The 69,969-nt window shown below is 50.1% G+C and overlaps 2 protein-coding genes and 1 long non-coding RNA gene across 6 annotated transcripts; 1 reads left to right on the top strand and 2 right to left on the bottom strand.

Moving 5' to 3' along the window:
* The first annotated feature begins 11,510 nt into the window (after positions 1-11,510).
* Positions 11,511-44,202, top strand: GLP1R (glucagon like peptide 1 receptor). Its single transcript, XM_047734633.1, has 13 exons — positions 11,511-11,603; positions 19,166-19,262; positions 20,136-20,243; positions 28,005-28,123; positions 28,492-28,598; positions 31,933-32,086; positions 32,629-32,788; positions 37,067-37,127; positions 37,624-37,693; positions 37,813-37,901; positions 38,233-38,371; positions 39,229-39,270; positions 43,141-44,202. Exons 1-13 carry the CDS (start codon positions 11,526-11,528, stop codon positions 43,306-43,308), a joined length of 1,392 nt encoding a protein of 463 aa, XP_047590589.1. The 5' UTR covers positions 11,511-11,525; the 3' UTR covers positions 43,309-44,202.
* LOC125102955 (uncharacterized) lies at positions 30,981-34,288 on the bottom strand. Its single transcript, XR_007128243.1, has 3 exons — positions 33,948-34,288; positions 32,716-32,772; positions 30,981-32,079 (listed from the first exon to the last, which is right to left on the bottom strand). It is a non-coding gene; the product is annotated as an uncharacterized LOC125102955 (long non-coding RNA).
* An 8,245-nt stretch (positions 44,203-52,447) lies between the features above and the next one.
* Positions 52,448-67,814, bottom strand: SAYSD1 (SAYSVFN motif domain containing 1). Of its 4 annotated transcripts, none has more exons than XR_007128241.1 (3): positions 67,478-67,811; positions 61,639-62,090; positions 52,448-52,951 (listed from the first exon to the last, which is right to left on the bottom strand). XR_007128241.1 is itself a non-coding variant. In XM_047734635.1 (2 exons), the coding sequence occupies exons 1-2, from the start codon at positions 67,682-67,684 to the stop codon at positions 61,746-61,748; spliced, it is 519 nt and encodes a 172-aa protein (XP_047590591.1). In that variant the 5' UTR covers positions 67,685-67,814; the 3' UTR covers positions 61,157-61,745. The 4 variants fall into 4 exon arrangements, 2 of the variants coding, with proteins under 2 accessions (XP_047590591.1, XP_047590590.1); XR_007128242.1 differs by lacking the exon at positions 52,448-52,951 and adding an exon at positions 58,571-61,144; XM_047734635.1 differs by lacking the exon at positions 52,448-52,951 and having other exon boundaries at positions 61,157-62,090; positions 67,511-67,814.
* Between the last annotated feature and the right edge of the window lie 2,155 nt (positions 67,815-69,969).

The following is a 69,969-nucleotide window of genomic DNA, read 5'->3' as shown; positions in this document are numbered from 1 at the left end:
ATCCTTACAAAGGCCCTGGAAAGTCCCAGGAGCCAGTGGCAAAATGGCCTCGACCTTTCACACCACATGTTCTCCCAAATGAAGTATGTGCACACTTCCCCTCTTCTGGGGAAAAGTCTGAGCTCTTTCAGAGGTGTCTTGATTAGAGTTGCCTAATCCAGCATCTTTGTGGGGAATTCGATTTGACGGACACATATCGTGCAAACACGGGCCGCGTCATCCAGCCTTGAGAAGTTCAGGTGCCTCCTGCCTTCATACTCGCCAATGGGAACGTGTGGGTGTCTCTAGGTCAATTTATGTATTCATTTGTCATTTGATGCATAATATTTAGTACCGCGATAAAAACAAACAAGCCAATCCTATGAGGCATTGATTTTCCCTTCCACAGCTGTTCACGAAGACATAAATCTAAAGTTTTGCTACTTTAAAAGCCTCCAATGCAAATATAATCTAAAATTGCTAGGCTTGGAAGTTGGGCTTTTCTGTCAGAAGATGTTTATAGACCTGCTCCCCGGAGCCTGGCCACTCATCTGCCTCCAGGCCCCAAAGACATTGATTACATCTTGAGGTCCCTTCTGATTTATTCCAACTCCATCTGACGCTGCTGAGAACCTTCCACGCACAGGCTCCAGGCCGACCATCAGGTTTGGTGCAAGAGCAGCCCAGCCATCACGCACGGGCTAGAGCAGAGAACATAGACTCCATGTGAGCAGCCACAGGGGAAGTCAGAGAGTGGTTGCTGGACTAAGGATGAAGAGGCATGGCGGCACAGAGGACACACTTGACTTTGCTTTGGGAGGATAATGCAAGGTCCTTGGAGGGAGTGGACTTTAGGCTGAGCCGTGAAGGATGGATGGGATTTGACAAGGAAATAGGGGAGAAGAGCATTCTAGGAGGAAGCATGGCAGGAGAAAAGTCCCAACGTGGCCAAAGCAGGCTAATTTTGGAGGAACTAGGGTCAGCTGCAGTATAGGATACATGACTACATGACTGGGAGGTCTTCGACTGGGAGAGTCTGTGGACACATGCCTGTGTAGGGTCAAGAACGTTGTGGGTATGACCATCATGGGTTTCCCCTACCTAGGTAGTGGTCTGCAGTTTCCAAAAAAGCTCTTCCTAATGTATTATCTTGTTGGATTTTCACAGCAGTCCTGTGAGCACACAGGTAGAGGCCCATTATACAGACGAGGAAACTTGGAAAGTTGAGATGATCTGCTTTAGGGGATAAAGCCCAGGTCTTCCCACTCCCTGACCAGTCTTTCCCCTAAACTGGTGGTGGTCATAGGGAGTCTGTGGGAGAACTGACTCCTTAGAACCTGCCCATTCTCCATGTTTGGAGAACTTCTGTGTGTTGGTTTGCTTTCAGGTTCCATTCACTGATTTTTCCTGGGGGGGGGGGGGGGGGAAGCACCACATGGTGACCACCGGCAGATATGTTCGTGTGGGTCAGTGAGTTCCTGACAGAGAGACTTGGGGAGCAGTCTCTGCCCAGAGGCCAGAGCTATGGGTCTTGGATGTGCCATTGGAGTGGCCTTGGTAAAGCTGGCAGAGCTGGCAAAGACCTGTCATCAGCAGCAGCTTCCTAGGCACTGGAACTGAGACAATGCCAGGAGGACAGGGATGAGGCCCATGAGCACAGAGCCTCAGGGTTAGGTCACCATGTGGGGCTTGCTGCCCCCAGAGTCCTTCTGTACCAGGATGATGGCCAGGATGGAGGCCCTGAGGATGGCAGCGGGTATCTCCTTGGGCTACTTGCCATCCAGACTGACATGACTACTATAGTCCCTGATGACTACAGTCACCTTGAACCTGGTCTGCTGGCCAGCCTAGGCCTGCCTGTGCTTTGCACATGATCTATTGGACCTTGTCCTTGAAGGGTATCCTCATAAAAAGGCCATGATCTCGAACTCTTTGATAGGCAGAGAAGAGATTGATCTCCAGGGACTTGATCTTCATGTCTCAGATCTGGCCGCCTGGTTTGATGTTGGGGACCCACTTCTCATCCTCCATTTGCCTCCATCAGTTCCAGGCCTCAGCCCTGGTTCTGACCACAGCAGAGACTCCAGCTCTGCAGGGCTCCCAGTCTTCCCCCGGCCACACACCTCTTTCCACGCCCTACCACAGTGCTGGCATCATCAGCTTTTGTCTCCGAGAAGTGTTTGTGAGCTCTCATCTGGTCAAACTGCCATGCTTGGAGTTAGTTCTGGGAGCCCTCTCCCCCAGGGAGCTCTCCACAAGAGCACCTGGATGGTGGGGGTTCAGACATTTGAGCCATTAGGTGCTAGGTGGCTCCATCAGCTTTGTTTGCCATCTCATTTGGCAAATGATCCAGAAACCAGAGCATTGCTGAGTGCATTGGGGGATGAGGGCTTTCAGAACAGGGAAGGAAGTGACTCTTGAGCTGGATTTGAGAGGGGAAAGATTGGGTCCTTGGAAAACGTCAATTGCGGGGCAAAGCCACAGGTCCACTAGAGGTCAGGTCTCGGAGGGTCAGACTACAACAACAGAAGGTGACTCTGAGCTTCCACTAACCATTTGCCAGTCTGGAATTCTGAAGCATTATCAGGTCACAAGTCAGCCAGGACTTGATCCAAAATGGGAACAGAAACTTCTGGGCTGCGGAAGTCTAGGAGACAACTGCCGGGTCAGTCCTATACGACTGCTGATGCCTCAGGCTGGACCCTAGATGTGACCTGTGAGGTCCTAGGCGGCCAGAGATGACCACTGAGTCTACATTCAGAGAGTCAGGGCATGGAAGTGCAGGTTGCTAGGAAGAGTCAGATTTTGTTTTTTGTTTGTTTCCTTTTGTTTAGGAGAAATGAGTAAATGGGTTGTCACCTGCCTTTTATGCAGAACCAAGGGAGGTGGTTGTCCAGCCTGAGTGTGTAGTGAAAGTGAGCTCCAGAAGGCTCTGGGAGAAGAGTCAGGCTGTTCCCAGGGGTCCCACCTGTCCCACGTGCTTGTATTTCCATGCTCTGGGGGATTCTGACGAAGCTTTACATTGACCTTGACTCAGCACTGGAGGCGATCCTGGTTCCTGACAAGCAGGGACAGCTTCCTGACCCCAGCTCCTGGACTCCGTGCTGAGCAGTGCAGCCTGTGATGGGCTGGTCTGAAGAATGCCCCAGGGGGAACAGCTGGCGAGAGTTTCTAAGAAGGAAGCTGTGTGCTGGTGGGCTGGTTAGCATGTTAGTCTGAGGATACCCCTTATTTTAGATTCAGGCTGATGTTGGTTTCATTTCTCATCTTGGTCACAGTGGGTTTCTTGGCCGTGACAGAGGTGCTGAAAGGTGACAGTAAGAAGGCCCACGTGGTGCTTCTTTTTTATTTGTTTTCCAAATGTGTGAAATTTGGCACATTTCCTTTTTTCCTGCAGGGCTTTAATTCTGTGAATGGACAGTGTGGGCTCTGTCACAACTAACCCCTCTCAGGTCCCCCACCTTCTTTCCAGAGAAGAAGGCAGACAGGTGGGAACAGCAGGGATGAGGAGTAGAGAGGAGCCAGGTGGATAAGACCAAATGGGCCTGTTCTCAGGCCCAGGAAGCCCAGCCACACAGACCCAGAATCCCCATTCCTCTGCTGCCACCCACGGACAATGGTGAGGGGAAGAGAAGAGCGGGAGATGGGCCTGGAGCACGGATTCTCATTCACCTAACTGCAGCCGCCAAGGGGGCCTTCACAAGCCCTCTGCTTGGACTAACTATCCCTGTCCCACAAAGACTAAGGACAGGTGCCACCCGCGGGTGTCAGGATGGACTAACTGCAGAGACAAACAGTTCCTAAACCTCAGCGGCGTTAACATGGTACAGTACAAGGCAGGTCAGCAGGAAATTGCTCCAGACAGGCACTTAGGGACCCAAGCTCCTGTTTCTGGTTCTACCGTCCCCTGGAGCCTTAGAGTTCTCCCCTGGATCACCTGTACCAGCTGGCAGGTGGAGGGGGAGATGGTATGAAGGATCTTGGGGGAAGTTGAATGGCCCCAGCCTGGAGGGGGCCTATCTCACCTTCCTCCACATTCCATTGGCCATACTAACGGCAGCTAATCAAGGGACACTGGGAAATGTGGTCTTGCTGTGTCATGGGTTGAATCACGCCCCTCCTCCCCCAAAGAAAGGGATCTTGGAGTCTTGGCTCTCAGTACCTTAGAATGTGACCTTGTTTGGAAATAAGCTCTTAACAGAGGTAATCGAGTTAAAATGAGGTCATTAGGATCCTAATCCAATAGACTGGCATTGTACACAACAGGGAAATTTAGGGACAGATAGATACAGAGGGAAGATAATGTAAAGACAAAGGGAGAATGCCATCTATGAGCCAAGGACTACCTAAGGATACCAGAAGCTAGGAAGAGGCCTGGAACAGATTCTCCCTCTCAGTCCTCGGCCAACATCATGATTTTGGTCTTCAAGCCCCCAGGACTGTGAGGCAATAAATGTCTATTGTGTAAGACCCCTAGTTTGCCGGGACTTTATTATACAGCAGCCGCAGGAAACCAACACAAGATATGTGCAGATTTGGGGAGCATTCAACCAGCTCTGCAACGTAAGCTTCTTGTCAAAAGGAAGAGAATAGAAGGCTCTTTGGACAGTACCTGCCTCCCTCGCTGGTTCTACCATTCTTCCCATGCCACCCTCCCTATGGTTCTCTCCCTCCATCGGGTTTCCTCTCACCTCCCTCACTGCCGACCCAAATTCCTCCCAGAGGAGATGGAGGGAGACCCATCATTTCTTGCCAGAATTCCCATTTGGAGAAGAGAATGGAACTTTGCTGTCCTCTTCCTCTTTTTGTTCTAGTCCCTGGTCCAGAGGAGCACAGACCCTGCCAACATCTGGTTAAATGACCTCAAGCAAATCCCCTGACCTTTATGGGATTCAATTTCCCTCTCTGCAAAGTAGGAACGATCCCACTGACTTCTTTCTCAACAGAGGAGTCAGTTAGGAAAACAATGCCCTGGCCCTTTGGAAATAGAGCTGCATTTACCCAGGAGGGCAATAATCACTGTAGCTTGAGAGACTGTAAATCCTCCCCAGCTGACTGCCCAGACCTGGACAGGACCCAGCATCTGGGAAATCTGGCTGGATTGGTGAGTGGTGGGCAGGGGTGGAGGGATAGCGAGCATGGCCTGGTTGGGGGGTGGGGGCAGGACCTCTTTGGTTCAGCCAGCCTCCTCCCTCCCCCAGACATGGGGGATCAGGCTGGAGCCCTTTGGACCAGGAAGGGATGTCCAAAGCTGGAGACCCTGGACGCTAGCATCTGTTCCTGCTGCCGTGCTGAGACCTGGCCCAGTTGATGTGACGGGGGGAGATGGGAGGGCCGTGGGGAATAAGAGGGGTGTTAATGCTGCCATTTATGGAGAACTTGTTTATGCCAGGTTCTGGGCAAGCACGGTTTCTGATGGTCCAACAGTTCTGCAAGGTGGTGAATGTGGGTTGTGTAGGTAGGGCATGAGGTCTGGGAGGGTCGCATCCAGGCTACCTTGGCTATCCGGAGTCATCTTGGGCCAGTTACTCCACTGCTTTGTGCTTTAGGGTCTGAGGAGGTCAAGCTGGGCATAAAAATGATCCCACTTCACAACCCAGGGCTGCTACCTGCACAGGGACGGGCAGAAGAGAAGCAAGAGGCGGGGACACAGAACCCTTGCTGGCAGGGGCAACCTCTGGGGACAGACACACTCCTCCACTCTTGCCTCTGTTGTGGCCAGCAACCAGGTTCTCCCAGCTCCTGCAGAAGGAGGACTCCTGGGCCCGCTCCCTCTGTCTCTGCTTTCTTCCCTTGGCCAGCGGATCTTCAGACTCTACTGGCAATGGCCAGGCTGGGGGCAGTGGTGAGCATTAAAATGGAGTAACACATGGCTCCTGGATCAGTGCCTGGCTTAAGGCAAGGGCTCAGGGAATGGTGGTCTTCATTATCAGCCTCCTTTTACAGACTGTGAGACCAAGGCTAAGGGAGGTGTTCAGAGAGCAGCTGAAATTGGATTTGTTGAACTTGAACCCGAGACTGACAGGCTCTAAGATCGGTGTGGAGGTGTGTGTGTTTCTATTATGCTAAAATATGTTGGCTCTTTCCTCATCTGGACCCCCCAATAGGAGGGGTAGTTTTGAGCTTTGGAAAATAAGGAACTGGGAGCTCAGAGAGGAACTGAACTATAAGGGCAAGAGACACCTGTCTTTTTAGCAGTTTTCCTCGGCACCCCCTCCCTTCCTCTCTGCCTCCCCCAAGCTGCAAGATTCTGCCCTGCCCACTGGCCAGGTCTTCCTACTAAGGAGAGGTTTTTCCACAGCCAAGGACAAAGGGTGGGGTGGCCTGCTCCCAGGTCTGTTTCCATAGGAAAGAACCTTGCTGCATCTTTTCCTCTGGGGCTCCCAGTTGCTCCCAGTCCCATTCTGAAGGGGATCTGAAAATCAAGCTTTCTTTGTAAAAGCTGATGGGGCCATCCTTTAGGGCCACAGGAGAAGCTTTGGTCGTGGAGTTAAGGAGCAGGACCTGGAGCTCGGGGCTACGGAGGAAGGAGCCAAGGGCAGGTGCACCCAAGACGGGCTGGCAGAGGTGAAGCCTGTCCCCTCTGCGATTCCCCATCAGAGCTGCTGCACTGGCTTTGGGGGCAGGGGACCCTGGGGATGAATGTCAGCACCTCTCTATGAGCAACTCAATTTTCATCCTGGAGCCTCAGTCTCCTTCTCCATAAAATGGGTATAATAGTACCTGCTCATAATACTTGAGGAGATTGGGACACTAAGCAACCAGCAGCACCTGGCTCAGTGCTGCCAGCAACTCCCTAAGTGGTAGCTATTGTTGTTGTTCATGGGTTTTGTTAGTTTAACAGACTAGTCCACCTGTTCAAATCTCTGCTCTTTGGTAGCTCATCCTGCCCTCTGTTCTAGGGAGCCTTAGTCTGTTTAAGCTGCCATAACAAAATAGCATAGACTTTGTGCTTATAAATAAGCATTTACTTATCACAGTTCTAAAAGCTGGAAGTTCAAGATCATAGCACTGGTAGATTTGGTGTGTGGTGAAAACCTTCCTGGTTCACTGATGGTGGCTTTCTCTCTGCATCCTCGCATGGTGGCAGCTGGGGGAAGGACTTCTCTGGGGTCTCTTTTATAAGGGCACCAATCCATCATGATAACTCTGCTATCATGACTTCATTGCCTCCCAAAGTTCCCACTGCCATAATCACCACCTTGAGGGTTAGGTTTTCAACATGTGAATTAGGGGGGAGGACGCAAACATTCAGACCATAGCAGGACCTGGGAGGGGGCTGATAACAGTGTAAAGAGAGGAGAGGACTATACTCCCCAGGACCTAATCTGTCCTCCGTACCAGCCCATCTTTCTTCTGAGAAATTTCTGAGCACCTACCATGTTCTAGACATCTCACTGGACACTTGGATTGACACACTCCTATTGCAAAAACATCATTGAGCACCTACTATGTGCCAGGGCCTGTACTAATGCTGTATACCCAGAGATGAACAATGAACAATGAGAGATTCCTTCCGTCAAGGAGCCCACAGTCTAACAAGGGAAACACATATGGACAGTGATAGAACATGTTAAGTGCTTCAATTCACTCCATTTCTTATTTTAAACAAGAGTCACCAAGCTCCTAGTATATATTAAACACTGTGCTGGGTGTTGTGGGGTATTACAGTTGGTAAAACAAGGCCTCTGCCCTTAAGGGACTCTGAGTTCATGAGGAAACTGAGAAAGTAACCAGCAAACATTCAAGAGGGTTTGAAATACCCAGATGGCCATATGCACAAGGCCCTGGGGCCCTGAGAAATTAGGTGTGAGGGATTATGGAAAACTTCCTGGTGGGGGTGACTCCTTTACTGAGGCTCTGAGGGTGGGCAGAAGTTGGGGAATCCTTCCAGGGATTTCTGGGAGACTTCCAGGGCTCTTGCCACTGACAAAAGCACCTTGGCTGTCTTGAAGGAGCACTGAAGGGCAGGGCTGAGGAGATGTTTCTTAGAGAGGGGGCTGCCTGAGCTAGGTCCTGAAGCATGAGTAGGGGCTCAGGCGGCTGAGGTAAGGGAGGACACTCATACAGAAGGAATTGCACGTGCAAAGGCAGAAGGCTGCAGGGAGTCACTTGCAAGAAATCCAGTTGGGAGGTAAGCTGGGGGCAGCCCTAAGAAGGCTTCTTAGATACTAAGAGTTTTAAGAACCTGGTCCTAGGTGATAGAGACCCAACGACGGACTCAGGGTCAAGGTCAGAAAAGGGTTATGAGAAAGCTAATCCTCTGGAGACGGGATAAGGAGGAAGGGAAAGATGTCAACTTGTTAGGAAGGAAAGAAGGAAGGAAGAAAGGAAGAAAGAAAGAACGAGAAAAAAGAAAAGAAAGAGAGAAAAGAAAGGAAAAGAGAAAAGAAAGGAAAAGAAAAGAAAGAGGAAGGAAGGAGGGAAGAAAGGAAGGAAGGAAGGGGAGGAAGGAAGGAAGGAAGAGATAAGTGAACGAATGAATCAGACCTTGGACTCACCTTGACACTTACTTAAAAGTTCAGGGCACAAATCTTCCCAAATGTCCAACAAACAGCCTCCCAGCAGTTGCAGGGCCCTTCCACAGAAGAACCGGGGCACTGTGCCCAGTAGCATCCATCATACCCAGAGACAGAACAAGCAAGGTCTGTGTACACCCAGCCTTCACTCGGTTGGCTGTGCTGCAGTAGAATGCTGGCTCTTGGATCCCCAATCTAGTAAGAAGGAGGCAATTATAACCCAGGGAGCCACAGCAGGACATGCAGCGATGAGAGGTAGCATCAGGGAAACCTCAGAGGCTGACCTGGGAAAGGTCAGCAGTCTGCCACCCAAATGACTCTGGGCTCAGGGGGCCACCTCCATCCCCGGAGACTTCCCTGTGCCAATGACTTCAGCTGGGCTCTCCCAGAAGCAGACCCCAAAATAAAGATTTAAGGACAGGTCATTTATTTTTATCTGAGAGGTGTCCCCAGGCAGCGCTAGTGCCCTACTGTGGGAACGCAGGGCAGGCCAGGGAAGGCAACTGTGGATGGCAGGGCCTCCACTCCATGGGGAACCCTGAGAGCCTGGTACACTCCTCTGAGGTGTCCCAACCCAGGGAGAGGAGCTGGGGTAGCTATCCATCCACCTCTGTCCATCCAGAGCTGCTTGAGAGCTGTTCCTAGGGGCTCCTAGTCTGCATAAAGGCACCTGCTTACCACAGCAGTGCTGGTCACCCTTGTAACTATAAGAGAAATGGCTCCAATAATTGTTGAATGTCTCTCTCCTGCACAGAGTAGAATCTTCCTGAGGGTAGAGGCAGCATCGCCACTTTCTCCCTGGGACCGAATTCAGTGTCTGGCACATAACAAGGTGTTCAAGATTTTTAAGTATCTATTGAATAAATGTGATTTGGAGGCTGAGAAATTCATGGCACATGCCCACTTCTGTCTGAAAACCTTCTCTAGCCTCCTCCTCTCCACAGCCCCCCACCCTGGTACAGCAGAGCCGACAAGTTGTTTCCCTGCATCTGTATCGACATCTATATCATCTATATCTATAATCTGTATCTAATTTTGCCTTTTTTTAGAGCAATATAAACCCCAATATTTAACCTTGCCAGTGACTGCCTGGCAAGGTTAAATATATTTAACCTTTATTTAAAAACAAAGAGAGTTATTCCCAGCCCCCTGTACAGCTAGGACTGCCCATGCATCTAAATTCTGACCAGTAGGGGTGCCTGGGTGGCTCAGTTGGTTAAGCATCTGCCTTTGGCTCAGGCCATGATCCCAGGGTCCTGACATTGAGCCGTGCGAGGGGCTCTCAGCTTAATGGGGAGTCTACTTCTCCCTCTGCTCCCCCCCATGCTCTCTATCTCAAATAAATAAATTAAATTTTAAAAATTTTTAAAAATGGGTTCGGACCAATGGGTTGCAGAACTGACAATTGCCACTTTCAGGATGAGCCCTTACCCATGGAGGCGTACCCCTCCTACTCTCCTTTCTCCTTCGGGCTGGATGGAATTTGGATATCATGGTGGGAGCTGGAGCAACCCCCTTGGATCTTTTAGTGGAAGACTTGGGCCATGGGAATGGTGGAAGCTAGAAGAACAGGGGGAACCCTAATGATCAGGGAGCCACTGCTCCAGCCCTAGGGTGAACCTCTGGTCTTGTACATGAGAGCCCTCGGTTACACCATTGCTATTTGGGGTTTTCTGTCGAGTGTAGCTGAACAGGCTCGTAATCCTAAGTGGGACCCCGGAAGGAGACTGTAGACTGCCTTCTGGGCAGGGGAGGGAAGACATGACTTCCAGGTAGTGGAAGTAGAGCTTGCTGGAGTGGATGATCCCTCTGGTGGAAAGGAAGCCCCTGGCTCCTCCCACTGGCTGTCTCCGCCCCCCTCCCCCTTCTCTACCCCCATCCCCGCCAACTTCCCTCAGGGCTTCCAGAAGTTCTTTCTCCCAGAACAGCAGTTACTCTCACAGACTCTCTTTCCCTTCGGGATGCTCCAGACATCCCCCCCCTATGATGAGTCCAGGACTGCGTGCTGCTGCCACCCCCCTTCCCAACAGTGACATCAAAGTTCCTTTGGGGCTGGGGCAATCCCCTCTTCCCACCCCTACTCCTTAAGGGCATCAGGGAAGTAAAGTCTACACAGTTTTCTGCAGCCTGGCTGTAAGAAGGGAATCTGAGGGTAGCCTGTGCACCACCAGCCGCCCCCCGAACCCTGCCCACACTGTGTTTGGAGGATGAGAGGTGGATCTAAAGGCAGGTAAAATACAGAATCCCTACAAAGCCGGTGACAAAGATACAGGAGGCACAGGGAACAGCCATGGGCGCACGTTGGCCCAGGGACACACGGTTCTAAGAGCCTAGTGATTCAGAACAAGGGCCGTGGGGGCTGCAGGAGTGGGAGGAAAACTCTAGACCCTCCACTAAGGGCTCCACCGATCCATTTGTCCTGGTCTCTCTGCTCTTCTCCCAACCTTAGTTCTCCCGGGGCGACCCTCCAGATCGAGCTCGGGAATGAGGAGAGGTCTTGGGGCGGGGTAACCCCGCACGGCGGCTCTTTCTTATACTAGTCACCAACAGCTCTTGGGGTTACACGAAAGTAACCGGAAACGGGAGGGGTCTTGCGGGTAGTGTGACCTTGGACAAGTCCCAAGCGCTGGTCCAGCCTGTTTCTTCTGGGGTAGCCTGAATGGGGGGTGGTGGTTTGGCTTTCCTTAGCCAGAGGAACTTGGGGGAACCTGGGGGAGGCTGGGGGGCGGGGGTTGGGGGGACGAGGGCACCCGCGGCGCTGGGTGCTGGTGGCAGGCTCCTGTGCTTCTCAGCCCGACCGGTCCTCGCCCGGAGCGCAGCGCCGGGTGCCCGCGGCCGGGGTCCGACAGGTGAGAGGTGGAGGAGGCCCCCGGCGGCGGGGGCGGAAAACGCGGGACCCCGCCGGCCCCTCCCGCGGGCGGGGCGGCCCCGCGTCGGCTCCTCCCCCGGCGCTGCCGGCCGCCCGGGATCAGTCGCCGCGCGCGGTTCCGCAGGTGGCAGCGATGGCCCGGTCCTGAGCGCCCCGCCATGGCTCGCGCCCCCAGCCCTCTCTGCCTGGCGCTGCTGCTGCTCGGGGCGGTGGGCAGGGTCGGCCCCCGCCCCCAGGTGAGACCCGTGGCCCCCGGGGGTAGGGGGAGAAGGCGGGGGGCCCTGAGGGCTGCGGGCACCGGGTCCTGGCAGGGGTGGCCGGGACTTGAGCGAAACTCCGCGACCGCGGGCGGAGGGAACCGAAGCCCTGGGGGGCGGAGTAGGCACTGGAGAGTTGGGCGCCGGGGGCTTGGACGGCTGCCGCGCCCTCTCCCTCGCCGCCCCTGCCCCCCACCCCAATCAGGCCACCAGCTGCCCCGCAGCCGCCTTGCGCTGACTTCTGCGCCGCATCTCCCCAGACCACTTTCCCAACTCATGCTCCTCGAAGACTCGTGCCCGCGACCCTGGCACGGCCCCGGCTCGCCCCCTTCCCTGACCTCACCTCTCCCACCACGTCCCTGAGCTCTCCCCGCAGTGCCTGTCCCTAGCCCACCCCTCTCGCTCATCAAAGACCCCAAAAGGCTCCGGGAAGACCGAGAGGGCGAGGGTGTGGACACCCAGCTCCATTACCCCCTCACCAGCCCCCCAGCACAGCCTTTGACTCATAGCCCCAGGGACCCTGCGGTGGCAGCTGGTTGTCCTTCTTTCTGACCTCCCAGATGGAACTTGAGTGCCCCCTCCCCCAGCCCCTGCGGCAAACACGTAAGGAGGCTCCCAGCGCCTCTGGGAGCAGCCGGGTCCCCCTTAAACACTTGTGTGACCCCCCATTCTGACTAACCTGGTTGACAACATATACCAGAAGGCATACTGGGACACTCAGAGAACACCTTGGTCCCCTGGATGCCACTGGGGAGCAGATGGCAGGTAGACCCCTGCAGCCCCTCTCTGTGGCTCTCATTGCCCTCCCTGCCTTTCCCATCTGCAGGCTCCTGGGCTGGGGGCTGTAGCCAGCCTGCTGGCAGAGTGGGGAGTTGTCCAAAGATGTTGTGAGACGCTAGAGCAGAGAGGAGGCGCAGGCTTGGGTGGCCTGTCTGGTGTCAAGGGAAATATCTCTTCTTGCTGCCTCTGGTTCCTACCCCCAGACCTGAAGAACTGAGAGCTTTGGGGAGTGGAGCTGTACAGGCCTTGGAATTTGTCCCAGCATGGTGGGGGACATGGTGAGGGGCCATTCCCTTGGTAAAGGCTGACTTGAGCCTGGCTGAGAATCCAGATGTGGACAGATGTGCCAGCCCATTTCAGCCCCCCAACCCCAAATTCTTTTCCGGACTCGTTCCTTCCCTCTACCTGTCCCCCAGCCCAGCTACTGACCCTAGCCACAGGAGACACCCCGGCTTTCCCAGCACTTTCCCACAGTCCCTCAGCCAAGCCTTGACTTCCCTGGTGTACTTGGCATCTCTCAGGAGCCAGGACTGCAGACACATTAGCATGACGGCCTCTTGGTCTCATCTTTACAGCCTCCGAGTTGGGACTGGGACTGGATGGTGGTGGAAAGCCTTCTGGCCACCTCCTATCCTGCTCCAGGCAGGTTTGCAGACCTGGTTTGGACTGAGGGAAGAGTGCAGGTTCTGGAGGCTGCCTGTCTTCTCCCCAAAATTCCTTTTCCCAGAGGAATCTGGTTCCTTGAACCTGCCCTTACTTCTGATCCCCTCACTCCTCAGCCCTGGGTCAGTGCAAAAGCCAACTATCCTGGAGCCCTAACAGGCCTGGGAGGGCAGAGCAGGACAGGAGGAGCTAGGCTCTGAGCAAGGAGATGGAACTTTCCAGGGCTGTTCTTGTTGCGGGGGTGGAGGGGGGGCGGGGCGGAGGGACTGAGCCTCCCTGGCCACCACAGAGATCTGAGCAAAGGGGCTTTGAGGTTAGACTGCAGTCCTGTGACACAACCTTATGCCCATGTAGAGCACTCTAGAAATGGGTGAATTTTGCTTTCTGTTTTCTGTTCCTGAGGTCAGCAAGACTAGAGGTATGCAGACACAGAGAGAAAAACGGGTGAGAGGCTGGGCTGGTGCCTCAAACCTGCTTCCTGGAAGGAAGAACAGAGAGTAAGCTGTCCACTGTCAGATCTGGCTAGGCTGGAAGTGGCTTCTTTGCAGGCAGGTGGATGGCCAAATTGACCTCTAAAGAAGGGGGCCTAGGCCACTCCTTCACTGTTGCTGAAAGGACCACCCCCTTCCCCTGTTCCTTACCTCCCTAGGACCCCTGTGAGGGAGCTGGTCTATGAGGAGACAAGCAAGCTTCTGAGACCCAAAATGAGAACCAGCCAAACCTGGGTTCAAATCTCAGGTCTGCTCTTAGCTGGTGATCTTGGATAGGACAATGACCATCCCGAACCTCAGTGTCCTTCCTTGTCTGTAAGCAGGAATCACAACCTCTACCACGAAAAGTTATGGAGAGGACTGAACTACTGGAACCCTGAAATGGCAGCTTTAGGCACATGGGGGAGCTGATCCATTTGTCCTCCAGAATCCGGAAGCCTTCTTCAGGGCAGCCTAGGGCTTGGAGAGAGGCTGTGGGAGGCCTGAGCCTCCGCATTCTAGTGAAGGGTGGAGGGAGTCCGGGGTGCACAGCGGTCAGTATGGACTTTGTTCTGAGCTGGGCTCCCTCCCGGACACGGATCCCAGGTGGGAGCTGGGACAGGAGCCACCAAGAAACCACATCCTGCCCTCCAATTCCTTGCTCTGAGGAAAAACAGGCCCTTCCTTAGCTGCAGCCTGGCCCTAGGCAGATTCCTCTGGGTGTGTGTGTGAGAGTGTGTGTGTGTGATAGAGAGACACAGAAATACAGAGATAGAGACAGGTAGAGAGACATGGAAAGTGAGAGACCAGGGGGAGGAGGGTGTAGGTTTTATGAGCCCCTGTTTCTGTGTATACGTGTGTGTGATCCTGTGTATGGCAGTCTGCTGGTGTGCGAGTCATGTGTGTGAAACATCTCAGCGTGTAATTGTGTGTCCAACAGTGTATATGTGTTTGCAACCCCATGTGTGATACCGTGTCTATGGGAAGGTCTATATGTGTGTGTGTGTGAGAGACAGAGAGATTTTTGTGTAAATGGGTGTTTGCCGGGATGTGCCAGCACGTGGGTGAGAGAGAGTGTGCTTATGACAGAATGTGTGTTTCTCTGTGTACGTGTGTGTGACTGCGTGGGTCGAGTATATGTCAGTCAAGAAGGCGGTGTGTGTGTATGCGCATGCGTGTGTTGGGGGCAGTGTCTCAGCATGTGAGTGTGTACCTGACAACCTGTGTGTGTGTTTGTGTGGAGGGGGGAGACTGTCATGTAAGCATGTGCTTAACGGTGTGCATGATAATGTGTGTGACAGTATATCTGTGTGAGGGTTCCAGAGCATATGACACTGCGGGTCAGTTTTCTTTTCCCTGCCCTCTGCTCATGTATCTGGAGCCCTTAAGAAAAAAAATAATGAGGCCAAGGAGCCACGGGTTGGCAGCCCCCACCCTTCCTGGGCACAGGGGCCAGGGTGATGGTTTGGGCAATGGGAGGTGGACAGAGAGGAAGGAGGCTGGGGATGTGGGGCGGAACTGCTGGGGAAGGTAGGGGCCGCATCATTTGGGAAGTCCCAGAGGTGTCTTGTGGATCTCTTTCTCCTTTGGGGTCCTCTCCCATTTTTCCTACCTCGGTGGCCCAGAGAGGCCAAGGTCTTGTTCCTCCTTCTCTCAATCAAAAAGTTCCCAGAAAAGGAAGGAACTTAATTTACACTGAGAAACAAAACTGAAGGAGGAATTTTTTTTAGGTTGGCACCCAGTCTTGGAGACTGAGTGCCTTCCTGGAGAGAAGGGAAGACTCTGTCACCTTGAGAGCACCCACTCCATCTTCATCCTTCCCTGACTGCCCTTCCTTCTATCGCTGCCCACCGGTACAGGGCTGGAGAATTCAAAAAGATATTCACCTACTTTATGTTGCTGGATCTGTACAGTAACTCTTTGGGAAGAGCAATACGCCCATTTTATAGATGAGAAAACTGAGGCCCCAAAGGACTAAAGTGAATCCTGTCAATCCCACATTAACAGCCAGAACTGGGATTTTAAACCCAGGACTTGTGGCTCTCTGTCCAGTGCTCTCTCCAGCACGCCACTCTCTCCTGGCATCCTCTTTCTCACCTCCTGCTTCCTCCCGAAACTCCTGAATCTGAGAGATGCCCCTCCTTATTATAACCTCTGCTGGGCATTGTCTCCATTTTATCCCCTCATCCCCTTCAGAGAGATCTCACAAAGCCTGGCAAGTCCGGATTCTAAAACCTTCCAAACTGCCCTCACCCGGCCCCATAGCCCCCACCGCTGCCCTCTTCTCTGGGCCATCCCTGCTGTCTCCACGACCGTGTCCTTCCCATCAGCAGCACCTGCAGTTCCGCCTCATCAGTCTTGGAGCGGGGACTCGTGCCAGAGGAGGGTGAAATGGGGCTGGGGGCTGCGGGACAGAGCCTGCCGCTTCTCACGGTTCCCTGCCCACGGACGTCGAGTCCTGAGCCTCCCCACATGGGTTTGCAGCTGGAAGCTGCCACACACTAAGCAGAATGACTGGTCCTTGGCAGGAAAATGTGTTCATTTTCTCCTGGGAGATTGCTGATCCTGGAAGTGAGGGAGGGGTAGCGCCCAGACTCCCCAGGAGGCCAGGCTGCCCTGTCCACTCTGTCTTTCCCTTCTCTTGTAAACAGCAGAAGTCCAGCCCAGAGGAGGGCTGCATTGGCTGTACATTTTCCATGGGCCAGGGGCCCATGCTTCTAAGCATTAACTCACTTTTAATTCTCACAACAATCCCGGGGGCAGGGGATAGGTAGGGACTACTATTATTCCCATTTTGCACACATCTAAGCTGAGGCTAGAAGTTAAAACTCTTGCACAGGGTAACAAACTTAATCTGTGGGGGAGTCAGGGCTGGGCCTGGATCTGAGCCCAAAGCCAGGGCTGTTCACCCTCCACGGTGTTACTGGGTTCACCTGAGCACTGGGGCCCTGCTTACTGCTGGTCACTGGCCTTGTCCCAGACCAGAGTCTCATTTCTACCCCAGTCCTGGCCCCTGCTCTCTCCCTGGCCCAGAAATTTCTTTGGAACACCAGTCCAAGGCCTTTCTCTGCTGACAGGAACTGTCCCCACCTCTGCATTTTGGTTCCTGCTGGGCCGTCCTGCTGAAATGCCCATCCTCCAAACTTGCTAGCCCAGTGTCTTCCTCAGCTCACAGTCCCCAGAGTCCCCTAGAACTGAGTCTACACTGAACCTGGCCCCAACCACCCCCTGAGCGCTTTCATCCCTGCTTTCTCTGTGATGTCCTGCTAAGCCCTTGACCTGACCCACCCCCAAGTAGCCTGAGGTCTGTTTCAGGCTAGGGCTCTGCCTTTCCTCTATGTGTTCCCCATCTCCCTCATCCTCCCAGAGCCTGGCACAATATGACTTCCATAAACACCAGATGGGGGAGAGGCCAGAGGTCCTGGTAGTTTGTGCTATATGTGCAGTGGGGGGAGCGAGGGGGAGGGAAAAGTGCAGTGAGGAGTTTGTGGAGACCCTGGGCTCCTGTGGGAAGAAGACAGAGGACCCAGATTGTCAGGCAGCTCTCTCTCTAAGGGGAGAGATATTCCCTGCCCTCAGGGAGCCCCAGTCTGAGGGGGGAGACCCAGCCCTCCCTTCAGGGAGCCCAGTCTGAGGGGGAACACAGCCCAGCCCTCAGGGAGCCCCAGTCTGAGGGGGAGACCCAGCCCTGCCCTTGGGGAGCCCCAGTCTGAGGGAAGACACAGCCCTACCTCAGAAGGCCCCAGTGTGAGGTGGGGGAGATACAGTCTTGCCCTCAGGGAATCTTAGTCTGAAGATAGTTTTATATCAGAAACTCTGCTCAGAGCAGGTGACAGGGCTCCCTCTGTCTTGAAACACTCTGGAGTGTTTGTGACCAGGTTCGCCATCATGGTGCTGTCCTTAGCCTTTAACCTCATTCCTATCCATACCCTGAGACTTCTGGTTTCCATCAGCTTCCTTTTCTCCACTCCCTGCCCTAGACACACCTGCCCCATTTCCCAGCTCTGACTGTGACCTTGTTTCCTTCCTGCTTTCCTTCTAGAAAGGAAGATCAAGGAGAATTTCTTCCCAGTCTTTCTGCCCTTTTACCACCAGCTGCTGTGTTGGGGGTCCAAGGGTGGGGATAGAAGGAAAAGGGGTGGAGAGTGGAGTTGATCCACTGGGACTGGCTGTAGTGAAAATTCTACTGACCTTTCCGTTGTAGATAAAAATCAAGACACTGCCTTCACTACTGTTGTGTTTTATTCCTTGTTCTCTTATTTGTTTTTTAAAACAAATCACTTGACCTTTGCCCTAAGAAGAGCTCCTTCAGGTGACACTACTTGTAGCTTCAGCACACTAACTCCTAGAACATGGCTGGGGCTCTAGCAAGCCTGGTCCCCTTCCAGAAGCTTCCACTGTGGGCAGGGATGAGCACAGGACAACCTGTGTCTTTATGGGAGGTGTCCTATAAACCAGGACTCAGCTTAAACCAGGGCAAGATTACCCAAAACCAGATCTAGCATGTGCTTAGGGCACCACCACCAAGTCAAGGGTACAAGCTTCCAAAAAGTAGCTATTTTGATTTTAGCACACGTGTATATTTTTGTGATTTCAAAAAGCGAAATTTCGTTTTCAATTATGTATGAACCTTAAATTTTGTGCAAGGGGCTCCCTGGTCATTTCAGCATCGGCGGCCTCCAAATGAGGAGTATTTAGAATCTTAAGCCTGTTCAGGAAAAAAATACAAAGAAAAAAGGAACACCGTCCCTGGACCTAGCTTAAAGAAGTGAACAAAAATTTCTTTTTTTTTCTCAGAAGGGTCATTTCTCACATGGGTGGGTCTGCTTGGGTCTCTGTGCTAAAAAGCCTGTTGTGTCTACCTTACCTAAAACTTGAGGTTCATGTCCCCCTTCCTCACAGATAGGGGGACCCATCCCATTGCAAGCCTGAGCTCATTTTTCTGGTACTTTTGTGACCCCATGTCCTCAGGACTTCTTCAGGTGGGGAAGCTGAGCTGAATATTTGATCTCTATTGTTACATTAGAAAGAGACAGTGCGGGGCTGGGGGGGAGGTCCTGTTGGCCTCCCAGATAATGACTGTGTATTTCAGGAGAGCTGCTAATGATGTAGCCTTACCAAGCTCTGCTCCTTGGGGGACTATGTGGCTTCAACTGAGCTCCTCTCCTACTCTGGGCCAGCATGTCCCCTACTGGAATGATTGAAAGTGCAGGAACCTTGGGGGCAGGCTGACTGGGCACTGGGAAAGGAGTCTACAGCAATCATGAAGTCTTGGGCCCTCAGGAACTCTGCCTTCTCGGTGAGGTCAGAGGAGACCATGAATGGACACCCTCTCCTCCCCCGTCACCCACTCACTCCCCAAAAGCATCATTTCAGTAGATATTTGCTGACCGCTTCCTATGCATCAAGGTATGCACTTGTCTATCGGGAGGGATAAAGATGTAAAAATATCCACCTGGAGCCCCCCTGTGGTAGGACTTGCTCTGTCCCCCTCTTGGACATAGCCAGTGCCTGAGGGATTTTGGGGCTCTAAGGTACCCTGGAGATGATGAAACCAAGTGTGGGGAACAAGGGATAAGAGAGAGTGGCTGGACCCAAAGGGCCTCCATTTCTCGCCTCCCCGCACAGGGTGCCACTGTGTCCCTCTCGGAGACAGTGCAGAAATGGCGAGAATACCGACACCAGTGCCAGAGATTCCTGACTGAGGCTCCCACCCCAGCCACAGGTGAGTCCAGGTGGGATTTCCTGGAGACTTTGAAGCCCCACTCCCCAAGTCATGGCCGGGCATCATTTGCCTCTCTAGGATGCCACATCAGCCCTAGGCCTTGGGGTGCCGTCTTATTCCTCCTTATTTTGGGAGCAGGGACCTGGCCTTTCCATTCTTGGCCTTCCTTCACACTTCCTGGCCTATGCAGGGACTGGAGGCCCAACGAACATATTTAAAGGAAGCATTGTTTCAGAGGAGTTTGTGGGGTGGTCTAAAGGGCAGAGGATTGGAGCCAGATAGGCCTAGGTTCAAATCCTGGCCCTGCGATCATAGGGCCGTGACCACAGGCAGGTTATTCTAGCCCCATGAGCTACCGTTTCCCACCTCGCCTGAGATGGAGACTTTTTTTTTTTTTAAAGATTTTATTTATTTATTTGACAGACAGAGATCACAAGCAGGCAGAGAGGCAGGCAGAGAGAGAGAGAGGAGGAAGCAGGCTCCCTGCGGAGCAGAGAGCCCGATGTGGGGCTCGATCCCAGGACCCTGGGATCATGACCTGAGCCGATGGCAGAGGCTTTAACCCACTGAGCCACCCAGGTGCCCCTGAGATGGAGACTTTAAGAGCACTTACGTACCATGTACAGGGATGGCACAGGGATCCATGTGACATAACACTCTTGGTCCCCAAAAGGCCCTGTGGGCTCAGGATCAACCCCATTTCACAGATGAGAAACTAGACAGTAAGTAACTTGCTCCAAGTTCCACGGCTGCTCAGGGCCCGAGTCCCCTTGCACAGCACCTGCCAGGTGGGAAGAGCGCCGGGCATACAGTGGGGAGGAGTGCCACTAGCAGGCCAGGCAGGAACTCAGAGACTCTCTCTTCTGTCCCCAGGTCTGTTCTGCAATCGGACCTTCGATGAGTATGCCTGCTGGCCAGACGGGCTGCCAGGCTCGTTCGTGAATGTCAGCTGCCCCTGGTACCTGCCCTGGGCCAGCAGTGGTGAGTCCTCTCTCCGAGGTGGAGTTGGAACACTGCTGCCTTTCTGCCCAACTCAGTACTCAGGACTCAGGACTCAGAAGGTGTTTAGGCCTCCTGATGGGTGTCTCTCTGCCTGTCTTTCCCTGGGAGGGGCTCCTGGGGAGCCTCAGGTATAGCCTAGGCTAGGGCCTGTGCTGGTGCGGGAGGAGAGGGGATACACTTGTGTGTGTGCATATGTGTATGTTCCTATGTGTGTGGCTCTGAGCATGAAGACAGGTGAGTGGCCTGGGTCTGCTGGCTGGGCACACTCCAGGGAAAGGCAGTGAGCTGCCTGCCCTCTCTACAAATGAAAGAGTTTGACTTAAGAGAGACATGTAAGCCCCCTCCATCCAGTAGTCAGGAAAGGAGCTGGGTGGGAACAGATCCTAGGGTTGGGGAGTATGTGTGTGTGTGTGTGTGTGTGTAGCTATGTGTGTTTGTAGGTGCCACCTACCTCGTCGTGGTGCTTGGCCACCTCCTGACTCCTCAGTAGTTCACTGGTCAGATGAATACAGATGAGATGAGAGCTTAGGGCAGTGGCGATGTTGTCCCTCCTCTGACCCCCCCACCCCCACCGCCAGTGGGCTTCCCTCCCTAGCTCACTCCTGCCTGCAAGGGACACCCTGCCCTGGGAGAGGTATGTCATTGGAATGCAGGGATCTACAGAGGCTGCAGGGGGTGCTCTGACTGGAGGGGTAGCCAGTGCACCCCCACTGCCACCCACCAGTCCTGGGCACCAGAGAGGTTAACAGGGGACCAGCACCCTTGCCTCAAGGAGCTCATAGTCTCAGTAAAGTAGAAAAGTCAGTCTCATAATAATAGTCAATACTTACTGACTACCTACGCTGTGCCAAGTCTGGTATCTGGTATCTGGTACCTGGTATCTGGTACCTCATCGTTATGTTTGTTGTACAGATGAGGCAATTGAGGCCCCAGAAAGGGGAAACTACTTGCTTCAGATGATGTAAATGGTAGACCCACCGTTTGAACCCAGACTATTCTCTTAATCACTGTGTCTTGAAGGGGCCTTCAAGCAGAAGCCAGCCCAGAAGCAAGTGAGCAAATGAGGTCAATCCAGTGGTCTTCCTGGAAGAGATGGCCCCTTGGTGGAACATCAGGGCCCCTGGTGAGGCCTGGCGGTAGACGTCCCCTCAGAACGAAGGACCGATGTCAGATGAAGCCCAGGGAGGGGTGTTGAGGATGCTCTTTCCTTCTCAGTCTTCCCAGTACACCCACCTCCCCCCAAGGTGTGCAAGGAGAGCCAGGGCTTAGAGAGAGGCACCCATCTGATAAGATGCAGAGTAGACCAGTGGCCTCTCCCATAGCACTTCTGTGGCCTGTTGTAAGCACTTTATATCCCTACACTCACTTACTCCTCCCATGAGCAAGGACTCTGATTATGCTCTCATTTTACAGAGGGGGGAAACTGAGGCACAGAGGTGCCAAGTGCCTTTTCCAAGCTCACAAGCTAGGGAGTAGCAGACCCAGGAATCCATTCCAGAATCTGGTTTGGAATTGGTGGAATTTCTTTCTTTCCTTTTTTTTTTTTTTTTTAATTTATTTATTTGACAGAGATCACAGAGAGAGAGGAGGAAGCAGGCTCCCTGATGAGCAGGGAGCCCGATGCGGGGCTCCATCCCAGGACTCTGGGATCATGACCTGAGCCAAACGCAGAGGCTTAACCCACTGAGCCACCTAGGGCCCCTGCAATTGGTGGAATTTCTACACCAGGCTCCCTTGAGTGTGCACACACTTGTGTGTGTGGCTCTGGGCATGAAGACAGGTGAGTGGCCTGGGTCTGCTGGCTGGGCACACTCCAGGGAACGGCAGTGAGCTGCCTGCCCTCCCTACAAATGAAAGAGTTGAGTCCTGCAAACTAACAGTTCTTATCAGTGCTCTGAGTGGCTCTGGGATCCTCAGCAGACACCCGGACCTCTTTGTGCCTCAGCTCACTCACTTGGGAGATGGGATAAAGCCAGGTGATAACGGTATGGGGAGGATTGCAAGTTCTTGAAAAACGGCTGCTGTTGAGTTTTTCCACCCACCCTACTTATCTGCCCCACCTCCCCAAATCCACAGGCTTGCCCTGCCTCCCGGAGGTTTGGGACCGGCTGCTTGGCCAGCCTGGGCTGGGCCTCTAGACCCCAGGGAGCCAGGCCCCGGACAGGGCCCATCACTCAGCACTAAGCTGCCCCCAGCTCTGCCTGCCCCTTGTGGCTCCATCCATCACCTTTAATTTTATTTGAGCAGGAAATAGGTCCTGGTGGTGCCCGTTTATGAGTGAACACGGTTTTATTGCTTTCTCCATGAAGATACTGGCCGCTGCCCAGGCCCCCTGCCAGGCTCCACTCCCTCCCCTGACTCACCATGCTAATTCGCTCTGTTTTCTGATGCTCAGGATCACAGGCTCTGCCTTTCTCTCTCCTCTCCTTGAGTTAGAGACCTGCAGAGCCACCCACCGTGGGCTCCCACAGCACAGTTGCCATTCCGGCTTGTCCTGCTGGTCCCCTTGGCAGCGGTTGGCCCCAGAGACTTCCCTGACACCCACCAGGCCATGTGGAAGCAGGAAGGGGCCAGAGCTGGAGTTTCTTGGGCTGATCAAGGGAATGGCCTATGGAAAAACTTGACTCCGAACGACACAGTTAGGGGTGAAGAGAAGGACCGGGGTGTCGTAGGCAGGGTCGTGGCAGGGAACACACTCAGGTGAGAATCTGAAGAGGATTTAATGGAGGGGACATTTGCCAAGGTTGGGCAGGGTTAAGGGGCCATGAAGGTGTAAAGCACCAAGGACTGTAAGAGGAGGAAGTTTAAGTATTCCTAGACCTGAGTGGAGCCTGCATAGGGCCCTGGGGCCCCATGATAGCCGGAGGTGGTGGTGATGGAGAGCCCACCCAGCAGGGCTGTGGCCAGAAAGGCCCTCCTACCTTTTACTTGTGCCTCCCACTGGGCAAACCCGTAGAGGGCAGGGAGCCCAAGCGATGCTGTCCACATTGGTCAGTCTTCTGGGGTGCACGGCAGGGCAGAGGGATATGTGACCACAGAAAGAATTAAATTAAAAAGAATGACCAGACACTCGGGTTAGGTCCATGTCAGGAGATGGGGGTGCCAGTGAGACCTCAGGGTGTGTGAGTGTGTTCATTGAGGAAAACGGGGTGACCCCTCACCACAGGGCTGAAGAGGTCAGCTCAGCGGCTCAGGCAGTGGTGCTGCGGGAGGTCAGAGCCCCCTTTTTTAACTGGGGTATGGCATCAGGGAGGCTTCCAGAGAGAGGGGGCATCAGTGCCAGGTCTGAAAGAACAGAGAGATGGAGAAGGGGGAAGGAGGGCCCTCCGGGAGGGGAGAACAGCCAGGCATCACCTTGGAGATGGAGCTGGGGCCAGCCTCGGGCCTCAGAGCCACCTGACATCCAGGGATAGGACACCAGCCAAACCCTTGACTTCTGAGCCCTCTCACTCAGCATTTGGGACCCCAAAGGGCAGAAGCAGATGACTCAAGGAAGGAACGTGTTCGGAGGAGATGCCTGGCATTAATAAGACTTTGTGAGCCAGAAGGCTTGAGTGGCTGCTGAGAGCCCGTTGCCGCCCGAGGGCCATCTAGCAGCCTCGTTTACCCACAGACAGCCGATCCGCTCGTTACAAATCATTCCGGTCTAATTAGCGGCACCCCCTCCTGATCTCTACCTGTTTGTTAGTTTAGTTCTCATTATAGGAAAGTCATAAAAGGCTTTTAAGATGGCCTATAACTCACAATTCTCAGAAACTCTGACAGGTGCCTCCCTTGAGTCTTGTCAAGCCCAGGAGCTTTCTTGGCAGGCCAGCAGGCCAGTGTTGCCCCAGGGAGACCAGGGCCAGAGAGTGGCCCTGGAGGAGTGGTGGCTGAGGTGGTGTCCTGCCCCAGTCCCGGCCTCACTGAGGGAGTGCCTTCTGGAGAAACTGGGGTGGGGGCAGTGCAGGGCTTTTACCGTGACCATGTCTTAAAGGCCTCCTACACACCAGGCACTTCTCATGCTTTATCTCCTAATCCTCACACCACATACCTGGGATGCCATTACCGTTCCCATTCTACAGATGAGGAAACTGAGGCCCAGCAAGGTCTGCCCGAGGTCCCACAGCTGGTTGAAGGCAAAGCTAGGATTTGAACTTGGGTCTGTGTAGTTCAGAACCTGAGCTCTTCTGCGCCATGACTGACACACTACACCTGTCCCCCAACCCAAGCTGATAGCTTTCAGTTCCAGCCCTGCCTTTGACCCTCATTCCACTACACTGGGGAGGGCCTGGGACTCCCCACCCCGAATCTGAGCCCTCCTGTCTGTCAGCCGGGGCCTAGTAGCCCTCGCGGGCCGCTGCTGTTGCCAGGGTGCAGGAGCTAATGGATTCATGAGCAGCTCTCCACAGCCCTGAGAGCCTGCATCCACGTGGAAGGGCGGCTGTTAGCTTGATTACAGACGCCACTGCAGTTTCCGGGCGGGGAAGTGTTTAATTGGGGGTTTTATTTCCAGCACCAGGGTCCGACTTAATGAAATATCCCTGGGCCTCCTGGCATGCGGCCGGTGGCCTCCTGGTGTTGACAAGACCAGAGCCAAGCCCCTGGCTGTGATTTATCAGCCGCTCCTGGGCCAGATAAAGCTGAGCTGATAAGCAGGGCTGGGCACGGACCCACCCCACCTCCAGCCAAGATGGGCATCTGGGGCCAGAGGCCTGGCCAAGAATGAGTCCTGGCTTTTAATACTGGCCACTAATGAAGGCTAATTGACAGACACACTCTCATGGGCTCCCTGAGCTTCTTGGGGACGCAGTGATCCCTTGACACGGTGCCAGTCACACATCTGGGCATGTACCACCTCCCCATCTTCCAAGCTGGCCCTGGACAGAAGGCCCAAGAATGGGGCACACTGCTGGGGATCCACACTGGCCGGAGAAACTGCTGGGAGGATGCTGGGAATGTTAGCAAACCCAAGCCCAGAAGAAGGGCAGACAAGAAATGGCACGTGGCCATGGTTGACTATTAGCAATGAGCTTGGCTGTGAACTTACGAACTCTGAATGTAGAGAGCTGGGGCTCTGGATCCTGACTCTGCTACTTCCTGGCTGGATGAACTTGGGCAAGTCACCTGGCCACTCAAAGGCTCAGTTTGTCCATCCATAAAATGGGACTTGCCACGCCTACCTTGGAATGTGGTTGTGTTGTTCAAAGTTGTCAGGCATGCCGCAGGTCAGTGTGTAGCTTGTAGAGAGGCTGTATAAGGTGCATGTGGAGAGGGAAAGCAATTGTGGGTGCACTTGTGTTACCTGTGGTATTATTAGGGTGTATTGGGGTCACCCTACTGTGGGCTGAGGACTGGGTACAGTGGTGGTTTTTGCCCCATTGCCATATCCTCTCCCTTCCCCCTGGGCCCTCTTCCTCCTTTCTCCTCCCTTGCTGTCATGAGAATGGGTTGCCGTGAGGGCTCTGACATCATTCTCACTCCCTATGAGGTAAGCCCAGATCCTCATCACTCCTCTGACATTATCCCGCCACTGAAGACTGGCTTGGCCTCATCTCAGAAGATTCAAGCCCTGGTGAAGAATTCCAGACATCCATGCAGCACATGAGAAAGGCACTGGGTCCTGAGAGGAACCCTCCCAGTTGCTAAAACCAGACCTTCCCCTGCCTTTGTTTTGGCCTGATTTTGTTCATAAACTCACTTGAGAGCTAGTGGGACTCCGCTCTTCTCACTGCTGGAAGTCCCGCCATTAGGTTGTCAGGTTTTTGCTTCTCTTCCAGGTTAAGTCTCTTAGAATGCAGGTCCTTCTAGAAGCAATGATGCTGCAAGCTGATTTGCCCTACTGTATTTCCAGATACTTCTGTCTCTTCAAGAGGGCATTGGTTCAGGGCTTGTTTATGAAGGAGAGTGGGAGAAAGGAGAAGAGTGAACAGGGAAGCAGCCGTGGGTGACTGGAGGTCGGTGGTAAGGAAGGACGAGGGTCTGACTGACAGCCCCTGCAGGTGTCTGACATACCAGGAGTGGACAGACTAGTGGTTTGTGAACAGCAAGACAAACCCCTGGTCTAGATGGCTGCGACCCTGCTGGGCCGTTTCGGGGCAGGCCCTGGGGTTGGGGGGCTCCCGTCATGCACACGTGTGAACGAGTCTCTTCCCACACACAGTTCTCACTGCTGCTGCTCCACTTGGAAACTTCTGACCAGGGCTTCCTACACTTCTCCATTTTCCCTCCCTCCCTCCCTCGGCACCTTCATCTCATAGCTGGTCCTTAAAATTTTTTAGTCCTTTAGAATTTTTTAATCTTTTAAATTTCATCCTGGCTCCAGTTTCCCTCATGGATCTCCCTGAGCTAATCTAACCCTGTTTTGACCCTGGTTTCCTAGTCCTGGGGTCAGACTTCCATTTACCTCCAGAGAGGTAATGAGACATTTCCTTCCAGGCACAGGTAAGCCCCTCATTCCCTCTCATGACCCCGCAGTGAACCGGGGGCCTGAAGCCACCGACCTCCCTGGGTAGGGGGATGGTGGGGCGTGGTAGACTTGATGTGAATGGGCATAGAGAAGGTCCTATCCCCAGCTCTGCTGGGCCTGTGTTTGATCTCTCTTAATTTGCATTTATGCCATAACTTTCTTTCTTTCTTTTTTTTTTTTTTAAAGATTTTATTTATTTGTCAGAGAGAGAGGGAGAGAGAGCAAGCTCAGGCAGACAGAATGGCAGGCAGAGGCAGAGGGAGAAGCAGGCTCCCCGCTGAGCAAGGAGCTGGATGTGGGACTCGATCCCAGGACGCTGGGATCATGACCTGAGCCGAAGGCAGCTGCTCAACCAACTGAGCCACCCAGGCGTCCCATGCCATAACTTTCTGAGGACTGTTTTTTTCTGTGAGAGTCTTCATTCCCTGAATCCAGAAACTGTGCTTCTTCCTTCAGGCTGGGAGCTCTCTGAGGACAGGGGCTGGAACTCTCCCTCCTTTCAGACTGGGAGGTCTCCAAGGACTGTCGCTATCCCCAACATCCCCATTGAAGGGAGGAGCTGGGTCTTCCCCCTTTGAGTGGAGTGTCCCCAAGGGCTGTGCCTCTATCATGGGTCAGGCATCTGATTGATGGTCATTTAGATATCATTTAGATCAGGCCATCTTTGAGGATAGGAGTGTGTCATTTCTATCAGATTAGGACTTCCTAAAGGCAGGGCTATGTCTCCTCCCTCAGACTAGGGCTCCCCGAGGACAGAGCTATGTCTTCCCCCTCAGACTGGAGCTCCCTGAGGCAGGGCTGTGTCTCTTCCTCCCTCTCAGCTCTGTATGCATCTGTTGCAGGGTCTGTCCTGTCTGTGGAATGTTGGAGGGAGCCAGGGACTGAGTCCCGAAAACCAGAAGTCACAGTGGGTGTCTGTGGAGCTGTCAGGTGATCAGCGCCAGACCTTGTCAGGAGTGTGATTTCAGGCTAGAAGCATGACATGGAAATAGGCTAGAGTTGTCTCATCTCAAAATCATGACTTCATCAGACTGCATCCCAGGATGGCCAAGAGGAAAAGGCTGAGGTGGGGCTGGGTGGCTGCCTTTCCTGTCCTGGGCCACATGCGCACATGACAAGACGGGAGGACCTGAGAGTGTGTGTGTGTGTGTGTGTGTGTGTGTGTGTGTGTAAGAGGTGTTGCTAACTCCTAAAGGCCAGTCCTGGGGGAGCAGAGGTGACCTTTGGGGGGGGCAGGAATGAGGGACCTGTGGCGTTGGGCCAAGGCACAGCTCGTGCGTCTCTCTGCCCAGTGCTGCAGGGCCGGGTTTACCGATTCTGCACAGCGGAGGGCCTGTGGCTGCGCCAGGACAACTCCAGCTCGCCCTGGAGGAACCTGTCAGAGTGCGAGGAGTCCAAGCGAGGGGAGAGAGTGAGTTGTAGATGGGGGCTCTGAGGCAGCGAGGGGTAGCAGGGTCACAGCATAACTGGAGCTGGGACCCCGGGCATCTGGGCGGCTGGTCTGTGGCCATCTTATCTATCCCCCTGTCTCTGGGGCCTTTGCACACCATGCTCGCTGGGCAGAGGTGATATGTGTTCACCCCGCTGGCCTTTGGACAAGGCCCTAGACAGCCAAGGGCCATGGCCATAGGTTATTTTCTTTCTTACTTCTGGGGTCCCTTGTGCAGCCTGACTCAGGGCCCAGCCTCTGCCCCTGTCCCCTGAGGAAGGGGAAAGAGGGAAGGGGGAGAGGAGGGCGTGGGCTACCTCATGTGCACCATATCCCTCGTGTGCACACAGAGCTCCCCAGAGGAGCAGCTCCTGTCCTTTTCCATCATCTACACGGTGGGCTACACGCTCTCCTTCTCCGCTCTGGTCATCGCCTCAGCCATCCTCCTGAGCTTCAGGTAAGAAGTGGGGGGGGGGGGGCTTGAGGGGCTGCTCCATCCCAACGCCCCACTCTGTCCCCAGATGAGGGAGCAGCAAACTAAAGTGACCATGCAGCAGGTTCTGCTCCTAAGAGATCTCTGGAGAGCCTGTCCCCTTCCCACATACAAGGCTGAAAACATGGACTAGGACACTGTATGCTTGGTCTAATCTCCACTCTGTAAAAGCATGCTTAGAATACTGCAAAAAAGGAAAAAAAAACAAATACCACACAAGGAATACAAAAGGCACACACCCCCAAACCTTAGTAGTGGGTGGCAGGATTAGGAGATATCCTCTCCCGTGAGCCCGCAAAGCTTAAGTAGGAATTCATGATGATTTTAGATAAGAGCTCAAGGATTTAGAGATTTGCTTGCTCTCTTTGGAGCTTATCAGCCCCATGGAAGAGGTCTTTCTATGGCTAACCTTGATGAGCCACTCCTTCCAGAGGGCCCTCTTCTTCCCACTCCCTCTGCACTTGGTGGGTGAGTGGGAGGGGCCTGGGTTCAAGGTCAGGAGGGATTTTGAGTGCAGGGACCTCAGGCCACCAGCCAGCAGAAACAGGACAGGCTTCATTCCTCTTGCTGCCCCCATTGGCACCTGGCACAGTGAATGCGGGGCCACAGTCAGTGCTTAATAAATGCATTCACTCAAAAATAAAATAAATTAAAATAAATGCATTCACTCAGTGAACATTCCCCCCTTGTATTATGAAGTATTTCAGCAATCTGAAAATACAGTGGCTGCTATGGATCACTCTTGTGCTCAATACCCAGCACAGTCAAGCTGCCCTGGGGGGTTCCCTCCCTGCCACTGCCCACCACCCCCCAACCAGAGGGAACCCCCGAAGGGGCTACTTATAATTCCCCTGCATCTCTATATCTCTCCCACCTTTTTAGTATCTATGAAAATATGTAGCTGCGGGTTTTGCATATTTTTAAGGGCATGTTGTACAACCCCTTTTGCAATGTTATTTTTGGCCTGGTGTGTTTTTGTGAGATTCATTTGTGTTGATACAGGTAGTTCTGTTTCATTTATTTTAACTGTCACTCCAGACTCTGTTTATAACATGTTACAATTTATTTGTTATCACTTTAATGGGTACTTAAGGTTTTCCATTTTTTCTTTTCCTCTGAATTACAAACCTGGCTACAAGCAACATTCTTACTTATGACCCCTTGTGTATTTCTCCCCCCCCCCCCGGGGGTGGGGGGGTGGGGGGTGGTGGCTGGGGCGCACACCTCTGAGTAGAAACGGCTGCTCTGAACACCACATGATTTTATTTATTAGGTGAGGTTGCTCTCCAAAGTGGTCATATTTGCCCTCTTACCAGTAATAAATGAGAATTGCCTTTGCTTACCATCTTCACCAGTAGTTAGTATTTTTACCTAATTGTGGCTAATCTGAAGTGTGTGAAATATCTTGTGATTTTAATCGGCACAGCCCAGATTCCTAGAGGGATCAAGCATTTGCGTCTGCTTCATTCTGTGAATCACTTACTCCCATCCTTTGCTTACTTTTTTTTATTGGCTTATTTGGCTTCTTCTTTACTATTTTGCCTTTCATTATATATTCTTGATCTTAATCTGGGGTATATCCTCTCTTCATCTGTGATTTATTTTCTCACTCACTTGGTGGTGGCCTTTATACCTGGAAGTCCTTAATTTTAATGAAATGAAACATATCGATGTATCCATTTTTACTGATAAAATTTATCAGTAAATGTTATTAATTGATACAGATTGATTTTGCCAATTGATTAAAAAAGACTATCAATTTTTTTTTTTTCCCCAAAGACCAAATTCCTTTATGGTCTTGTTTAAGAAATCTTTCCTTATCCCAGGGTCATAAGTTCTGTGCATTCCTTCTGGCTCTTTAGTCCACCTGGAATTAATTTTTGTTGATGGTGAAATTAAGAGACTTAATGTTGTTTCTATATACACGTCAAGTTAATTGCTTCAGTACCGTTTATGATAGCCCATCCTTTTCCCTTTGGGTTTAGGGCACTTACTCTGTGATGCAGCAAGAGTTATCTTCGCCTGGGTTGCTTTCTGTCATCTGTATTCTTGCCCGTTGGTCTATTTATCTGTCCGATTGCCAGTATCATGAGGGCTTAACTACTATAAACTCATTGAAGACCTCAGTTCTCTTAAAGTAAAAGCACACTTTGTGGTTCTTTACGTGTGTCTGGTGTATTCTTGGCCCTTCGTTCTTTGTATGTTTTGAGAGTTCCAGGAAAACAAAAAAACCCCAACCCCGTTGGAGTTTTTAGTATGGCTATTTAATATTTAATACGGCTATAATTTATCAGTTACAGTGGCAAGAATTACCACTCTCAAAATAGGGAGTCTTTCTGTCCATGGACGTGGGATTTTAAGTCTTCTCTAACAATTTTAAGCAAGTTTTATTATATCCTCCATAGAGAACTTGCCCATCTTCTGTTGGACTTTTTTCTATGTAGCCAATTAAAAAATTGTAAGTGAATTTTTGAAATGTGTTTTTTTAAGTGTTTATTGCTGCTCTACATAAACGCACATCAGCAACCTTGCTAGATGGACTCTCCTAATTGGTTCTAATAATTTGTGAGTAGATTATCTTGAATTCTCAACGAAGATACTCTCCCCTCTACAAATAATGACAATTTTGTTCTTTCATTTCCAATTCTTATGATTTTTTTCCCCTTGCACTCTTCAGCGGCCAGGATCTGGACTATGATGTTCAATAGACGTGATGATAGCTTTGTTAGGCTAGGCAATTCTTATTTATTTGAATTTGAAGGAAATGCTTATAAAATTCCTCAGTTAAGAATGATGTTTGCTCCCAGTGTGGTTCGATAGCCCTTATCAAGTTAAGAAACGCCCTTGTATTTGCAGTTAGCTATGCGTTTTTTACCTGAAAGGATATTGAAATTGTGTCTAATACTTCCTGAATTCCGACCATGTGCTTCGCCCTAGCCCTCTGTGAGGCAACCTTGAGCATGTGAGAGGTGGGTCCTTTCCTCAGGAAGTCTCTCTTGGGCCAAGGGGTCCTCTTGGCTTACACACCACTCTGTAGAAAAGAAGACGCCGTAGAAGGAAGGACAGTGTGGACGGAGGGTGGCAGTGAGCACACACCTGAAGGCTTCGTGGAGAGGCAGGACTTAACATTGGGCTGAGAATTTTCAGGGTTATGAGGAAGAAGGGCATTTTCAGAGGAAGAAAAGACAGTCCCAGAGACAGACACATGCCTGAGGGGGTTCGTTAGCTTGAGAACTGAGGCTTGTGGAGCAGACCCACCGGCCATCTTGCCAGGAAGGAGCTCTGCTTTGTCCCACAGACACCTGCACTGCACCCGGAACTACATCCACCTGAACCTGTTTGCGTCCTTCATCCTGCGAGCCCTGTCCGTCTTCATCAGGGACGCGGTCCTCAAGTGGATGTATAGCACGGCCCCCCAGCAGCACCAGTGGGATGGGCTCCTCTCCTACCAGGTGTGTGGTTCGGTCAGGAAGGGCCCCGGGGAGGGTTGCACAGTCAGGGAAGGCAGCCTCTCCCGCCCCACCCAGACCTGGTACAAAGAAACGCAAAAGCTGCTCCCACCTGGTCCTCAGGGAGCCCCCAGTCCGATGGGACAGGCAGTCCCCCCTTGGGATCCCCCAATCTAAGGAGGTGGACCCTCTCCCTGCCCCTAAGGAGTTCTGTCTGACCCAGGAAGGGGATTTGGGAAACGGACCCAGGCTGGACTCCCAGCTCTGCTCCTTAACTATCTGTAGAGCTTGGGGTGAGTCGCTTAACGTCTCTGGGCCTCAATTTTCTTAGCTGTAATGGGGCTAATGGCTTCTGCCACCACCGTAGTGATTCAGTGTGCTAAAGCAGGTCCAAGTTCTTAGCGCTGGCCCTGGCAAGAAGGCCTTAGCTCACTCCTCCTGCATTCAAGGCAGGAGGGTAGAGACTGGGGCAGGATGGGGAGAGGGGCCAAGGGAGGCGGGGGGGCAGAGCTGTTGTCCCCTGGGGACCCTTTCTCCGCCCCCAGGATTCTCTGGGCTGCCGCCTGGTGTTCCTGCTCATGCAGTACTGCGTGGCAGCCAACTACTACTGGCTCCTGTTGGAGGGTGTGTACCTGTACACGCTTCTGGCCTTCTCCGTCTTCTCCGAGCAGCGCATCTTCAGGCTGTATCTGAGCATAGGCTGGGGTAAGGCCCACAGTCCTTCATCTCACGTGCTCCTCCACCCCAACCTGTGGCGTGGGAAGTGGGAGACCCTGACCTCTCTCAGGACTACCACCCTCAGGCCACCCCCAGGAAGCCGGCTTGGTACTGAGAACACACTGCTGGGCCAGTGGGGCCAGGCCTGCTGGATAACCCCAGATAATGGGACTGTGGTTACCCTCCCCTCCCCACACAACCCTTCCCACTTTATGGAAGCAGAGGCCTCCACCCTGTCTGACCAGATACACCACACACACATACACTAGCGGCCATGGCACGGTCCTCAGATAGCTCTAAGACCCTTGGGGAGGGAGCCCCAGGCCCTGAGGGAAATAGGAGAGTCCTGGAGCTCAGGGTAGGGGGTCGGGAGGTGAGTGCTGAGGGGCTGTGGCTCTGTCAGCCAATGATGATGAGGTGGGCTCCGAGGATCCTGGCAGGGCAGGGCTGGTTAGCCAGAAGCCCGCTGAGGAAGGGTGGACCGCTGAGGAAGGGTGGACCGCGGATGTGCGGGGAGCCCAGCTGGAAATGTTCTAGCCAAAAAAGTTTGCGGAGAACCATTGTGTCCTTTTTTTTGCTGGAACATTTCTGGTTGTGCTTCTGCCTCTCGCCATGTGGGATTCTGATGAGGACATGGGCTGAGGCCCCCCCCCCCCCCCCCCCGCCACTGGCAGCCCCGCATCTCCCCCCCCCCCCCCCCACGACAGGGAAAACGAATGCAACAGGGAGTATTCAGGGACAGAGCCAGAGAACCTTGCCCTCTGGCCCTTCCTAATCTGCCCATGGCCCTGCCCCCCACCTCCAGCTTGCCATTCAGTCATTCCCTACTGTCATTCCTTCCTTCCCCTGCCTCAGGTTGCTCTGACCACTCTGCCCTGACCTCTGACCTCTGGGGACTTATGGCCTCAGTCAAGGCCACGTGAAGTCCCCCTCCCATACAGGCTCCTCATCCATTCAGCCCACCTCCTCAGGAAGCCTCCACTGGTTGTCTGGCCCTCTTAGCCTCCCTACCCCTGTCCCCTCCCTACATTCCTTTCTGCTGGTATCCATCAGCCACTTGGCTCTATATGGCCCCATTGTAGAAGGGGGCCTCTAAAGGGGGTGATCAATATCTTGAAGACACTGAGGCCCAGAGGCAGGGCCTCACAGGCAGAGCAGGCCCTGGAACCAGGCCTCCTGACTCCCAGGCCCCTGGCCCCTGCTGCCTGTCATGGAAACTTCTCTGTCCTGTGCTGCCTCTTGAATCCCCTGAAGGCCCAGCTGAGCAAGCTTGGGCCCCTGCACAAGTGGGCGGGTGGGCCTGGCCTCTGGGTACAGCTCCTTGCTCCCACTCTTCCCTCCCCCAGGGCCCATCTCTCCCTGTTCTGCCTTCCTCCCCTCCTAGGCTGGGTCCGTCAACCAGGCAGAGGGCAGCTGGAGAGCCCTGCCACTAGTTGAGGGTGGGTGGCTTTACATCACTGAGGGGAGCTCTGGGAAGGCTGTCCTGAGGGTGGGGGACCATGCCTATCCATTCTGGGAAATAGCATCAGCGCTGTTCGTGCCTGTCTCCATGGCGACCTGAGGGCAAGAACAATCAGAGGGACAGTGTGATATATGCAGAGGAGTGGGGGTGGTTGGTGGAGGGTTGGTGGGGGCACACAGCATCCTAGGGGTTTCTGAGTGGGAAATGGGGGAGGGGCGCCCATCTTTTCCTACCACTTCATGCCGTGGCTCAGGGTCTGAGGGGGCAGAGGGGTAGGACCAGGGGGACCTTCCTTCCATCTTGAGGGATTGGGATGGGAAGATACAGGGAAAGATAAAGGGGCAGGGACAGAGGACACAAAGACAGATCTGCAAAGAGCTCTGTTGTGGGGCCCGGGGACCTAGCCCACGTTGGGGTGCTTGGAAACAACTTTCAGCTTCATGTGCTGGCAGAAGAATCAAAATGAAAACTCGGACACAGCTGGGGAGTCCCCAGAAGACATGTCAGCTTCTTTAGCTGTCTGCCAGCAGCGGGGTGTCCCCGTAACACGCCACAAAGAGGCTGCCTGGGGGAAGGCACGTGATGGAGAAGGGAACCATTACTTCTCAGGGCCAGTCCTATGTGTCTTACTTTGGGCTTTTTCCCCCTCCAGCCTGTCTTGTTGACTTTCTAAGTAGCGGAAAGATGCAGCCGGCCGAGGGCATGTTGTGTTTGCGTGTGGTATAGCTGTGCCCGCATTTTTAAAAAGGCTTTGCTAAGGAGAGGCTGATGAGTGAGTGATGTTCGCTGGGTCTTGTTGATAACACGAGTGAGCTCCCCAATCCTGGAGTGGGGTCTCAGGGAGAAAGGTCAGCAGGTGACTGGCAATGTCCAAGAAGGAGGCGTCCACAGGCGTGCGTGGCTCAGGGAACTGGCAGGTTCTTGCCAGGAGAATTCCCCTGCTCTCACTGATAAATCAATCCACTCGTCATTCCTTCCTTCCATTGTCTTTGAGCATCTTCTGTGTGGCGTGCTATGTTCTGAGGCCTTTGGAAGCCACCCGTCCCTTGTGCAGTCTCACGAGGGCCTGTTGGTAAAGCATCATGGATGCTCAGAGGTCTGGCTTGTGTGACAATAAATGACCAGGGAGAAGGAGATCTGATGAAAACTGATGGTCAGCTGCTGTTTCCTCCGTCCCTGTCTTTGCTGTAATTCCAGGCATCTCTCCTGCTCAGGAGCTGCTCTTGGGGACATGGATCATGGCAACAAGAAAGGCTGGGGAAACGTGCTCTTGGGGGAGACCCCTTAAGGCCACACAGGCACAGGCACGGACTGCCCCCCCACCACACACTCACATCATTGTGCGCACACCTCAGTACGCACATTCTTACCTAGCTCAGACGCCCGCATCTCCCACCCTGCGAGAGGCACCCGTAGGGACAGGCATGGGGAGCTGGTGCAGAAAGTCACTGAAGGTGGTTGGCGTGGCCGTGGGATGGCAGCCCTGTGTTCTAGGTACTAGTCCCACCTGTGCCCTCCTGAGCTCCTGACTCATCTCCTTCTGTTGTGAGGATGGGCCGTCTGTTTGAAGTCAGCAAATGTATTGAGCTCTCAGGGCGAGCCAAGCGCCGAGGCTCTGAAGATGAATGAGGCTGTCCCCTGGGGAGCAGAAGATCCCACAACTTAACTGCTGAAAGCAGCCATTCTTCTCGCAGTTGCTATGGGTGGGAATCTGGGTTCAATGGGGCTGCATACCTCTGGGTCCAAGTCTCTAACAGGGATGCAGTCAAGCTGTCGCCCCCGGGAGGTTGTCACCACAAGTCCTCACTGGAGTCCCCGACAAACTCACTCGGGAGGCTGTCAGGAAGCACAGTCCCTTTGCTGCCTGTTGGCTGGAGGCCTCCGCCCCTCACCACAGGGGCCTCCACGGGCTCTCTGAGCACCCCCATGACCTGGCAAGCAATCAGATTGAGACAGAGAGCCAAGGCAAGCCTTTTCTAACCTTTTAAGACAGTGTTTTATAACCTAATCTCAGAAGTGACATGCCGTCACTTCTGCGCACGTTATCAGTCATGCAGACCAATCCTGACACGGCGTAGGCTACCGCACAGTGCGGATACCGGGGCTAGGGGTCTTGGGGGCCCTTCCTAGAGGCCTCCTGCCACACCAGCTGAGCCTCAGCTGAGTGCAGAGTGTGGACGCTGGAGCTGTTGTTACCCTGGGCCACTGAGCGGTTAGCTGGGCTCTTGGCCTCAAAGTCAGGGTCCCTATCTCCCCTCCAGGCTTCTGCTCAGCCACCTGCAGTGAGAGCAGGTTGGGCACAGGTGGCCAGAGGGGCTTCCAGTGCCTGAAGGAGTTGACTGAATTGGGCACAAGGGCCACAGCAGAGGGAGGAGGGCATCAGAGGGTTGGCCTGTCCCCACCTCACCTGCATGTTCTCCACACTCCATGGTCTTGTCCCTCTGTTACTTGGGTGTCTGCATCCTCATGCCTCAGCCACAACTTGCGGACAAGCTCTGACAGTGTGCCTGGGAGGGAGGGGCAAAGGAGTGAGGACAGATACAGCTGTAACATGGTGGGATCCTCTCTCTGAGGAAGAGTCTGGTGTGTGGGGTGGGAAGTGGGTGTTCGTGCCACCCCCGCTCTCCCATGCTCCCAGACCAGCCTAGTTCCACACCTGCTAGGAAGTGGTTTTGTGGTCAGGCAAGGGAAGGGCATGATGGCAGTAGAGGCCTGGGGAAGGAGAGGCCCCTGGGTGTGCCTGGTGCTGGCTCAGGCCTGCCAGCCCCTCTCCCCTCTCTCTCTCTTTCCCTCTCTCCTCTCAGGTGTTCCCCTGCTGTTTGTTATCCCTTGGGGCATTGTCAAGTACCTCTATGAGGATGAGGGGTGAGTGTCCTGCTCCTGGGTCCCCATCCTCAGATCTCACGTGATTCCTTGGCCCCTGGGGCACATCGCTACTACCTGTTGGGAGAATACACTGAGGGACCAGGAGCTTCATTTACAGATTCAGTTCTCTAGTACCCCTTCCCTGCCCTTCCCTGGGACTGTGTGATGGCAGACGGTGCTGGGTCCAAGGAACATGTAGTGGCTTTTCTGTAATAATTATGAAATGTCTCTGCTATTTTGTGTATAATACTAGGCACACACTTGAGTGTTTGTGGGTTCCTGAAGGGGCCATGTGTATCTTTCTGACCATGTATTTAGGACTCTGGCTGTGGGGTGTGTGTGTGTGTGTGTGTGTGTGTGTGTGTGTGTGTGTGTGGCTTGAAGAACTCTGTGTGAGTCTGTGAGACTGGTTGTTGGGTGGCTCATGGTGGCCGTGTCTGTGTGCCCCTGGGCCTGCTCTGTGAGCTGGGGGCTCTGTGTCTCCCTTCCCCCACAGCTGCTGGACCAGGAACTCCAACATGAATTACTGGCTCATCATCCGGCTACCCATTCTCTTTGCCATTGGGGTGAGTGATGGTGTGGGGGTGGGCGTGGCAGTTCTGCCATCCGGAGCTGCTGCAGAAAGGCCGGGAGATTGTGGGTGTTTTGAGAGGGCCCCAGCCGCCTCCTCCTGTCTGCCCTGCAGGTGAACTTCCTCATCTTTATCCGGGTCATCTGCATTGTGATGTCCAAGCTCAAAGCCAATGTCATGTGCAAGACGGACATCAAGTGCAGGTGATGCGCCCAAGCTGTCTCTGCAGGGTCCCCTCAGCCCTTGTTTCCAGAAGAGACGGACAGATCCTGGGGTGCTGAGCTTGGGACCCCACCTGACCTTCTTCTCCCACCTGGGCCAGCCTGGGACCCCAAGCCTTGTCCTTAGCCCTGGACCTGGGCAGCTCCTGGGCTTCTGGGGGTATTGACCTCTACTTCCCCCCTGCCAGGCAGCCCAGCCCAGTGTGTCTTGGGTGGGAGTGTCTGCTGCCCCAGATGTGGGGTCGGGGCACAGAAAGGGGAAAAGAGTCCAATGGGAGAGATCCAGAACGATGTCTTCACCCCCACCTCCTAGACTTGCCAAGTCCACACTGACACTCATCCCTCTGCTGGGGACCCACGAGGTCGTCTTTGCCTTTGTGATGGACGAGCACGCCCGGGGGACGCTGCGCTTCATCAAGCTGTTCACAGAGCTGTCCTTCACCTCCTTCCAGGTGAGCTCATGACCTCCTCACTTGCCAGGTCGCAGAGTGGCCGTGGGGTAGACTCTGGCCCACACCGTGCCGACGGGCACCTTGGGGCCCAGGGGGGAAGCAGGCTATGCCCAGAGTTCTGTGGCTGGAGCAGAGCCGGGGCTAGAATCGGCGCCCTGCACCCTCACGTGGGACAAGATGCCTTCCCAGAGGCAGCCGTGGGCACCCTGCCTGGCATCACACACAGCGGCTGGATTCCAGGCCGTTGCTGGGTGCAGACACCTCACCAGGGGCTTTGCATACATTGTCCTCGCAGCACCCCAGAAGGCGTGCGGGTCGCCCGATTTTACAGAGGGGGAAACTGAGGCTCGGAGGTGTTAAAACAAGACGTGCCACATCACATAGTTTCCAAAGCCAAGGATTCATCCTCTCCCCTAGTATTAGCTGATCCCACAGGCACAGATGTATGAGAGCCTGGTCTCAGTCCCTCTGGAGGCCTGTGGGAGGGCCACACGCATGTAGACCTGTGCACGTGATCGTCACGTATGTGTGCACATACACACACAGATGACAGCTCTGGAGCAGCGAGTGTGCTGAGTGAGCAGACGGAGCCATGGTGGGAAGATGGCCCATAATCAGAGGACTTCCTAGGGTCAGACATCCTCAAGGAGGAAGAGCTTCTGCAGTATCTAAGCAAGGGGCCTTCTTGTATCTCCAGAAAGGAAAGGAGAAGGAACCCTCCACGTGGGCTCTGGGCCTGCTGGGGCTGCCCATTCTGAGGAAGTGGTTGTTGGGACTAGAGCCCCCAAGGAGTTCAGGGTCTCCTATAGGGCACCTCCTTCCCACTTCCTCCCTGATGACGGGACTCTTGTTTCCAGGGGCTGATGGTCGCCATCTTGTACTGCTTTGTCAACAATGAGGTAAGGCCTGAGGGGGAACGGTGGGGACCCTTACAGGATGCTACCACTCTTATAGGCTGTTCTGGAGTTGTCAAGGGGGACTCCCATCCATCTTTTCAGCTGAAACCCCCTACACATCCCACTAGGCACTAGACCTGAGGAAGCATCTTGTCCATGCGTTGTTTTCTGTACACGGGTCTCTCTCTCTCTCACACGCACACACAGGCATACCCTAATTTGGGTGAACTTGGGGAAGACCCAGCCTGGTGTGAAGGGGGTCCGGAGTGAACAGGTGATGGTTAAAAGATGATTCAACAGTAGACGTACCTAAGTCACATACTGGGGCTTTAATAATCACTATCTTATTTGTCACTGCTTCCCCGACCACCACCAAAAAAAAAAATCCCTGCTAAAATTATGGTTTTAATATTCCCATTTTTCACACGTGAAATCATTGGAGATCAGAGAGAATAGGAAGCATGCCCCAGGTTTGGCCTGGAAGTGGAGGCAGAGCTGGGACTGGAATGCATTCTAACAGAAAGAGGGACGTGCCCACTGTGTGTGTGCAGGGGAGAGCCCCGCCTACCATGGCAAAGGGGTGCATTCCTACAGGGGCTTTCTGCTTGCTGGGGTGGAAGAAGGGGGCTGCTGCTAACCCCCACACCCTTTCCTCTCCTGTGGATCCTCCTGGACCATAGCCCTCCCCTCCCTGAGACTGTCAGCCCCTGGGGAGGGGTACCTGTGCCTATGGTGCCTGGGGAAGGCCCCTTCTACCCAGGTACCCAGTTTTGTGCTGGAGCAGATCAGGAGCAGCCCCATACCATAGGACTGGGTGTCACAAATGCCACAGCACCCCCTCCCCCTTCCTTCCAGGAGGGAAACAAATGGTAATACTAGACGTGGCGCTGGTGCCCTCTGGGGAAGTAGCCACAGCGGGAGGACCCCGGCAAGGAAGAGAGGGTGGGAAATCCTCCATTCCAGACTCTGGGGAGCCACTGGAGGCCTCTCTTAACTCTGTTCAGGCCCAGGTGAGGGTTTATATCTGTGAGTCTGGGGCTCAAATGACCCGAGGACACAGCTCCTCAAAGAGCTGGTGCTCCTGGTGTGCCTTCTGTCACCGAGGGAGTTCGGAGATCTCAAGAGTCTGCATTCATACATTACTTTTACTTGTGCTGTGGGCATGGGGGACATGGCGGTGGCAGTGTGTAGGGACCTTGGTATTTCAGGGAGCCGTGAGATGGCTCAGAGTGCAGTGCGACATGGTGGGACAGAGGTGGGACGAGGGCTGTGGCTTCAGGTCCCTGCTCCCATCCAGGCCCCACCGCTTAATGAGCTGTGTAGCTTTGGGCAAGTCACATGCCCACAGTGGGACACCTGTCTCCTCTTCTGCAAAGTGGAGTTAATGATGCTCAGAGCACATGGATCTCTAAAAGGGAGGGAGACGCTTCCTGAAGGTTTTACTGTGTACAAGGTGCTCACGTGTTCTAGTAAATGCAATGTATGCAGTAGGGGCTATTGTCATTATACAGGTAAGGAAATTAAGCCTTGGCAAAATGAAATGAATAGCCCCAGTTCAACAGCTTGGAGGTGGTGGGGCTGGTGGACGGGGAGGGGTCTCCACTAATGGCTCAGTGCTGGGAAGGGGAGGCAGGGCCAGGCACAGAGTGGCCCAGAGAGGCATTCTGGCCGGTCTCCGAGGGTTTACTGGGCTTTGTGTGGGGTGGGTGGGGGAAGGAGAGGAGGCCGGTGCAGAGAACACTCACAGGGGCCTTGTCCTCCAGACAGGCCCTTGCTCCACGGGAGGCACGTGAGGTACCAGCTAGCTCTTCCCCACACCTGAGCCCTCACAAAGAACTTCCTAAAGAACTGAGGAAAATGCTGAGAGACAAGGAACCGGCAGCTCCGCAGGGTAGCACTTCCCTCAGGAATGGCTCTCAGCCAGAGGGGTGATATGCCTGCTGGCCCTAGAGCTGCTGCTTTACTTCCCAGGGACAGGGCAGGGTGGCAGGTGTCCCCGGTGCGGACTGGAGTGATGAGGCTCCCTTCCGTGCCTTCTCACCTTCTCGGTCCCTCGCGGTTCCTGTTTCCCCCTCCTCCCTCCTCTTCCCCAAAGCCTTGCCGGCAGCACATGCTTCCCCCAACACACACGCGTGCCAGCCTTCCCCACCACTTCTGCAGAAAGTCTCCTGGACCCTGGCTGAGTTTCCTCCCGGCTCTCTTCCATCACCTCCCCGCTTCATCCACCTCTCAGGGCTGGCCTAGTTTTGTCAGGAGGGAGGGTCGGGCACACATCCCACTGGATCCTTGGCAACTAATGACCCCTCAGTCACCAGATCCCCAGCTGGCCTCTCCCCTTGGGCTCTCCCAGGCTCAGGCTGTGGGGTTCAGGAGGCCTGAACTTGCCTTGTTCAAGTACGCTGCCCAGTTCCCAGAGACGCCTCAGGCCCTGGCTCCTCCAGGCACCAGGACAGACATGTCACCTTCACTTGGCCACAAAAACACACATGGCTCCTGGGCTGAGATCTCGGTCCACAAAAGCTGTTCTCCAGGCCCAGGGCTGCCATGGCAATGCCAGGTACTTGTGATCTGAAAAGATGGCCTGGACATGGGTCCTGCCTCAGCTGCCAGGAGCGCAGACCTGGGGAGGGGAGTGGAGGGGGTGGTTCTACCATGGCTCACGTGTCCTCTCACCATGGCTTTGACCCAGAAGCCTGAGTGTCAATCCCAGATCTGCCACTATCCAGTTGTGGCACATGAGCAGTCACTTTGCCTCTTCCCCCAAGTGTAGACAGAAGTGAGTGAGCTTCCCCCATTCCTCCCAAATCCCAGGGCCTGAGGTCTGGCCAGATAGGACTTCTGAAGCAGGGAGTCAGGTAAACTTAGCAGGTGAGGAAGTGTCCCACCATAAGTGCGGGGACAGGTGTCTGGGACTCGTGGCATCACCCCCTCTGTTTCACTGTAGTAACTCCGTAGCACAAGCAGCCCTGTGTCAGATGCTTGTTTTGTCACTCACTCCTTCCCTCAGCTCATTTACAAAGCACATGTGGAGGGCCTGCTGTATGTGGGGCACGGCGCTAGGTCTGGGGATCCAGATGAGGACGAGGTGGTCCTGGCAGAAAGGGCAGCATGGGTCAGAGCTCTGAGAAGTCCCAGGCCTGTCCCTTTTCCTGCTGGTGTCCATGAAACCACCTCAGTCCCTGAAGTAGCTTCCCACAGATGTGCCTCCATTTATCCTCCTTCTCCCCAGCCTCTGCAGTTAAGGCTGTGAGACCAGATGGGCCTCCATGCTGCTGCACAAGCAGAGGCTCCTATCCCCTTGGGGTGTCCCTGTACCTCCTGTCGGCACACTTGCCACAGGTCCCCAGCCAGGCAGTGAGCTGGCGCAGAGCAGGGCAGCTGGACGCACAGTTTGCTCCGCCTCCCTCTGGCACCCACGCCTGGGTCCCCCATGCTGCTGCCCAAGACACCAGGGCAGTCCTGGGCAGGCAGGCTCTGGCCACCGGGCTCCACGCTGCTCTGAAGTCAGGCTCTCCCTCCTCCTCATCTTCTCCCTCCAGCTCCGGTCTCCACATTGCTCTCACTCTTGTTCTCTTCCGTTAAACAATAGGATGGATTGTGGAGGGGACTTAGCTGAGTCACAGAGTTTAGAGATGGAAGAGACCAATTAGATCATCAACCTCATCTCTCTCCTGAGGAGAGGCGGAAAATAAGAGACAACGATAAACAGTTTTATTGGCATATTAATTTAGGCGCCCAAAGGCCTTGACTTGTGTCTCTTAATATAATGCAGTGGATATTTTTTCCCCCTTCCCTGCTAATGTAATAACGGGGCCATTTCGTGGACAATTGGTTTGCATGATGGCTGTTGTTTCCCTCCTTTTCCCACGGAAGGTCCAGCTGGAGTTTCGGAGGAGCTGGGAGCGCTGGCGGCTCAAGCACTTGCACACCCAGGGGGACAGCAGCATGAGGCCCCTCAAGTGCCCCACCAGCAGCCTGAGCAGCGGGGGCACCGTGGGCAGCAGCGTCTATGCAGCCACCTGCCAGGCCTCCTGCAGCTAAGACCCCCGCACCTGCCCTCCCTGTGGTCTCGCTGCTGGCTGGCTGGCTGGCCATCCCACGTGGGAGAGCCCCTGCCGGGGCTTGGGCGGGGTAGGGACACACGCTCGTATCCATCCCTGCTTTCCCTTCCCAAAGCCATCAGACAGGCAAACGGGCAGTGCCTCCTGGGACCCATGGCCACATTTCCTCTGTGGAGAAACAGCTCTGCTAATTTGATCACCGTGGCAGAAGGAGAGAAAAACCGATTGCTGCTGAACTGAGGAGGATTTCTTCCCATGAAGCCACCAGGCCCCTGGGGTACCCCAAGACAGAGCAGCAAATCAGCCTCCGACTCACACTCAAGGTCAATGGCTTATTAGCGGGATTGCCGTATGCGAGAGAAAAGGCTCGTATAACCCAGCCACACAGAGCTGAGGGAACGCGAGCCAACCCTGCTTGCCTCCGGTTGGGTCACCATCCCCACCACCTCCCCGTGAAGGGATGCTTCTCCCACGTCTGCGTTGCTTGTTCACCTTGCCCGGTCATCTCACCACCCAGCTTCTTGGCGGGGGCTTTGTCTGGGCTTCCAGCGGCAGCTATTTCTAGAAGTGGCTGTGGGTGGTGTTGGGCGTGAAAGCTGAGAAGGTGCCCGACAGGTTCCTTTGCTGGTGCCCACTTCTCCCATGGGTGCCTATCCTGCCTGGGTGCCCGCTACCCTATGCCCAGGGAACAAGGCAGGCCTGCTGCTGAGGAGCCCAGCATTTGGGACGAGCTCTGAATTCTGTTCTAGATATGCTCCAGAACCCTCTGGGGTTCAATGAGGAAACTTCAGGACCACCTGTACCGAGTGGTCCACTGTACCTGTAACTCTCGGGAACCCAGAGGGCTGAGAGCTTTACTTCCGCCTCTCCGGGGAAAGGCTTTTGTGACCAGATTATGTATCCCGTGCAAAATAGCACGGGAGCTTGGCTGTGCCCTCTGACTTTAAGAGACTTCTGGGGTAAACTACCAGTCGGCCGCCGCTACCATGGAGGCAGTCTTCCCCTATCCTTGGTTTCTTCCCCTTGAAAGTCCCCCACTTGGGAGCTTGTATATACTTGATTCATTTTTCTTTGTTGCTGTGAACAGTCTGCATGTGCAAATGTGCGATTCTGATTTCCCCCACCTGATGGAAAAAAGGACGAAACCATTGTGACTGTGGTGGTGTTGGGGGGACTGGGGCATAATGGATTTGACTCAGCCACAGTTTGAGCTCATCAGTGTTTTCCCGGCCTCCGGTTTCATCCCATAAACAATGAGCAGCTGAGAGGCTGCACAGGGGAAACCTCTCAGTCCTGCCCCTGCCATGAGGAGAGGGCAGATAGGGCAGAGACCCAGACAGAAGGGAGACCGCCAGCCCAGAGAGGATGGCAATGGAGTCTGTGGATGCAAAGGAAGTTTCCAGAGTAGGAGAGCTTTTAAGGGAGTCCAGACCTCCTGGGAAGGTACAGGGAGTAGCTTCAAGTGAATTCCTTTATGGGTCCATCTCTCCCTCCTCCTCCTTAAGTGGTGGGGGACCCTCCCCCAAAACCTCGCACCAGACACATTTTTCTGTGCCTCTCAGAGAGGCATGTGATGTACAGGGGAAATAATAATGGGACATAAAACACATCAAGCAGAAAATTTCTTATACTTCAGCTTCAGTGGAGTGTTGTATCTATGTTAATGGGGAAGTTGAACCCCAGGCTAAAGAAGAATTGTGCAGAGTTGCTCCTGGAGACAATGTAGAGAGGTGGGGGATGTGGTAGGGGGGACCTCTGCTTCCCCGGAATAAGGGAGGATTTTCCAACAGGCCCCACTCCTTGGTTTTCTTTTCAGATAGGGGTAAAGGAGGAGATGAACACCCGTGAGTTGATGTGGGATACAATTCTGGTGCAGTGTTTCAGTTTGGGATAAACTGGAAGATTTTGAGAATCACTAATACACTGCATAGCAAAAAAAAGAAAGAACCAGATTGATATAACTTGAGAGAAATAAATTGTTGTGGGGGCAGGAATTGTGGGGAGAAAGTATCTAGTTAGACACCAGGGATGCTCAGATAGTTTGGTTTAAACTGTAGGTAGAGTTCTTTTCCCAGCTGGTACTGATTCCTGACCTCCGAAGGTTCATCATACCCCCATGCTCCAAGCCTTATAACACTAAGAACCATTTCCTTCATAGATACGTATCAGATACTGAAGAAGTATTTTCTTTGCTCCAAGACCCACACTATTAATATTCATTTGATTGGCAGTGTACTCCCACCAAACTATTCTCAAGCTCTCCTGAGCTAAATATAACTCTGAGAGATCTGGGAACACTCCCATGCCACGTACTCCCAAATTCCATTAGCTGTTTACATGCGTGACACTGAAGTGGGAAGCTTTGCACACAACTTCTCTGCCTCTGTCCTGAGGGTACGACTGCTCACCAGCAGGTGTGGACGGTGTGTATGTGTGTGTGTCTGTCCACTGCACAGCCAGCAGGGGCTGGGGACTATTGTGAAGCCATTCTGAGTTCCGCACTCTGGCCAGCTCCACTCGTTAGGGGCTTAAATCGTGTTGACCCCATCTTACCCATGTCGATCTTTAGAACAGCTAAATCACAGAACTGAAACAAACCACTTACACTGCAAAGCTGCCTTTGAGACAACTCTCCAGATTGCCTGAATGATTTTCAGTTGCCTCAAGGCCATCCCCACCGAACCCCTACCAGCTGTGTTTTTAAAGACTCAGAGCAGGGAAAGACCGGCCCTCAATAAGATAAGTGAGGAGGGAGGCTTGCAGAGGTAACTTGGGGGAGGGAGGCTCGGCCTCCAAGTCCAGGGAGGCCTCTGGAAAGGATAGGTAAAAAACAGAAATAGCCATTCAAGATCCTCTTAGTAAAAGCCAGCAATGGGTATCTGGAATTTCTGTTAAAAAGGACTTGCAGCTGCGAAAGGTAGGCAGGTCAGCTAGTGAACGCACCACCTCTTCAGGGACTTCTGCCTAGAGTAGGGGAAGGCTGAGCTTCACCATCTCTACTATAGTCCTTCATCCTTGTCTTAAAATGAAGAAATGAAGCAGAGCACACACACACACACAGAGCAAGGGAGCCATTTTGAGTATTGACTCCAGCACTCTGGTACTGGGTTGGCTGAATGGTTTTCTGATGCGTCTGTGTTTAGTTAACAAGTTGCTCCGCCAGCCACTCAGAGTGAATTAAAAGAACTGGAAAAAGGTCCAGAAGACTAGCAAACTGGGCAGCGTTAGCCTAGCAGAGATGGCACAGCCCATACAAGAGCAAGTAGAGTCTGCTCATATCTACACCCTGAAAGGCTTGGTTGCCTCATCAGCATGGGTCGTGTTTTAGCAGCTCCTGTCTCCATCCAAGGAGAGAATACTCTGGGTGTGTGTATGTGTGTGTGTGTGTGTGTGTGTGTGTCTTGTGCGCAGCAGCATAAAGTTAGGAGATGATGAGTCTGGAATCATCTCACCCACTGTGAAGGTCATGGGACCACACAGGACAGAGCGAAGATGGGCGGGAGCATGAGCCGTAGATGCTTCCTCTCCATGCACAGACAGGGTTCGCATTATTGCTAATGCCTGCGACGTGCTCAGGGAAGATAAAATATATTCCAGAGGTTTATTTTCCCTCCACTGAATTGATTCTAATCTACGGTGCTGACCCTGCTTTTGGCTCCTACAGGGAGCCAAACTCTATAAAAACTCTCAAATAAAATATGTCGGCTTCGTCTGCTAAGACAGCTATGTGAATGACATGCTAAGTATTTCAGTTGAAACCAAATTACTATCAACTCAAAACTTTTTTTCCTTTCTGTTGCTGGAGCAAGGTTTTTTTGGGAAAGAAAATGTGAGAAACTTCTGCAAACAACATCGCCATGCCCGGACAGTATTCTCTGCTGGCTCAAACCAGCTCTTTGGCCATGCCCGGAGGGCTAGAGCAGGAAGTGTTGTTAAGCAGTGTCATTCAAACACTAATGCCACAGTGTGTCTACAGTATCTATAATTACTTCTGCTCTGTCGGTGGCTACCGATTGGCAGGAAGCAGATAAGCATAATTGTTTCCCCATTAACAACCCAGATCTCTTGGACTTTGCCTGCATTTGAATCTCTCAGAGGGGGAGAGTTTTTGCTTCTCCCCTTTGGCCATTTTAGCCGGTTTCTGTGGACCTGATCCAGGGGTGCATTTTCTCTCTGATGCACCCCAGCTCCTCCCCACCCCCCACTACCTCCCTCCCGCTCACCCCTCCCATCCTCACCATGAGCTTCCCCAGGCTCCTCCTCCACCTGACCACGTGAGGAACGCTGTTCTCTCAGCTGTGACCAATTTGGGGGTACAGCTGAGAGTGAGGCGCTGCCAGGGCTGAAATGGTGCACGGTACTCCATGCTCTGGGGGCTGTGAGGAGCATGGCAGCCAGCGGCTTGGAGCCTAACTTACACTGGGGTTTTGCAACCTTTCTGATGGAGCCTGTCAAAACCATCAGTAATTAGTCAACTGCACAATCTAGCATGACTAATTGCCACTGTGTCAGAGCAGTGTGGGAGAAGGAAAACATACACAAATGAAAGTGTTGGGATGTGCTGGGCAAAAACTCCAAGTGAAGTTTGGAACATGTAACAAGTTAGGGTCTTGGCTTCTTTGTAGGGGAGCTGGAGGGACGATGGGGGCAGGTCAGGAAGAAGCAAGATTTCCCGCAGACAGGGCTGGACCTTGCCAAACCGTTCACACTTTACTTCCAACCCTGCAGTTCTAAGCTCCTCCCATAAAACGTAATCATGTCCTCAAGGCAGATCAACCTCAACATCCCACTGGTTTTGGAGGGGGTTCCATGCAGAGCTTTAAACACCAAGAGAGAGGTGAGCCAGGTTCTCAGGAGCTGGATTTCTTTCTTCAGTGCTCTTGGCGGAAGTCTGCTCTTCATGAATGTTTAAACAAGATAATTTTCATGCAATTTCTTAATATATAAATTCATGTACAATACGACCTGCGTCTATAGGTAGCAAACGTGTATAACTCCTTGCACAGATGTGAAATGGATGCAGACTCGTCCCTAATTTGCCTTGTAAACATCAAATAAAGGTCTGTCATTACTGTGTCCCTCTTGCTCTTCCTTTGGGAGAGGTTTTTTGCAATGTCAACCCAGGTGACGGATGGTGCAGTGGGAAAACACAAAAGATGCCGTTTCCAGCCCAAGGGGGGGAAAAAGCCCTTGCTCATTACTGATTTTCATCTTCAGAGCACTTACCAAGTACTAATTTATCCATCGCAGACTTTATACAGGGACTGCACTGCCATTTAATTAGAGAAGTTGGGTGGTCGAGTGGCTTAAACAATGACTGGCGGCCAAATGGACGTGTATTTTAATTCCACTCATTCATTTGATCTCCCCTGTCTAAATGAACTCAGTCCATTAAATCCATTTTTTCAAAAATGTCATAAAAGCACAAGCCTGTGTGCAGAGCAGCCACAGAATCTGAATGGAGCTGCTGTTTAGAGATTCATCTTCAGAAAAAGGAACTTTCCTCCAATTTAAATGGTCTCTCGCTCTCCAGGTTTGTAACTCACTCTCCTAGCAGAGCAGAGGAATTGCAGATTCTCCCACTTCCTCCACCACGGCAGCTGCCCTTGCTTGCAGATCCACGTGCTTATCTGAAGGTTTCCCTAAATGACCTCTTCTCTAGACAAGCGTTGGGGTTTGTCTCTTTCAAACCCAATAATTCTTCCTCCTGAGAGCAAACAACAAATACAGCCAACTCCTGGTATTTGCATCTTGGCTGGTCTGACCAATCTTGCTTTTGACTTCATTCACTCGCCTGTGATATTCTCACCTCTCCCTGTCCTTACTCCACCACTCAGCAGCAGGAATAAGATGGAGCTCAGAGCTTTCTCTCCCTACCCCGATACCCAGGGAAAGACCTGCCCAAACCAAGAATGACCAGCACGTTTGTAGGATGTGGAAACCGGACAGATGCAACCTCAGGAAAAGAGGGTGCACTCTGTCCCAACAGATTGTAACCTCAGGCTGAACAAGGGATAAGGGCAGCTTCCTGCTCTGCTGAAATTCTTGGCTTCTAGACTCACTTGTGTTCACATGTAATATAGAGCCACGTTCCAGAGGCTGATGCCCCACAGATGGGGGACAACTGATCCCCCCCACCCCAACCCCCACCAAATCTCTCACCATCCTTTCAAAAGCCTGTGCCTTAAACAGGAGCAGTTCAGTGCCTTTCAATACCTCCCCCCACTCTCTCCCTCTCCCTCTCTCTCTCTCTCTCTCTCTCTCATACACACACACACACTAAGGAGAATACCGAAAATGGTCTCCCTTACCAGAAATAGTGGGGAGAAAGCCCCAGCAGTGCAAATTGGAAAAAAAAACAATGTAGGCAGAACGTTGTTGAAGATGGAAAAACAGACCCAATATTGGGACAAGGAAGAAGTAGAAACTGAGTGTCTCCAAAGGTGAGGAGGGGTAGATGGGAAAGATGATGAGGCCAGAACCTAAGAAAAGTAAATAAGGAAAAACAATAGACTGTGTAAATGTGGGAAGGAGCGGTAGCAAGACACAAGGAAACTGCAGAGGTGGGAGAAAAAAAGGGAGTTCCCAGTGACAAGCCATAGGGAGCCAAGTTAGGAGACTCATCTGTAGCCAGTGTTATTAACTCCTACTTCCATAAATCTGAGCTCTTTCACTGAAGAGTTCTCTAATCCTAAACTGTGATAGAATATTTTCTTTGGTCCTAAGGCTCATTTTAACGAACATAATGATTTTAGAAAGTGAAAACGATCACAGCCTAGAGTAAATCCAACCATTTTTTTCTTCCCACTGGTACAGCGCGCTAGTGTTAGAATGAATTACTGTGACTCCTCCTCATGTAGACCAATAGACCAGAGGATTTATCTGTGTTGCAACTTTCCAGAATAAAATCAATTGGTGAGGATTATAAATACTGAGCAGTCCCATGCCACGAGATGGACTGCTCTAGTGCTGAAGCAGGCGGGTAACACCTGGAGGAGATTTACAAGCAACTTTTTTTTTTTTTAACTTTCCATATCTCTAGAGTGAAAGAGCAAGGACTTGAAATAATACATAATGTTTACAGAGACTTTTCAGTTCCAATGACCTAAGGTAGAATCAGAAACAGAGCTCAGGACTTGTGCGCATTAACGACACACATTAAATAGCTACAACAAAGCAGCCACGGTTATTGTACCTGTTAGGTCCAATCTTCAACATTCTCTAACCATTTATGTGCATTTCTGTACAAAAGAGACAAGTGTTTTATCACCATATATTCTGCCCTCCAGAAAGCTTCAGAACTTTAAAAATGCCTAGGAAATGAAATTTACAGTTTTACAGAAGCTCAACTGGTATCCACCCATTAGATGGCACTTTACAATGAAACCACCCAGAAGTCCTTTCACTTTTCAAGTCCTGGTATGGGAAGCGGAGACTGGAGAACCAACATACAGGAGACACAGACTAAAGACATCTCACTGTGACGAAGCTAAGCCAACGTCCTTCCAAGAGCATCCTTTGGAAAGGTACAGTAAAAAATCAGATGAAAAGACATGTATACTGGGGCACCTGGCTGGCTCAGTCGGTAGAGCATGCAACTCTTGACTTAAAGGGGTGTGAGTTCAAGCCCCACGTTGGGTGTGGAGCCTACTTAAAAAAATACAATTAAAATTAAAAAAAAAAAAGTTGTGTACACTCATATAAAAGAAATCAGGCTACCTACCATACAAATTACACTGTGTTGGAATATTCTTAGTAATCAAGAGAAACTTTCATAACACCATACGTTACATAAGGTATTTACAAAAACACCTTCTCTCATTAAACGGTAAAGATCACGAAGCCTGCCAACCAAGGCATGATGGGGCCACAAGCCCAGAAAAGATGCCATATCCATGGAGTCTTGGCATCAGCTGCAACCACATTCTCGTACATTCTCCAGGTCCGGAACTCCACCTGCTTCTCAGATACATCCCTTCTTTGCCTCTCAGTTTCCTTCACGGACTTATTCTTGGTCTTCACTCCTCACATAAGAAATGCAACAGTTCATGAGATATTCTGTGTCTACGGTGCAGAGCCTCTGAGGGTATGCCAAGCCACCTGAAACCCAGCAATGCTCCCAAATTGGAGTCATCCCCATAATGACATGTGGGGCTCAGGCAGCCTCTGTTCCAGCAGCCCACATGAACAGACCTTCTTCACCTGCTCTCAGAACGTTGCACTGGTGTAGATTTCTAAAGACTGCAGCAACGAGATCATGCACACCCTGTGTAGACTTTTTGGAATCCAACCGCTCTCTCCTCCTTGGGGCTGGATCCCCCAAAGCTGTCATGTCCTAACATCAATTTCCCATTTGGTCAATCTCTCTGTAAGAAATGTCCTCCCAATTGCCCTACTCACCCTGCATTTGCCTGCCTTTTATGAGGCATGAGGCTTCTTCCTCTGCTTCTGGGAAATGTACAGATGTTAGGAAATTCTCCTCTTTCCATAAAGAGTTCTTTGAAAATCACAGATAGGAGCAGAAGCTGGTCTCACCCGCTAGAAGTGTCAGACTAGTTAAAGACATTACTTTCTCGCCGATGAGGATCTAGAACAAAGCAATTCTTTCATATGACGCTGTGCTGCTTCACCACGTGAGACAAGTAGCACTGCTGAAGTCAGTCTAAATCTCGGGGGAAAGTCATTAGAAGAAGCATGATTAAAACCAATGCTGCATAACAAATCCATTTGTGTCCATAGAGATGGTCCGCTGTAAATCAACGGCTAAATGTATAAAAAATGCTCTGCCTATAAACGCATATGCTTTTCCCTAGGAATCATCAAAATATGACCCATATCATTAGCAAAGCAGTGGGATGAAGTATTCACCATAGGAGAGAGGTAGGAAGGGACATGGACACATAGGGGAGGTGTGTTGTCTGTACGGGGGGGTCAGGGGAGGCCTTTTGGGTGATGCCACATCAGAGAGGCCTGACTGGAGTAAGGGAACAAATCCAGGCTCATCCAGGGGAAGTGAGTTTGAAGCAAAGGGAACAGCTCGTGCAAAGAATGCGAGCGCAGAGGCTGCTTCTGTGTGTTGGAGGAGGGGTCAGCAAACTATGGCTCGCTGCTCAGTTTTATAAACAAAGTTTTATTGGCATTCTCATCTGTTCACATATTGTCTCCCATGGCTGCTTTTGCTCTTTGATGGCAAAGTTGAGTCATTGTGACAAAGATGGTATGTACGCTCAAGAAAACTATTTACTGTCCAGCCCTGTCCAGAGGAAGGCCAAACCTTTTTTTTTTTTGCTAACCCCCTGTGTCTAATGAACATGAAGGAAGTGAGTATAACTGGGAGAGGCAGGTAGGGGCCAGATCACTTAGGGCCTGGTAGGATAAAAACAATAAACCACCAACCAACCACCACACTAAAGATGTGTCTCCCAGGGATAGGAGTTCAGACATCTCTTTGCCAGCTCACTCCAGCGTGCCTGTCTGAACTCTGCCTCCTTGCTGGTCTGTAGATTCTCAGCTGTTTTTCCCCGGTGGTGGCGACATGCACATCTGGCAGTCTCCCATGGACACACCCCCACTAGGCCCAGGCGAGCCAGCAGGTATAAAACACAGGGTCACCTTGCAGACACCTTAATAAAATGGCAAAATGAACATTCATGAATCACAGTAATTTCCTAATATTTTAAATGCGTCACGGGGCACAATGAGAACCACTGCTACGGAGTACGTTTTCTAGCATTTTTTTTTTCATTTGAGCAAAACTCCAGACACAAAACGTATTCAAAGACCTTGCTACTCAAAGTATGGTCTGAAGACCCATAGCATCAGCAGCCCCTTGGAACTTATTTAAAATGCAGAATCTTAGGCCTTGCTCCAGACCTATAGAATCAGAATCTTCATTTTAACAAGATTCCCAGGAGATCTGAATGGTCACTAGGGTTTGAGACCACTATCATGATTGGTCTCTAATTATTCTTTTTTTTTTAAAGATTTTATTTTATTTTATTTTTACAGAGAGAGAGATCTGTTACAAGTATGCAGAGAGGCAGGCAGAGACGGGAGGGGGAAGCAGGCACCCTGCTGAGCAGAGAGCCTGATGTGGGACTTGATCCTACAACCCTGAGATCATGACCCAAAGGTAGACGCTTAGCTCACTGAGTCACCCAGGCACCCCTCTAATTACTCTTTTCTAAGTGTCTGAGATATGGTTTTAAATTTCAAAGAGGTTAGCTTATTTATACTATTCATACTAGTAAACACTGGCTACAAATTAATGGTTAATAATAATTAAGGATTGGCTAAATAAATAATGATACATTTATCTATACAGAAATATTAGCGGCTGGCAAAGTCAATATTGTAGAAGGACATGGGAATTTTTTACAGCTTATCATGAAGTGAAAAAAATATCAATTATAGGCAGGACTGAGACTAAAACAAATATATACATGATAATTAAAGAACAAAATGTGGCTCTTATTAATCTAAACAATATAGTAATGATATAACTAATAAAATCAAAGAAAAATGGGTGATAGGTGTACAGCAGTGTTGTTATGCTGATTCCCTCATCTTTCATAGCCATAGGTAGCAATCTGTGATTTAAGGCTAATAAATAAGTAATAAGTTATAATTATATTTAAAAATGGGAAGTCGATTAACCAATCAGTCAACAGGATTGAGTATTGAGGAAATGGAGAGAAGTAGGGAGAAGGTGGAAATACTAACTTTTTATACTTGTTTTTTACATGATATGAACAAATACTGGCTAAAAATCCAAAGGATTAAGTAATAAAAGTGTAAAAAAAAAACTTTGGAACAGAAATCTAAGTTTTCTAAATCATCAAAAGAAACACACACACAAAGGGGAAAGGGGAAAACAAAACAAGGAACAGAGACTAAGTGGTAAAATGACCAATATAAACAGAAAGCGTAACGTGTGATGAGATAAACAAGACTCAATAAATAAAAATGAGCTAAACTCACCTATTAAAAGAAAAATAGTCCCCTAATGTATTACAGAGTAAAATTCAACTATTCCCTACATACAAGCAACACACCTGACCAAAAGGGCTCAGGCTGAAAACCACAGTGTACAGAGGCGTGCTTGACAAATTCAAACAAAAAGCAAACAGGGGTCCCAATCTTAACATCAGATAAGGATGAATTCAGGCAAAAATTAATGAAGAACACAAATATGGCTTTTTATAATGATGAAAGCGGGACAATCTGTAATGAAAAATAGGTTTTTATATATTCCCAAACCTGAAAAATACTAAAAAAATACTATCACCTCATGAAAATGATTGATTAAAAATGGCAAGAGTCTATCAGCACATTACAAGAACAGTACATTAAAATCAAGAGTCATTTATTCCAGGAATAAAAGGATGGTTTAATGTGCGTAAATATATAAACTGATCACATTAATTGGTCAAAGAGAAAAATCACATAATCTCCGCTACACTGAAAGAGATTTTGTGAAATGCAACATCCATTCTGAATTTAAGAAGGAAAAAGCCTTTTAATAACATAAATACAGATGATAATTAGCCATCCACTTACCACAGAGCCAGCAGCACGCTTAGTGGGAAAATACTAAAATATGCTCATTAAGGTCAAGAACAATACAAAGACATCACTGACTATCATTCTGATTCAACATTTTTCTAGATGTTCTAGCTGCTGTTATCAGGTAAAGAGAAAAAACAAGGGCATAAAAGCTGGAAAAAGAGGAGTTAAATTTTATTTTACTGGAAAAGAAAAAAATCTATGTGGAAAATCCAGGAGAATCAAGTGAAACACCACTATAATTAGTAAAAAAAAAATTCAATAAAGGACAAGAGCTATAACAAAATTAACATGCTGAAATCAACAGTTTCCATATATATATATATATATATATATATATATATATATATATATGGAACAACCAGTTGAAAGAAGTAATATAAGTCCTCAGAATACATCACTTTTTCCCAAGCACCCTAGTCTCCCTCTTGTCACCTTTTTCCTAGGTGGTTTCCTGTGACTGAAAGGCTATCTCTTTGCCCCCGCCTCTTTTTCTGGGGAGTACAAGATGCTCCTTCAAACTCAATACAATGTCACCTTTAGGTGACTTTGGCCCTTCCCAACCCCTGAGTGTTCTGATCCCCTTCTCTATGCTCTGGCCCACATTTAGCCATCACACCGTCATAGCGCTTACCCCAGTAACTATCTGATTATTGGCTGCCTCTCCCATGTGACTGTGAGCACCTTGAGAAAAGGGACCTTGTCTACGTTCTCTGTGTGCTCAGAGCCCAGCACCAGGTCTGGCAAAGATTAGTTGCTCCATCAACCTGCACAGTAGATACTCTGTTAGGTTTCTGAATCTATTCACAAGAAATGGCCCAAACCTGAAGACAGGACAGACCAACAGATCAATGGATAAAGATGGGCAGATAGATATGGAGAGATATGATATAGTCATAGAAGTTTAAAAAGCAAGTGCTGGTTCATAGATTATTATGTCTCATTTGGTCACATTTACAGATTATAATTCTTTCATTGATGAATGAATTTAGTAAAAAAATTTATTCAGTAAAATGCTGTTAAATTGATGAATGCACAAATGTATCTGTTTTGGAAATAAATGATTACAGATTTTACTTGGTTCTTTTTCTAAAATATTTGTAATTTTTATTGTGTTGACTTGTAGGATATTTCAATTTAGTTTTTAATTATCATTAATATTATTGGTTTCCCCAAATTTAAACCTTCCACTTTAACATAAAAAATAGAATGTATAAATATACTTCATAATTCAATAATTTTGCCATACTGTCAATATCTGTTAAGAAAAATCTTTTTTTTTTAAAGATTTTATTTGTTTATTTGACAGAGAGAGATCACAAGTAGACAGAGAGGCAGGCAGAGAGAGAGAGAGAGAGAAGCAGGCTCCCTGCTGAGCAGAGAGACTGATGCGGGACTCGATCCCAGGACCCTGAGATCATGACCTGAGCTGAAGGCAGCGGCTTAACCCACTGAGCCACCCAGGCGCCCTGTTAAGAAAAATCTTAAAAGCTAGCTGAATAAAAACATATGCGAACATTTTCACACACGGGAATCAAAAAGATCCATAAATGAATGGATGAATGGATGGGATGGGTGGGTGGATGGACAGATGGACAAATGAAGGCAACGGAGAATCCACTTGCCACATGACAGTCCAGGTGATCTCTTAAAAATGAAAGTTGGGGGGCGCCTGGGTGGCTCAGTGGGTTAAGCCGCTGCCTTCGGCTCAGGTCATGATTTCAGGGTCCTGGGATCAAGTCCCGCATCGGGCTCTCTGCTCAGCAGGGAGCCTGCTTCCCTCTCTCTCTCTCTCTGCCTGCCTCTCTGTCTACTTGTGATCTCTGTCAAATAAATAAATAAAATCTTTAAAAAAAAAAAAAAAAGAAAGTTGGATCATGTCATTCTCTTACATAAAAATGTTAGGTGCATGTAAATAAAGCCCAAAACCTAAGAGAAAAAAGAAAGCAAAGGGCAGGATGGCGTGCATAGTGTGCTATCATTTGTGGGCTGGACAGAGTACAGCAGGACGTGGGGGAGGGAGATTCTAGTCCCGCATATCTTCTGTGTCTCTTGAACTCTGACATGTATGCATGGGAGAACAAAAATAAAAATATTCTTTTCTATAGTTCCAATATGTTTTAAAATGAGCACGTACTTCTTTTTGTAATAATTGTTTACAAAGAAAGCTTCAAAAATAACACATCTTTAATTATCTTACAGTCTTTGGAGCTAGTTCCTCAGTAGTTTAAAGCCAGGCAGGGGGTTCTTTTTCTCTGTGTGTTCCAGGCGAACAGTTTGAAAAATGGCAAACCTTGTTACCCCTTTTTAAAATACATACCCATCTTTCTTTGATTGAATCTAATACACGCTGTTTCCTCCCTATTTTAACATTTGTGATTTTTTAAAAAAATATTTTATTTGACAGAGAGAGAGACAGAGAAAGGGAACACAAGCAGGGGGAGAGGCAGAGGGAGAGGGAGAAGCAGGCTCCCCGCAGGGCTCGATCCCAGGACGCTGGGATCATGGCCTGAGCGGAAGGCAGACGCTTAATGACTGAGCCACCCAGGCGCCCCAACATTTGTGATTTATGTAGTGGCTCTTGATCTTTGGTGAAATGGAGCTTGCCCAAAGGAGGCTGTTAAAATGCAGATTCTCAGGGCGCTACTGCCATACATTCTCAGGCAGTGGGGTCTAGGCGGGGCCCTGGAATCTGCATTTGAGCATCATTACAAGAGTTTCTAAAGCAGTTGGTCCACAGTCCATACTTTTCAAAATATTCATCTACGGCTTGTTAAGGAAACAGTATTTTCGTTTGAAAGTGACAATCCTATGTAGTCTACAATTTAGATTTGAACGTGATCTCTCCTTCTCATGACTCCTCCCCTAACAAACACACACTTAGACCTTTAGACCTTTATAAACATCTGTATTATGTTATATGCCTTATAATGTGGTTCTCTGTGTCCTTTGTCTTCTCTCTCAGCTTTCTGAGAGATCCAGATCTTTATCTGGCTTTATCAATGTTCCAATGTTGCAAAATAAAAAAGCATGTGACAAAAGCCAGAGCATAGAGTTCAGATTTTACTTTCTTTGGCTTGGGGGTCAAGTTTCTCTGCCAGCTTGTACGTTTCTAGTATCCCCCTTTCCCCAACCCCACCCCCCTACAAAGCTCTGGTATAAACAAGCACAGTGCTAACCCCAAGTGCCATGCTGCCTCCTAAGTCTAGAGACGGGCTGTTGTTTTATTTTAAAATATCGGTATAAATCACTTCTGGTAGCTTTCTGTGCCTTTCCCAGGACCTCTGATGAGCCCTTTCCTCTGTGAATCTTGAAGTGAAAAGAACTCTTAAAAAGGCAGCACAAGTGGTTCAGATAAACATCCCAGTGGGTTTTCCACATTACATAAATTATCAAGTGTTGGGAAGGGACCAGGATGTATAGCAGCAGCTCTATGCTACCCCCTGGTGGCAAGACGCTCCATGGCATCCCAGCCCCACCAGGTATCCTGGCTCTCAGACCAACGGGCCAAGCTCACTTACTGGTTCCCCAGTAGCGTCAAGCCTAAATACAAATTATTTGCTGGTAGACAGCTAACAGTGTGGCCGGCAGGAAACAAAACATACAGTCAGAATTTTACTTTTTTCTGCCCAGCTGAAGATCATCGTTCTGCCAATTGTATAACTTCCTTTTTAAAAAAATTTTAGCACAAAGCTTAAGAGCCTAATCTTAATGACGAGATCAGTCAAAAGGCAAATGTGGAAGACCTCTTACACTCAAAGTACATCCCTAATAGCATAAGATATATATACGTAAACCATCACCGGTGAAACTCTAGAGCTTTCGAGAAAAGTCACTCACTGCACCCACCAACTGGGACATTGACCCCTGCCCTGCCCTGGAACCTCACAGCAGGTTGGGGCTAACTTGAAATTGATTGTCCGAGAGGTACAACGTGGATAATTTAGCCTGAAGGACAGGGAGGATTGAGAGAGAATAGAGTAACAGTCCACTGGTTGGAAGGATGCTCTGTGTCCCCTGAGATTAGATAAGAAATAATGTGGGTGGCTTAAGTTCTTTCAGTAAAGAATTTCCTAAAAAGTGCCTACATCTTGTACCTGGATTCTTCTTAAAGGGTCACTAGGGAAACAAAAAGAAACTGTCAGGAATAAAGTGCCCAAGGTGAGGGGGATGCATTTGGTGGCATTTTGGGGTTCCTTCCAGCCCTACAAGTAGAGGTTCATTTCGAAGTCTCTGTGAATAGACAAGACAGGATAATGTGAATAAAAGCAAAAACCAATTTTCTTGTAAGATTCGGACAGAAATGACCTCACCCGTGCACAGAACAATCATAGGGACAGAATGCATGTCTGGGATTTCAAGTTCCCTGGTGACAGAGGCAGCCTTTAATGGAAGCTGCTTGCTGAGCTAATGGTGGGGCCCTGAGCGGAAATTCTGAGATCAATAGGCCTTTCTAAATTCAGGAAATCAAGACTGCACCTAAAGCTTAATGGTCTGATAAGAACAGCAAATACATACACTGTCCCTTCCTCTCTTCTCTGCCATGCATTTAATTGGTTCACACCCCACTTTTCCTAGAAGTTAATGCTGTCATTACATACAACCTTTGGCAAGAGGTGAGGAAAGAGAGGTGACAGCTTATGCACAGAAAATCCCAGGAAAGACGGGTTTATGGCAATCAAGCTGTACCTCATTATAAATAGCTACATTTTCAAAGAATGCTAGTGTGATCCTCTCCTAAGTTGAGTCTCTGCTTTGCTTAAGCGAAGTCTCTAGTTTGCTGAGATTGCTAATTGGATCAAATGTTCCCCATTCAGAGTTACAGGCACTTTGTTTTAGGTAAAAATTTGAATCACACTTTTTAAAATGAAAATTCTTCCTGAGAACAAGGCTTACTGAATTGGGCATTGGAGTGTGTCTTTGAGCAGCGATATTTCCTCCTTGTATTTGACTTTCATGAAATGTAAAAGCCCAAATAAAATATCAGAGAAATGAAGAAAGCCTGAAGAAAATAAGTCAGGAAACAATACCATATATCTTTAAATATGATAAAAAACTTGTCTGTTTCATAAAGATTCATGTGTTTCCCACACTTAGATAGAAGTCAAGAAAGAAAAGACTTCTTCCTGAGCTAAAGGAAACGTGTGCTTAAGAGATGACTCCGAGGGACAGCTAAACTCCCAGTCAGCATAGGGAGAGATGATCAGCAGATGAGAAGAATGTTCAACAAAGACTGAAACACATAGGTTAGTTAGCCACAAAGTGTGATTCACGAGAATATCCCCTCTATACTCTTCCTACTACTGAAACTTATCTCACTCTATTATTTTTTAAATTATTATTTAGTTTAACTAATCTGTATGCCCAACATGGGCCCTGAATTCATAACCCCAAGACCAAGAGTCATAAGCCCTTCCAACTGAGCCAGCAAGGCGCCCCACCTGACTTTGTTATTGATATTGCTTGCTTTACTTTGTCCAGCACCCCACTCCCAGCTGGACCATATGCTCACAGCAATGAGTATATGTCTGCTTTTTTCATTATCCTATCTCAAGCACCTACCAGAGTGCTGGCACTCAGTGAATACAAGTTAAATTTAAATTGAGCTACGGTTTTGCTATAATAAGCAAATCAGGCAAGAATGAAACAAGAATTTAGCAACAAGCACCCATTGTTTAGTAATATCTCAAAAATACTAAAGTTACTGTCATAATATAAGAATGACTGAATTCTGAAGTTGCAAACCTATTAAGGAATCATTAATTTCTTAAAATCTTAAGAAAAAACTATGGCTTTAAAACAAGACTCTTCTTACTTATCAGTGCCAACCATGAAAAAGATATTTGATGGTTTGCTTTGCCCAATTTTAATGAATCCAAACTCTAACTTTGTACTGGAAAAGGAAGGATGACTGAATCATGTCTGGTTATCACTTTTTACATAATTTCTCACCTGAGGCCACAGGCAACAGGACTGCTTACTCTACAGCTCTCGGAATATAAGAAACACACGGATCAGCCAATTAAGTCTGGAGTTCCACTTCCACAGCTCTTATTTGAACACACTCAAGAATTTCTTTCTTGCTGAATTTACCACGAATAACCACTTACCAAATCGACCAATACTGACTTTGTGAAATGCCCCCCCACACCTGTCACTTAGGACTCTGTCTTCTCATATCTTCCATCATTGAATGCGAGCAGAATAACTGAGGAGAGTGGAAGATGGTGATGGGCAATGGGGATCTGTTTCTGAAAAGCAGGTGTTTTAAAGATATTTTATTTTTCAATACCATTAACGACGAAGAAAAGCAAGATTTAAAGCAGTTAGGAAAAAACAAAAACCACAAAACAATGAAAAAACGAACATCATCATCAACAACAAAAAAAAACCCCAAAAATAAAAACCGAAACTTACAACTTAAACTTTTGGGGTGGAGGGGGAGTGCTATAAATATGAAAAGACTTTTAAAGAGAACACTTATTTAATACACAGTCCTGATGTACCTCCCCATTCTTTCAAACCATCTCCTTTCTCCTCAGTGCCTTTCTAATGCTCTGAAAACCACCTTTCTCAAGTAATGAGACAAACATTTCTTTCCTGAGTACGTAAGTTTTATAAATTGCATCAGATCCACAGTGAGTGTCTTTCAGAGGGTTTCACCAAAACCAAAGAAAAGTTCAGAGATAAAATTGCAGTAAAAGATCTGGGAAAAAATGTAGAACTTCACAGTCACAGAACTAACCTGCAAGCTGTCCTTAGTCTTGGGCACCTGAAATCAAACCCACAAGCCCACGTCCAAGGGCGAGGAGGACCACGTGGGAGGCCAGCCGCACAACAAGAGAGTTGGATCTATCTCCCCTCCAGGGGTCTGAACTGTAACTCGCGTTCAAACTGCTCTGCAGTCAGGGTGCCCTGGATGGCTTCGCAGCCTGGGTTGAATACAGAGTAGGCACTCTTCTCTCCCTCTCTCTTCTCTTCAGGGCCTCGTGTCCCGACATACATCCAGTAGAACAAGGACAGGACAAAATAGGCCAGGCCAAATTCCAGTTCCACAAACAGTCCCAGCAGGACCAACCAGAGAAGAACCTTCAGGAAGGTGACATTGGTCAGAAAAAACTGGTCCCGGGGTGCTGGCAGAGGAATGGCTGTATTCTGTGGTGGCTGTGATGTGCTGGTCCCAGGCCAAGCCGCTTCCTAGGACACACAAACAAAAGAAAGAATAAAGGGTAACGGGGCTCAGAGGATCAAAACCAATCTGGAGAGACAGCTCTCACTGCTCTGGAAAGGCTTCTGGCTCATTGATTTCTATTTTCTGGCCATGCTCTCTAAAACAATCATCTCCAAGGAGCTCCTGTGCCCTGCTCGGACTGAATCAAAACTGATCTGCACTTAGTGAGATGTGACCTGATAAAAACCTGACGGCATTCAGATGGATTCCCATTTGTGGGAGTCACTTCCTCAGATTAGTCTGCTGCTAACAAGAGCTCATCTGAGCCCCGTACAGAAATTCCCCATAATTGATCATGCAACAACTACACCTAATGCTTCACACACAGAATCAATATGTTTATTGATTTGATTAGATGAGCTACAGTCTTGTGAGTGACATGATTCTAAAATGAGGACTATATCAGAAACAGGAAACAAAAATCCCTTCCACTTATTAAAAACAAATCATCAGGGGCACCTGGGTGGCTCAGGTTAAGCATTTGCCTTCAGCTCAGGTTAAGCATTTGCCTTTAGCTCAGAAAATTCCACCAAATTCCAGAGTCCTGGGATCAAGTCCCACATCCGGCTCCTTACTTGGAGGAGAGCCTGCTTCTCCTTCTGCCTGCCGCTCCCCCTGCTTGTGCTCTTTCTTTCTCTGACAAATATACAAAATCTTTAAAAAAAATTAAAAATAAAACAAATCATTAGGATAGCCACAACCTTTCCATCCTGGGACCATCCTACTCACTGTCAGGTCCAGGCAGTGTGTCTCCTAACTGGACTCCCTGCCTCCTATCTCTTCCCTCTCCAAATCATCCTATGTAAAGCTGCTAAGTGAATTTCCTACAACACCCACCAACCTCCTGTTCACAAACTTTCAACAAATTTTACTGCCTACAAGTTAAAATTTAAACTCCATGGGCTGGAATCCAAGCAACGCCTTCCATTTATTTAATACATAGAAATGCCAGTACACAGGCCCCCGTGTTGGGTGCTAATGGGAGAAACAGGTATTTAGATAGCTTTAGGGAGGCCTGATCTCTAGACCAGCATTTTTCCAAACTTTTTTGGGTACGGCCCATAATAAGAAGTACATTTTGTACTGGGACCCAGCGTATAAACATATTAAAAAAATAGAAAAAGTTTCACAAACCAACAAATATTCGTCACCACTTATGAAATTCTCATTTTCTATTCCATTTTTAAAAATTCATCTTTAGCAGAGGACTAGATCCTCTAAATTGATTTCACCATCCACCAATGGGTCGCAATTTGTAGTCTGAAAAACAATGGTTTAAAAAATTCCCTGTACAACACAATCCACAATCCATTGCTCTATCAATGAACCTCTACTCCAGTTCAACAGATCTTACTACCCAGAGACACTGCCCACCTGTAGCCTAGGACAGGCATGACTGGTGAACTGTGTATGCTTGACCTCCTTGGCCATCAAGGAGGGGTGCCTCCTCTGTCTCCCAGAGCACTGAGTGCCTGTCTTTCTCACTGAGCACCAAACTGTTTGTAGGTTAAGTGTTTTTTTCTTTTAATACAGGTCACATGTGTCCCTAGATTGCTAGCAGGAGGCCAATGGACTACCATTTACTATCCTTTGATGTCTCCAGAGCCAAACACAGCAACCCACACATAGGTTCTCAATGCAGAGCATAACTTTTAGTTCATTTCTTCAATTATATCCCCCATTCTCGCTATGATCATTTAAAAAGGGACCACAAAACATTATTCGGTCTCGATAAAAAATATAGGTCATCTGATTTACGTTGTCTCAGAAGTTCTATTTTGTTAGAACCTCTTCTAGTGTCAACGTTGTAATGATTACCTTTTCAATTAGATTGGAAAACCCCCTAACATGCTATCAGCAACACACCCCCTCCACACACACACACATTTGTTAAGTAAATGTGCGCCCCTTGCAGTTAAGTAAATGTGTGTCATTTCAAAAAATGCTCCTTTCAGATTTGACCGTATGCACAATAGGGAAATCACCGAAAGGCTCAGCAGGGAACTAATATAATCTGATTTATATTTAAGCCAGATAGAGAATGGGCTACCAGAGTAGAAGCAGGGAAACTATGAGAAGCTCACGCAGGAGGCCCAGTAAGAGAAGACTGGGCATAACGGGGGTGATGACATACCACCAATCAGAGAGAAATGATGGACTGAGGGATACGGAATACATTTTGAATGTGTACAACTTGAAATTCACTGTAGACTGAGTTTATTATTGAGGGAGTATAAAAAGAATAATGCTCATGGCCATCATTTATTGAGTGCCTTCAAGATGTCTGATCTCCGGGACGCCTGGGTGGCTCAGTTGGTTAAGCAGCTGCCTTCGGCTCAGGTCATGATCCCAGCGTCCTGGGATCGAGTCCCACATCGGGCTCCTTGCTTGGCAGGGAGCCTGCTTCTCCCTCTGCCTCTGCCTGCCACTCTGCCTGTGCTCACTCTCGCTTCTCTCTCTATGACAAATAAATAAATAAAATCTTTAAAAAAAAAAAAAAAAAGATGTCTGATCTCCTGTCATCCAGGAGACAGGCACTACTGATCCCAATTTACTGATATGGAAATGCTGAGATGTGAAGTAACTCCCCTAATGTCACACAGTGAGAGATAGGCAGGGATGAGACTGATGTAGGATCCTAGGATGGTCTCTCTCCACAGCCCTTTGTACTTAATTAGGGGCCTTTATGGGGGATGGTAAGGGGAAGGGTTAGAGATCTAGAAGGGAGATGGGGGGGGGGTGGCAAACCAACTGCCAAAGGGAAAAAACAAAAGGAAAGATACAGAAATTCCTTTACCTTATTTGGCATTTGTTTTAGTACTAGTGTGGCTTCTGCTATGAAAGCTGCAGATGGAAGTGTCTGTGGTCGTCACAGCACACAGAGGCATAGCTTCTGTGTAGAAGATAGTACTTCCAGAAAGTACTTCCAGTTCTCAAATATCAAACTGCTTCTCACCTCAGGGCCTTTGCACCTGTGGCTCTTTTTGAGCGGCATGCCCCCTTCCCGTTACATCACCTGGCTGGCTCCCTCTTCTCCTATAAACCTCAGCAAACATGTTACCACATGTGCCCTTGGCCTTGTCCTAGGTTTCTCCAAGAGTAGCTCCTAATTATAAAATGCCCACCTCCTCCTGCCCTGCCTCATTGACAGGTGCACCTGTCACCCCCAATTCATTAGCACAGTAACCTGTTTTTTCTGCTTTCCTGGCATTCATTATTCTGTTCTTCTGTTTAGTGTGTGTTGCCCCAAATGCAAGTGCAAGTTCTTTGAGAACAGGGCTTTGTCTGCCCTTATCACCCTGTTTCCCCAGATTCGGGACAGAAACTAGAACAGAGTGGGCACGTGATAGAATTTTTCTGAATAAATGAATGATGGTGAGAGAAAGGAAGAAATTAAAAGATGATTCCTGGGTTGGAGGGAGCTGTGCTTAGTTAGCCAGGTGACTCCAAAGAAGGAGGGCATTGGAGCGGTGGGTCAACCTGAGCCAAGGGTAGGAGTGAGGAGTCACAGGATGTGTGGGCACCTTGGGAGCTAGATGGTACACGGAGGGTGCTGCGGGATATGCCTGGGGAAGGAGACAGGGTTTTTTTTACAGGACTGAAAAAGTCACAAGCATTCCAGTCTTCATTTGGAAGAAGCTTGTCACAAAAAGTATTTTATCTTGGGGACTGTTTTCCTCAAGCTAAATTGGAGAGTGGGGTAAGGAGGATATGGATGCTTCCTTATCAATGACAACCGAGAAGCAATTACAAACAGAAGGCTAAAGAAATGTCTGACAAGCCACCATGTGTCAGTGAAATTATTAAGAGAGATGGATTGTAAATTGGGAGGAAAAGAAACAATTTAATGAGAATTTTCACACCAGAGCAAAGCCAGGAATGATAACGGAGTCAATAAAAATGAGCTTAAGACAGAGTGCCTTATGAAAAACGGAGTAATTAATAAAAACCAACTGTGGGTCTAGCATTTCCTGTCATCGTTTTGTCAGGACATCAGTTTTGGGGCTTTAAATGATGGAAACTTTCTCCAAATTCAGCTTTTCTAGTCCAATTCAATGATCTCATACTCCTTTGGAAATGAGACATACAGGCAAACACTCATTGTGTGGGTTAGACTTTTTTTTTTAAACTGCAGAGAGGAAAGAGCGTAAGGAAAGTAGATTCTAAAATCTCAAGCAATTGTGCTCAGTGAGTTCTAATCAACAATAAAGTTATCCTGAGACAAACCGCATGCAAGGAAATGGATTGTTTAAACCCTGCTGCACTCGCTTTCTGTAAGCCTAATGGACCCCTGCGTGTCATGGAGAATAATATCTAATCAAAACTGAGTTCTCTTTGGTTTAAAAAATTGCCTAAACCAGATGTTGTGCAGTATAGTAATAAATGAACGAAGATAAATAATTTTAAGAGGAGTAAAGCACACTTCTCCAATACATTTTCATTTTTAAAAGGAATTTTTGGCTCTTATTACACTTTTGAGATACAAAGGCTTTTTCACAGATTGCCTCAAGGCACCCTTGATGTTGTGTCCTGTATTTCAACGTAAATAATCCAGTCTCACACCTGCAAGGCACCTTGCCACTCTACCTGAGTGAAAACTAAATGAAAATACAAGATGGGAATCAAGATCATCTGCAAAATAAGAGAATTAAAGGGTGAAAAGTCTGCAATACTGATCTAATAGTCTAAACAATGTTTTCTCCTGAACATTCACTACTGAACTTGAGTAAGTTTCCCTAATTCAGTAGCGATGCCCCAGCATCAGCCACCTCTGGCAGTGAGAGCGACCACACCTGCAAGTCTTGTAGTCAAATGCCATTTCTAAAGCATAGTCTTTTTGGGCTACAGGCTGCATATGGCCCAGATGCGGAATCAAAGGAAGCCTTAATTACCGCCGCTTTTTAGCAGTATCCAATTAGACCTTTGACCCGCCATTAGCGGAGGGCTGCGGCTGAAAGCGGTTGTGGGGAGGTTTCTGGAAGGCACGGGGCATCACAATAACTCAAGAGCAGAGGTGTTTTCTTCCAGGGCCCTAGACTCTCGCTTCCCGACTGGCATCGGGAGCTGCGTGGGTGGCAAGCTGGAAAGAAAATGTCAAAACCACGGATGAGTGCTGACAAGAGTGACCGGAGACGCCCAGCCCAAGCCGGGAGCAGGCGGGAGGCGCAAGCACGCCAGCTCCGCCACCGAAGGTGGAAACCAGAGGAGGGGGCGGGGCCCGCTCCTCGTCGGGGGCGTGGCCTTTAGGTTACCACGCGGTGGGCGGGGAGTGGGCGGGGCCTCGGCCGCAGTTTCCTGGGAGGCCACGACAGCGTCCCTGAAGCCAGGTTCCCGGGGCGAGGCCTCCTCTCACCTGAACGAGGCTGGGCTGGACCTGGATACTCGCAGGCCTCGGTTTCCACACCAGGAACCGTTTTAGCCAGCCTGGGGCTGCCTTTGGAGTTGCAGCTGCTTCCGCCTTCTCTCCTGAGGTTTGTGCACTTGCGCTCGAAGTGCTAGGTTCGGCCGCCAGCCCGGCCCGTTTCCTGGCCGCCCGGAACTCTGCTAACCGCTGTTCCATGGCGCGCGCCTCGCTCCCCGCCCGCCGGGAGCGCGCATCCGCCGGCCGGGCCCCAGCCCTCCGCTGTACCTGGTGCCCGGCCGCACTGCGCCTGCGTAGCGACAGCTCTGTGCCGCGCCTGCGTGCTGGCGGCCTGGCCGCCGAGCGCGGGGTTTGTGACGTTCTTTGAGCGGAATGTGCCGTTTGTGTCCGTTCTAAGTGCTCGTGGTGTCATACTCTCAGGCGAAATGGTTAAGCATTGAAGCATAGGAGCATCTGGCTGGCCCAGTCGGAAGAACGCAGGACTCTTGATCTCGGGCTAGTGGGTTTGAGCCCCTGTTAGGGGTAGAGATTACATGAATAAATAAAAACTTTAAAAAAAAATCTAAAACATAAAGACTTATATTGTTCCCCTCTCGCTTGGGGGCTTTTCCGAGGAAAGTTCTTCAGAGGTCCATCTCCCTTTAGGGATCCCCTCCCCACCAGATGGTGCATGCCTTTAGCTGTTAGGCACTACTATTGCACGCCAGCTTCAGAAGGTCCCAGGGCATTGAGGAAGCCCCATCATCTCTGGGAGGTTCTGGATCAATAGAAACAGGACAGTCTCCCCTTTCCTTTTAAACGAGTCTGCGACCTTCGCACTCGGAGGGTGACTGTCAGGGCTCACTCAGCAGCAGGCCGTGCAGACCCTCTATCATTGCTTTTGCCACAATGCAAACTACCCCTTCGCTGTGTCTAGATGGCTCAGAAACTAAAAATAAAACGAAAACGTTTATTGGGGTGCAACTTAAAATACACACATCTTAAGTGTACCGCTCAATGGGTTTATAACGATGACTACACTTATATAAGTACTACCTAGAAAAAGAACGTTTCTGGTGCCCTGAGGGCTCCCTTGTGCTCTCTCCTAATCCTTACTCACCCAAAAGGTCACAATTCACGTGTCTGTTAGATTATTTTTTGTTGTTGTTCTTGTTAGGTAGATAGATTTTTAAAGCTCTAAGCATCTAGCTAAGTGCCACTCACATAATTGAGACTCAAATATCTGTTGCATCTTGCTGAGTTGGAGTCAAGGAACTAGATAGAGTAGAATGGAGTCTTGCATTCATTTAACAGATATTTATCAACACACTTCTGTGTCAAGAATTGTATCTGACATTAGAGATGCTAGAGTGACTAGAACGAACCCATTTTATCTGTGCTTAGATTCTGAATAGACAGACAAATGTGTGAACTACATATTTATATTTAATGTACTGTCAGGTACTGATTAGTGCTGTGAAGAAAAATAAAGTAAGGGTTAGGATGGTGGGACTATTCAGAGCTAAGGGAAGACTTCTCTGAGGAGTTGCCATTTCCCCAAAGACCTAAATGAAATGAGTGAGCCATGCAGGTATCTGGAAAAGAATGTTTCAGTTGTAAGAAACAGTAAGTGCAAAGGTCCTGAGACCTTAAGTCTATGTTTAACTTGCTCCTAGAACATTAGGGAGGCCACCATAACCAGAGCAGAGGGAGGGAGAGAATTGAAGAAAATAAAGGTTCACAGATATCCAGATGTAAGGCCTTATAGGTCATGGTGAAGACTTTATATATTGCAGTCTGAGTGATGAAAAGTGCTTGGAAGATTTTTGAATAGAAGACAACAAGATACGACATATTTTTAAAGGATCACACTGGCTGCTTCAGCTGGGGCCCTGGAAAAGTGCAAGAGTAGAAGGAGGAAAACCAGTTAGGGGTGCAGTAGGACAAGAGAGGCTGACTGTTGGCCTAGAGTAGTCGTGATGGGGGTGGTGAGATTCCCAATATATTTTGAAGATTAGAGCCACGTGATATGTGGATGGATTAGATATGGAATGTGCAAAAAAGGAATAGAGCATGATAGATTTCTGCCATCCTCTCTCCCCCCTCAAACACACCTGGAGTAACCAAGTGAAAGGTGCTGGGGCCTTCTACTGAAATGAGGGAAGACTAGGAAGAGAGGACTATGGAATGAACATGGAGAGTTTTGTTTAGGATATGCCAAGAGTCTGAGAAGCCTGTTGGATATCCGGTGTAGCCAATTGGATGGTGAAAATGAATTCAGGGAGAAGGCCTAGAGATGCCTATTGGGAATCGTCAGCATTTATATGATACATTTAAAGCTATGTACTAGATGAGATCAATTAGAGGGTGAGTGTGGAGAAGGAGGGAAGATACTTGAGGACTGAGCCCTGAATGGTTTGTAAGACAGAAAAGAATTGGGTCATCCTACTACAGTGGCCTCTTATAGAGCAACCACAGGGAAAATTTCTTGCCTATCTTGGTGT

Source organism: Lutra lutra, chromosome 6 (assembly GCF_902655055.1).
Source record: "Lutra lutra chromosome 6, mLutLut1.2, whole genome shotgun sequence".
In the NCBI taxonomy this organism is placed as follows: Eukaryota; Metazoa; Chordata; class Mammalia; order Carnivora; family Mustelidae; genus Lutra; species Lutra lutra.
Note: the sequence above shows the minus strand (reverse complement) of the source record. Positions and strands in the feature narration are given on the sequence as shown.

Bases quoted from the DNA above. Each gene is read 5' to 3' on its own strand.
- GLP1R (XM_047734633.1), top strand. From the start codon at position 11,526: ATGGCTCGCGCCCCCAGCCCTCTCTGCCTGGCGCTGCTGCTGCTCGGG. The intron at 28,124-28,491 runs GTGAGTTGTAGA...GTGTGCACACAG, and splicing joins AGTCCAAGCGAGGGGAGAGA to AGCTCCCCAGAGGAGCAGCT. The intron at 38,372-39,228 runs GTGAGCTCATGA...TCTTGTTTCCAG, and splicing joins TGTCCTTCACCTCCTTCCAG to GGGCTGATGGTCGCCATCTT.
- SAYSD1 (XM_047734634.1), bottom strand. From the start codon at position 67,684: ATGGAACAGCGGTTAGCAGAGTTCCGGGCGGCCAGGAAACGGGCCGGG. The intron at 62,091-67,477 runs GTGAGAGGAGGC...TGTGTGTCCTAG, and splicing joins TCCAGCCCAGCCTCGTTCAG to GAAGCGGCTTGGCCTGGGAC.